At 57.6% G+C, this 67,745-nt stretch overlaps 5 protein-coding genes across 10 annotated transcripts in view; 2 read left to right on the top strand and 3 right to left on the bottom strand.

Annotated features, from left to right (window-relative positions):
• Positions 1-568, top strand: part of TOP2A (DNA topoisomerase II alpha) — a 23,267-nt gene extending 22,699 nt beyond the window's left edge. The window contains exon 35 of the mRNA XM_034755904.1: positions 1-568. This exon is cut by the window's left edge and continues 1,029 nt beyond it. The gene's annotated coding sequence lies outside the window, so the exon portion shown is untranslated.
• Positions 569-4,494: 3,926 nt separating this feature from the next.
• On the top strand, positions 4,495-11,164 carry GJD3 (gap junction protein delta 3). 5 transcript variants are annotated; one of them, XM_034755987.1, is made up of 2 exons: positions 4,495-4,612; positions 9,717-11,164. In XM_034755987.1, the coding sequence occupies exon 2, from the start codon at positions 9,748-9,750 to the stop codon at positions 10,615-10,617; it is 870 nt and encodes a 289-aa protein (XP_034611878.1). In that variant the 5' UTR covers positions 4,495-4,612; positions 9,717-9,747; the 3' UTR covers positions 10,618-11,164. The 5 variants fall into 5 exon arrangements, with proteins under 5 accessions (XP_034611878.1, XP_034611874.1, XP_034611877.1 ...); XM_034755983.1 differs by having other exon boundaries at positions 4,495-4,863; XM_034755986.1 differs by lacking the exon at positions 4,495-4,612 and adding an exon at positions 6,757-7,811.
• Positions 11,165-15,570: 4,406 nt separating this feature from the next.
• On the bottom strand, positions 15,571-20,838 carry RARA (retinoic acid receptor alpha). Its single transcript, XM_034755982.1, has 6 exons — positions 20,669-20,838; positions 18,492-18,652; positions 17,644-17,820; positions 17,111-17,315; positions 16,603-16,761; positions 15,571-16,334 (listed from the first exon to the last, which is right to left on the bottom strand). The coding sequence occupies exons 1-6, from the start codon at positions 20,778-20,780 to the stop codon at positions 16,123-16,125; spliced, it is 1,026 nt and encodes a 341-aa protein (XP_034611873.1). The 5' UTR covers positions 20,781-20,838; the 3' UTR covers positions 15,571-16,122.
• An 8,336-nt stretch (positions 20,839-29,174) lies between these two features.
• On the bottom strand, positions 29,175-41,416 carry CDC6 (cell division cycle 6). The gene is made up of 12 exons (XM_034756244.1): positions 41,359-41,416; positions 40,295-40,492; positions 37,826-38,083; positions 37,541-37,740; positions 35,923-36,098; positions 35,400-35,506; positions 34,892-35,031; positions 34,130-34,230; positions 32,552-32,616; positions 31,405-31,619; positions 30,898-31,038; positions 29,175-30,385 (listed from the first exon to the last, which is right to left on the bottom strand). Exons 2-12 carry the CDS (start codon positions 40,473-40,475, stop codon positions 30,296-30,298), a joined length of 1,674 nt encoding a protein of 557 aa, XP_034612135.1. The 5' UTR covers positions 40,476-40,492; positions 41,359-41,416; the 3' UTR covers positions 29,175-30,295.
• Positions 41,417-47,493: 6,077 nt separating this feature from the next.
• Positions 47,494-67,034, bottom strand: WIPF2 (WAS/WASL interacting protein family member 2). 2 transcript variants are annotated; one of them, XM_034755806.1, is made up of 8 exons: positions 57,182-67,034; positions 54,671-54,797; positions 53,557-53,689; positions 52,995-53,120; positions 51,628-52,290; positions 50,217-50,426; positions 48,658-48,759; positions 47,494-47,888 (listed from the first exon to the last, which is right to left on the bottom strand). In XM_034755806.1, exons 2-8 carry the CDS (start codon positions 54,731-54,733, stop codon positions 47,848-47,850), a joined length of 1,338 nt encoding a protein of 445 aa, XP_034611697.1. In that variant the 5' UTR covers positions 54,734-54,797; positions 57,182-67,034; the 3' UTR covers positions 47,494-47,847. The 2 variants fall into 2 exon arrangements, with proteins under 2 accessions (XP_034611697.1, XP_034611696.1); XM_034755805.1 differs by having other exon boundaries at positions 54,671-67,034.
• Between the last annotated feature and the right edge of the window lie 711 nt (positions 67,035-67,745).

Below are 67,745 nucleotides of genomic sequence, written 5' to 3'. Positions count from 1 at the left end.
GCACAGCGCAGGGCTGTGGAGACGCTTTCAATACTGGCTGCGGCCAAAGAAAATCCTTAACATTGAGAAGGAACATGGTTGTTCCAGTGCCCCCATGGCAGACTGGCCATTAGCTTCCTGTGCTGCTGGTGTCCCAGGTAGGAATATTAGCCAACTGCCACGTCAACATCTGAAACAAGTTCAGCCCTGGTGCCAAGGGGCTTCCCACTAACTTCTCCAGTGCCCAGCTGAGGAATGTGAGTGTCAGGCCTGTTCATGCCACGCATTAGCTTGTCAGGGGTCAAAGTGCCTGGAATCGGGGTGTCCAGGATACCAGCTTGAAGCCAGTTGCCACAGACATCTAATGGCCAGAAGGAGCTGGGAAGTGTCTTGTTCCTCTTCCCCGAAAAGGCATTCACTGGAGGATTTGTCCACTGGTTCTTGTTCAATGTGTTTTTCCCAGAGCCAGTTCCATGGTGCTGAGTGGGATTGCTCAAGCGTTTGTCTCTGTAAATATTTTCTGTGTTTGTAACGTCCTGACGTTCTAACTGCCATTTTTGTATTTCTGTAATAAAGGATTTTTACCCCAGTTTCTCTCAGGAACGCTGGTATTTATTGTTTCAGGAAGGTATTGTCCTCACTGGTAGCTCTGCCCCTGCTCTTCGCCAAGATCCATGTTATACTAACTGCTTGGACACGCTGAATCACCCCAGGCCAAGAGGCCTCAACCCCATCGGCTGCCTCTAGGCAACAAATCTAAACTGGGTCAGTGCCACTTGCCAATATTTGGTGCCTTGTTCTCTTCATAAGAGCAACATGCAAATGATGTCCTCATTGCGTCTTTCCTGCAGTGAATTATCCAGCCTGACGCTGGCGTTGTGGAAATGACTGAGGTCACATACAGTCCTGACAGTGACTTCATTGGGCTCTGAAGGGAGTTGAATCCATGTTTAGACAAGTCCTTGGGGCAGAGACCCAGCGTTTGATTGGCCTGGAATGTGTCAAGCACCTCTCTGGTGCTGTAAAATTAACAAAGGGGCAGATGGGGGGAAAGTTGGGGTGTAATCCCTTGTGGAATGCAGGGGGGGAGCCCATTTGGAGAGGGGGCGAGTACCTTCCTTTATAACACTGGGTCTGCAAAGCCCAAGTTCGTCACAGTGACAGCCCTGGAAATGCTTTTCCCCAGTGACCAATGGGAGAGCAATTCTCCCCTTGAGCAGAGAGCAGCCCCTGGCATGGAGTGAATGTTTTTCAGAGATTTTCAGCATTTTGCACAACTGGCAAAGACCCCTTGACACCCCCCCCCCCCCCCCGTTCCCCCAAACCCTCCCCATTGGGAGTTAGCCCGGTGCAGTGGGAGGCAGCAGCATTTGTGTGCTGGCCCCGTGCTCAGTGCAGCTTGACAGTGTCGGGGGGCTCAGCAGCTGTTTTATGGGAGGCGCCGGAGCCAGGGCTGCTGCCACTTGGAACATGTGCTATGAGCCACCCTGGGCAGGACCTGGCATACATGGCTGTCCACTTGGCCGCCTCGCTCTTGGAAAAACGTAACCGTTCGGGGGGAACTTGGTGACCAGGCAGATTCTGTAAAAGTGGAGACTACCCACAACGCTGCTGTGATTTCTCAAAAAGAAATGGGTGGTTTTCTCAGGGCCCAAAGCTTGAGGGCCAGCCCGAAGCAGAGGGTTTCACTTGACCTTGCCTGGTCTAGACTAGCGGTTCTGACACAACAGTTCAACCACTTCCCCAAATCCGAGCCGCTCCAGCGTGGCTTTAAACGCAGCTGAAAGAACAGCGGTGGCTGGCCAGATAATGCCAGCAAGGTTATCCCGCAGCGTGGGCCCAGCCCAGCCAAATCTGACATGCCCCGAAAGTGACAGCCTCAAGTCTGGAGTGCCACTAAAGACCTGCCTGCAGCTGGCATCCCCCAAGCACTGATCGCAGCAGCTTCATGTTTGACTGCCCCAGTGGTCCTCGGGGGGGTTAATCAGCCACTTTCCTATATGCCTCCAGCCCCCCCCAAATGGGCCACTTAACTTGCTGCCTCTGGTTCCTGGCTTATAGCATAGGTGGATGCAGGGGCCTGTCAGCAGTCTGGGGACGGGCCAGAGCTCAGCTGCTCAGCGAGCTCTCCGGGGCAAAGGGGAAGGGATTTGCTGACGGCGTGTACCTCCGAGTGGCTCAAACATGGCTCCATTGAGTGTGGGACTGTTTGGGTTCCATTCGTCTGCCTGACTAGCCGTGTGACCTTACAAAAATCCCCGTGCCTCAGTTTCTCCCTGTTTACAGTGGAATGATGCATGCTGCCCAGGAGTGTGGTGTGAGGCTCCATGATTTGTGCTTTGAGCTGAAAATTGCTGCTCACGCACAGCGGGCGCTGGGGCTGGAAGACCAGCCCTGGTGCACTGCTTTCTCCTAGCCCCCTGCAATGCCTGCCCTCTGGGATGGCCGCTTGGCTGCTGTGAAAGGCAGGGGAGAGGCACTGGTGCAGCACCAGAGGTAAAGAGGAGCCGGATGCCAGCAGGGGTCCTGTGACCGTCCTGTCGGAAGTCAGTGGGCGATAGGCAGCTTGTGGTGAGCAGTGATCTGAGTCCGCCCAGGGCGGGGAGCAGCAGAGCGAGGGGGGGAGAGCTAGAAAGCTGAACACGTGCCAGGAGAGATAAGAGTTGTTATCACAGGCCGCTTGCGAGGGGAAATGCCAGCCGGCCAGCCCCCCGTAGAAATACCGCACCTAGTGCCTGCTCCAGCAGTTCAGCCAGCTCGGGGGGTGCAGGGAATGAGCCTGGGGAACCCAGGACAAGTCTGGGTGGCAGGTTGGGGGGGGAGGAGAGCAGGTGAGGGATGAAAGGTCCAGCTCGTGTCCTTGGTGGTGGGTGAGACCGGCCATAAAGCGCTAAGGGCTGAGCTGTGCTGCCAGGCGTGGCGGTGCCCCAGGTGTGCTTTACAAGGGATTGCCTTGGATTTTACTGCCATTCCTTGCAAGGGCCAAGTGCATCAGATGCCACAGATCAGCTGAGTGACCTTGGACTCTGCCTTTGCTCCTCCCAGCTGTGTCTGTCGGGTCTCTTTAGCTTGGGAGCTCTCCGAGGCAGGGGCTGGCTCCACCCTGTGTGTGAAAGGCCCACCGCAAAGGGGCCCAGCTCTTACATAACTAATCATTGTCTAACTACCCAGGCTGCCAGCGCCCCAGGTCTGAGCCCCCTGCTGGCCTTTTTCCTTCTCATGGCCCAGCACGCGTAAGAAAGCTTTTGCTGTCCTGGGTGCGCCTCGTTGAAGCCTCTGTTCCCCGCTGGGCTTCCCTGGGTGTTGCTGGTTGGTTCAGGGATTGCACTCGGAGCCATTCTGCTGATGCCCAAGGAGCAGCAGGGGCCAGCGTGTGCTGTGCTGGTTCTGCAGGGCTAATAAGAGCCCACAGCTCCTGGCCCCAGCCGTTAGTGTCCAAGTGCACGGGGCGCTGGGCTTGTGGGTAAGGAAGGGACGGTTCATGCAGTCGCTGTGCGTGGAGGCTGGGCCAGACCTGCAGTAGGTAGCCTGGCCACCAGTTCTGCTTTTCCAGGCCATGAGGAGACAGCCACAGGGTCCTACTGGGACAAGCTGGTGCTGAAATCCTCCTGATCACAGCGAATCGCCCCCGCTGGATGCAGCCCAGGCTGAGGTCGCTCTGTCTCCAAGTCACACACTGAAACCTCGGCGCGATGCCTCAGGGTGACAGATGCAAATCCTTCCCCGCGCTCACTCGGGCTGAGGTGGCCCGGGGGCACGTATTTCCTGCCAGCGGGGACTGGCATTCGGGTGGCTTTATCTGGAAAGCAAGATGCACTGGGACCAGCAGTGTCCAGCAGAGAGGTGACACTGACGCGCGGCTGAACCGGGGCAGCCGAACCCCAACGGGAGCTTTGTTACAAATGGACGTGGATTTTTCCTTGGAAGAGCTGCCCAAGCCCCATAGATTTCCTGCCCCCCCAGGGTGCTGCCATCTGCTACAGGTGGTGGATTTGGGCGCCGGTGTGACTGCTGGGTGCGATCCGGCCGATGGGGTGACAAATGTCATGGATTTGTTGTGCTCCAAGCCCAGAATCCATCATGGGAGGCAACGAACGATCTACACCAGCCGGCATGCTGATTGGCTCGACCTCCCATTGCGTTTGGCTGAACCGTCATGGCTACATTACATACTTCAGTGTGTGGGTCACATCCGCTTCCTGCGTGTGTGTGTCACCCAGTTCGCCCTGGGCTTTTAACCCAGGCCAGGCCGGAGCTGGAGCACAAGTAGGGCCCAGGAGCCGGCACGGGCTCGCTGGGAGCCGTATCAGTGGAAGTGAAGTGTTTATTGGAAGACAGTCAAGTGTGGAAAGCTGTGTCTGATTTTCCACTGCCGGGCTCTGGAGAGCGTCTCCGGCACGTCCCGTCTGAGGGACCATTTAAGGAGCTCAGTGTTAGAAAAGCGCCAGGCTCCGTATGTCACATGCCGAGCTCAGGATTCGGAGCCTTGCTTTAGCGTTGCAGGCACTATAGTGAGGTCCTGCCCACCTTATACACGCTGTGTGGATCCCGCTATCCTACAATTTCCTCCCTTAGCTCCTGAGCTGTGCCTTTTCCAGGGAATCTGGCCACAGTGCTGGAGGGTGTTCGAACGGTATTTAGCAATTGACAAACACTTACTGCTTAATCTCCACAATCACGTTGATGGATTCGGGCTATTCCTCGTGGGGAAACTGAGTCACGGAGGGGCGAAGTGACTGGCGAGGACAGAGTCGCTTTGGAAATACGTCTGGTCAGAGGTGCCCAGACAGGTATGGCCGAGCAGGCTCGCTCTGCCGGAGATAACACTGGTTGCCAGTGGGGAAATTGAGGCACAGAGGGACGTGGCTCACCCAAGGTTGCAAAGTGAGTCAGGGGCAGGGCTGGGAAGAGGACCCAGGAGTCCTGATTCATGGACTCATAGGGCTGGAAGGGACCTCGAGAGGTCATCTAGTCCAGTCCCCTGCACTCACGGCAGGACTAAGTATTACCGACCATCCCTGACAGGCGTTTCGCCAACCTGCTCTTAAAAATCTCCACTGATGGAAATTCCACAACCTCCCCAGGCAATTTATTCCAGGGCTTAATCACCCTGGGAGTGAGTTAGGAAGTTTTTCCCATCAGAATAGGATCTTGGGAAGAGTGGCTGCAGCAGGGAACGCAGTGTGCGAGGCTGCTACTCTGGGGGCATGGCCCGCGGGGGAGTGACTAAACGAGGAGCGTGCGGAACGCGCTTTCCCAAGCGGAGTCTCTGGCTCAGGGCGAAGCGGGGACAGGCCGGGGGGCTGGGAAAGGCCATGCAAAAGAGAAAGGGAAAGCATCTGTTTATGCAACAGAATAACCAGGCATTAGGAGCATTTCCTGTTTAGTAAGTATAACGCAGGGCAAACAATGGGGCCGCAGGAAAAAACCTTCCGGGAAATCAGCCCGTCTCCTAGCACTGCGCTGGGATGCTCACGTAGCCCCCACGCACTGGGCCACAGACCTGGTAAGGCCCCCATGTGCCACTGTCCAGCCAGGTGCCCCGCAGCCAACCCAAGCGGGTCGAGCGCTTGAGGCGCACGCGGGAGAGAGGTGCCCCGGCCTTGTGACCAGCCACAGCCCAGCGCCTTCTGCCCCCATCCCACCTGCCAAGCACTCAGCAGCGCGGTGTGTCCCTGCGGCTGCTGGCGCCCGGTCCAGGTGTGCGCTGCAAAGGCCTTTGGGCTGCCCTGTGTCTCCCTGGCTTGCTGTTTTGCCAGCCCTTCCCCACCCCCACGCTAGCCAAATGGACTAGGCAGTGACTAGCCATCTGTCAGTCGTCTGCTAGCCCCCTTCCCGCCCAGGATTAACGCTGGCTCCACTAGCTGCAGGACCAGCCCCAAACCCAACGCTTGCAAAGCCGCGCCGTGGAGTTAGGCCTCCCTGAGCTGACACTGCGCCCTTGCCCCGGCTGCGAGCTCAGGCACCAGGTGGGACAGGGCCGTGTCGCAGGGTTGCTGGCGGGAGGCCGGACTCCTGAAGCCCCCCTCCCCTCAGTCCCCGCTCACCTGGAGCGAGCAGGCTCACCTCGAGGTCCTTTGTCACCCACTGGAGCCCAAAGCCCAGTCCCCAGCCCTGCTTTGTCAGCGGCCTTTTCTGGGAGTCTGAACTAGTGCGAGACATGGGGGGGGGCTGTGGCGGCTCTGCCCTATGTGCCCTGGGCAGGGGAGGGGCCTCACACACACATGGGGCGCACATGCCCCTGGCACGGGAACCACACAGCCCACAACGTGTCCAGGACCCACAGTTACAGAACTCTTCAATCAATGTGTGTTTGCCCCCCGATCTCTGAGCTCAGCGGTAGCCCCATTTTACACGGGGGGAGACTGAAGCACAGAGAGGGTGACACGGACGGCCCAGATTCACTCAGCCAGCGAATGGGAGCGCCTGGAATAGAACCCAGGAGTCCTGGCCCCAGTTCCCACCCCTGCTTCGACCCATTAGGCCCCACGCCCGGAGGTGGGCCTAGAACCAGGGCGTTCTGGCTCCACGCCGCCCCCCCTGACTACTCCAGCGGGGGCTTGGCTGCAGGAGGGGGGAACCCAGCCGGGAGGAGGGGATGCTCCCAGCCAGCGGGATGAGGGCGTGGCACCTGTCAGCTGGCGGGGAGGCGGTGTGGGGCTGGGCACCAGGGTGAGCCCCCATGTGTCAGACACAAAGCAGGACCTTGTGCTAGGCAGCTCCAAGCTCTGCATCCCTGGCACCAAGGGAGAACGCAGGGGGACGTGGCTGAGGTGGGGGGGGGGAGGGGAACACACCCTGATTCTCTTTGTTTCTGAGCCCTGCTGCCCCTGACACAGGGCCTTGCCACCAGTCTGGCCTTTGGGTGGTTTCCCAGCCCAGACCTGCAGGCACCTGTCCTTGCATATGCTGGCCAGCACCATGCCACAGCCTGAAAGAGCTGGCTAAGGTGCGCAGGCACTGGCCTGGGACACCACAGCCTGGGCCAGGGGGATGGTAGCCCGGCCCAGCAGGAACATTCTAGGCTGCACCCTGGGGTTACCCCTCAGCCACAGTCGCATGGTGAGCGGATACTAACTCCAGCTGCCAGGCCAATGCCTGGGGGGTTGGGGAAGGGCAGGGGCTGGGTTTGGCAATTGGCCCTGAATACCGGACACCCTTGGCTTCGCCCTGGCCTGGCCTGGCTGGTGCCATTCCGGGAGGGGCTGGCAATCCTGCCTGGACAATGGATGTTTGGCTGGGGGAATCGGGGTGCTCTGGGCTGCCCAGCCCACGCCCCTGCAGATGCCAGCCTGCCCTCTACCCCTGGGATCATTGGGGCCCCAGCCACCTTGGGAGCTCCATGGGGCAGCTGGTGACTGGCTGGAGAGGCCCAGACGCTCCCAAGGGCAATGCCCAAGCAGGGGCACGGAGCAGCCTGTGGGTTGGGGGCTCAGACCTGTACAGTGGCTCACCCAGGCCCTCGGTGCCAGTGCCCCCATGCCCTTGTCTGCAGACGCCAGGCTGGCCGTGCTGGGCATGACACTTGGCTGTCCTGCCCCAGGGACCCCGTGAGCCCTGCCAGGCTCTTCCAGGCAGGCTCGCACCGGGGAGGAAAGCGAAAGCTGAAACGCCGGCACGCAGCTGCAGCGCTGGGCGCGAACCCAGCACAGGTCAAGGTCCTGGGGCTCGGGTGCAGTCTTCCCACGGGACAGGGGCCAGTCAAGGGCTTTCCTGTCTCAGCCGGGACACATCCTGGTGCCCCGCCCAGAGTCTCCAGGAGCTGGGCCTGCGAGGAGGTTAGTGAGGGGATGCGTGGGGCCAGCCTGGCTCCCGGCAGCCGCACCCAGCAGGTAAGGGGGCGCTGGGCCCCGGGGGATTCTGGGTGACGGGAATGGGGCAGGTGAGGGAATCTGGGAAATTGTGGGTGGGGACTGAATTGGGGGCTGGGTGAGGGACCTACCCAGGGGAGCCTGGCGAATGGGGTGATGGGGGCTCCTGGGTGCAGGGAATGGGGCACGGGGGGCTGTCTCTGCTGTGGGTACAGTCTGAGCCCCCCCCCATTCCCTTTGCTGTGCAGCCCCAACCCCCCAAATTCATTCCTTAGCTCAGCCCTTGGCCCCTCCAGCCCCATCCCCTGCTGCCTGCTTGAAGGGCGGGGGAGGGGGAAAGAACTGGTCCATCCCTCTGCCCCCGCCATAGGCCTGGGGCATGGGACCTGGAAGGGGGGGGGGGGGGGCGCCCCCTCCCCCCCCCCCAGCTCTTGGGCAGCAATGCTGCAGGGAGATGCTGCCAGGTGCCCGCTGGTCAGCTGTGGGGCTGCCCCGGGGGCGGGATTGTGAGGAGGGGGCCGTGGGGCGGGGCTGGGGGGAGGGGGCCGCCCCGGGGGGCGGGATTGCGGGACGGGGGGCGGGATTGCAAGGGGGGGGCTGCCCCGGGGGGCTGCGCTGTCTCTTTAAGAGGCGCCAGGCGGAGCTGCAGGGAAAGTCCCGGGCCGGACAATGCGCGAGCCCCGGGCAGCCTGCGTCGAGCCGGGTTCGGGTCCGGGACGCGGCCCCCGCACGAGCCCCCGCCTGCAGGTACCGGCCGGGCTGGGGGGGGGGCAAAGGGTGACTGCGCCCCCCATGGGCCATAGCCCCGACTCCGTCCCCACAGCGAGTCCCTCGGCCGGGCCGGGACAGGGTGAGTCCGGGGGGGCTGCACCCCCCAGGCAGGGAGCCCCGCGGCTGGCACCACGCGTGACACATCCTCGCACGCCCCCCCGCCCCGCTCCCCTCGTGGGCTGGGGCCGCCCCTCCCCTCCCCCAAAGCCCACCTGGGGCAGGCTGGGCCCCCCAGGGTTGGAGGGACCGGCTGGGCACGGGGGGTCCAGCCCCCGGGCACTGGTGACACCTGGGGTGAGTGGGCCACGAGCACATCCTGGCCTGCGGGGGGTCCCTGGCTGGGCCCCCAGCCCCGACTCACTGGACACCAGCAGGGCCCCCCCCCATCAGAGGTGCTCAGCCCGGCCCCATGGGGACAGGGCCTTTGCCCCTTGGTGCCGCAACAGCTGACAGGAACAGACACCACAGGGGTCTAGACCCCCTCCAGCCCCTTGGCTTTAAAAGGGGGAGCCCAGGCCAGCCTCTGCCCCGAGCCCCCCCGGGACTGGCCCTGCGTGACCAAGAAGACTGGTGCCCCATGGCCAGCGCCGTGCCGGGGTGCCCAGGCTGGTGGCCAGCAGCGGCTGCCTCCAAGGGGGGAGGCCAAGCTGGCTGCAGGTGGGTGCTGCATGCGGGGTGGCATCGCATGTGGGGAGCAGGGGCCTGACCCACATGTGGGCTGGGACCTGGGTCTTTCAGCCCCTGTCCCCCTGCTGCTCGAGAGGAGCCCGTGCCCAGCCCGCCCCGGGAGTCAGCAGCTCACAAACCGTGAGCCCGTCCCAGCCTCCCTGTCCCACCTGTGCCCTGCACAGAGCCGGGCTCCTGCGTGGCCAGTGCACTGGCATCTTGGGCCGGGTGCCACCGCGGGTCGGCTCGTGGGTGCAGCTCAGTCCTGGCAGCGAGGAGCCGGGGCGGGGGGCGGTCACTGCAGCCCCACGGATGAGAACCGCCTTGACCCTGGGCGCACAACTCCCCTCCCCCCCCGTGGCTGACTTACGGCTCCTGGCTAAGGGGGGCTGTGTTTAGCAGGGGGTCCGTGTCCACGCTGTCATTGGGGGCCCCTGGGTGCCCAGAGCGGGGAGCAGGCGGCAGCTCTAACTGGTGCGGTTCCCCTAGAGCGGCCCCGGCCCCGGCCCCGGCCCCAGCCATGGGCGAGTGGAGTTTCCTGAGCTCGCTGCTGGACGCCGTGCAGGAGCACTCGCCCATGGTGGGCCGGTTCTGGCTGGTGGTGATGCTGATCTTCCGCATCCTCATCCTGGCCACGGTGGGCAGCGACATCTTCGAGGACGAGCAGGAGGAGTTTGTCTGCAACACGCTGCAGCCGGGCTGCAAACAGGTCTGCTACGACAAGGCCTTCCCCATCTCCCACTACCGCTTCTGGGTCTTCCACATCGTGGTGCTCTCGGCGCCCGCCCTGCTCTTCGTCATGTATGCCATGCACCAGAGCGGCAAGCTGCGGCAGGGCGAGGAGGGCGGCTCCGCGGGCCCGCCCCGGCTGCAGCCCAGCCAGCGCACCCACCACGTCCGCACCTTCTACCTGGTCAACGTGGCCATGCGCATCCTGGCTGAGAGCAGCTTCCTGGTGGGGCAGTGGCAGCTGTACGGGTTCCACGTGGAGCCGCACTTCACCTGCCAGCGCTCGCCCTGCCCCCACTACGTGGACTGCTTCGTGTCCCGGCCCACCGAGAAAACCATCTTCATCCTCTTCTACTTCGTGGTGGGCGTGGTCTCCACCCTGCTCAGCCTGGTGGAGCTGGCCCACCTGCTGGCCAAGGACAGGTGCCAGAGGACAGCGGCCAACAAGCCCCCGGCCGCCTCCTACGAGCAGCAGGAAAACTGGTCCAACCAGGCGCACGAGCAGTGCCAGCACTTCCTGCCCCCGGGCAACGGGGGCGCCAAGGTGGCAGCCTGCAGCGTCCCCAACCACTACGAGCCCTCAGCGCTGTTCCGGCCCCAAGCCCCCTCCATGGGCAGCAAGGCCTCCCAGGCCGCGGCCAGGGCCGATTTGGTGGTCTAGGGCTCACGCTACGGCCCAACTCCCATCTGTGCCAGTCACCAGGCCCTCCGCTTAGCAGGGCCACCGCAGCAAAACCAGTGACCTGAGCGGGACGTTCTCAGCCTTGAGTGGCCAGGGCCCGCGGTCCGTACCAGCCCCATACAGCCTGGCAGAGACCTGCCCTCCTGCCTTGGGCGCACAGTCCCTGAGACTAGGGCACAAAGCCCCTCATGCCACAAGCGGGCAGAGAGCTGAACTGGGTCTTGCCCTGGCAGGAAAGGAGCTGGCCCGGCTACAAGGAGTGACAGCGCGGCCCATGGGTTCGAGCATTGGGCTGGCACATGGGAGAGCTGGGGTCTCGTTCCAGCTGGTGTAGGCGACCAGACGAGGGGCAATGAACTGACCCAGCCCCTCTGCCTGCTGCTCATCCGGGGGACGAAACTGTTCCCGAAGACAGGAAGCTGGGCGGGGCGGGCAGGGATAGGGGGCTCTAGGGCCAGGCGAAACGGCATCGCCAATTTTTATACCTTTGTGTGAATAAACAGAAGAAAACTTTTTAATTAAGAAAGCCGAGCCCAACCGGTGATTTGTGCGAGGTTGGTGCTGTGATGTGAGCCGAACGGTGGCGCGGGCCCGTGGGGGGGGACAGGTCGCGTTCTCTCTTCGTTTTCACACTTGGATTTGGAGCAGGAGCTAAATTCAACCTGTCCCATCAGTGACACATTCCCTCTGCCCGAGCGCTTGGAGGCCCCACCATGGCAGAGCCTGGTGCCCATAACCAGAGCCCTGGCCCTGGCCCAGGCCCGGCCGTGGGGAGATGCTGGCAGTGCCCCGTGTTGGAATCCCAGGCCGGCCCAGCCCGCTGTGTGGTAAGGATTGTTCTGGCCACGCCAGGCGTGTGGGTCCAGACACCCGTGGGCTTAGCGGCAGTTGGGGGCCCGGGATGGCCGTGCATGGGGTGGAGCCTGGTGTCAGAGGCCAGCCCTGCCCTGCGCAGGCTGGACATGGTGTGGGGGTGTGTGTGGGGGGGAGCCCAGGGACAGACTAGCAGGGAGCTGCGGGTCAGGGTTCCCATCAATCGCTCGGTGCGTGGCCAGGAGCCTGTGGCAGCCGTGGGCGCTGCAGTGAGGGTCTCACATTTCGGGAGGGCACGAGTGGCTGTTGGGTTGCTATGTAGGGGGGGAGGGAGGCTGGCTGGGTGCCAGGTTCCCCTTGTCTCCTGTTTCCTGTTGCAGGAGGGTGGCACCACGCCCAGAGGTTAATGGAAAAAAAGGTAGAAAAGAAAAACACCAACCCCCCCCTCCCATGCCAGATCCTGCGTCAGGGCCCCCCCATTAACCCTCTCATGGCAGCACCACTGCCTAAGCCAGGACGCCTGGGTTCTGTTCCCTGCTCTGCCCTTGACGCACCGTGGGGGAGGCTCTTGCTGTGCCTCAGTTTCCCCAGCTATAGTGCTACAGGTGCCTGGGCGAGGCTGTATTAATTAGGGCCGTCATGCGATTAAATAAATTAATCACAATTAATTGCACGATTAATTAACTGCACTGTTAAACAAGAATAGAATACCATTTATTTAAATAGTTTTGGATGTTTTCTACATTTTCAAATATTAATTTCAATTACAACACTAAATACAAAGTGTACAGGGCTCACTTTCTATTTATTTTATTACAAATATTTGCACTGTAAAAAAACAAAAATAGTGTATTTCAGTTCACCTAATACAGTACTGTAGTGCAATCTCTTGATCCTGAAAGTTGAACTTACAAATGTCAAATTATGTACAAAAAACAAACAAACCTGCGTTCAAAAACAGAACAATGTAAAACTTTAGAGCCTACAAGTCCACTCAGTCCTACTTCTTGTTCAGCCAATCGCTCAGACAAACAAGTTTGGTTACAGTTGCAGGAGATAATGCTGCCCGCTTCTTGTTTGCAATGTCACCTGAAAATGAGAACAGGGGTTCTCATGGCACTGTTGTAGCCGGCGTCACAAGATATTCACATGCCAAATGTACTAAAGATTCATATGTCCCATCATGCTTCAACCACCATTCCAGGGGACATGCGTCCATGCTGATGACAGGTTCTGCTCGATAAGACTCCAAAGCAGTGCGGACCGACGCATGTTAATTTTCATTATCTGAGTCAGATGCCACCAGCAGAAGGTTGATTTTCTTTTTTGGTGGTTCAGGTTCCGTAGTTCCCGCATTGGAGTGTTGCTCTTTTAAGACTCCTGGCAGCATGCTCCACACCTCATCCCTCTCAGATTTTGGAAGGCACTTCAGATTCTTAAACCTGGAGTCAAGTGCTGTAGCTATTTTTAGAAATCTCACATTGGTACCTTCTTTGCGTTTTGTCAAATCTGCAGTGACAGCGTTCGTAAATCAGACAACTTGTGCTGGGTCATCATCCGAGACTGCTATATGATGAAATATAGGGCAGAATGCAGGTAAAACAGAACAGGGGCTATACAATTCTCCCCCAAGGAGTTCAGTCACAAATTTAATTAACGCATTATTTTTGTAACGAGTGTCATCAGCATGGAAGCATGTCGTCTGGAATGGTGGCCGAAGCATGAAGGGGCATACGGATGTTTAGCATATCTGGCATGTAAATACCTTGCAATGCCAGTTACAAAAGTGCCATGCAAATGCCTGTTCTCACTTTCTGGTGACATGGTAAATAAAAAGAGGGCAGCATTATTTCCTGTAAATGTAACCAAACGTGTCTGTCTTAGCGATTGGCTGAACAAGAAGTAGGACTGAGTGGACCTGTAGGCTCTGAAGTTTTCCATTGTTCTGTGTTTGAGTGCAGTTATGTAACAAAAGAAGTTCCACATTCGTAAGTTGCACTTTCAGGACAAAGAGATTGCACTACAGTACTTGGAGAGGTGAATTGAAAAAGACTATTTCTTTTATCATTTTTACACTGCAACTACTTGTAATGAAAACGAACAGAAAGGGAGCACTGAATATTTCGTATTCGGTGTTGTAACAGACATCGATACATTTGAAAATGTAGAAAAGCATCCCAAACTATTGAATCCATTTCCATTGGTATCCGAGTAACAGTGCGATTAATCACGATTAATTTTTTGACTCACGCGCGAGTTAACTGATCAACAGCCCTGGTATTAATACGTCTGCTGGCGGGGGGGGGGGGGGGGGGGGCCGCGAGGGTGCCCCCCGCCCGGGGCGGGGGGGGGGGGGGGGGGGGGGGAAGCAGAGAAGTTTGCTGCCCCCTGGTGCCCAGAGCCCAGAGCAGCAGGCCCATGGGGCCCAGGATACTTTAATAAGCCACAAGCCTGAAAATGAGCAGCCCCCCTCCCCTCCCCCATCCCTGGGCAGGATCTGCCCTCGGCTCAGCCAGCCGGGTCCCGGCCCAGCCCCCAGCGCTGCCCTTGACACGCCAGGGCGGGCACCAGGAGCTGGCTCAGGCAAGCCCTGGCCCTCCCCTCTGGGCCTCTGCCAGCACCTGGGGGGGTTGGAGCCTAGGGCTGAGCTCGCCCCGAGCAGAGCCTGCCCGTCCCGGCTCTTCCCAGTGCCCTCTGCCAGCCCAGGGTCTGGCCAATGGCCCCCACGCCCGGCTGACACTCATGGCTCAGAGCCACCCGTCCAGCGGCCCCGGGACGCTGCCCCCCCGCCCACAGTGTGTGTCTCAGGTGAGGAGGGCAGCTGCTTTCCTGGACCCCCCCTGGTTCTCAGCTGGTCGTGCTCGGCTTCACACACCCCCCCCCAGCAGCCTAGGGTGGGCCTGGCCCGGCTGCGTGGGGGCCCAGCTGGAATTGGGCGGGGTCGGTGGAATACGCCAACCGGGCCAACCTGTCTGTGTGATAGCAGGGCAGGGACCGGGGGGGGGGGGGGGGGGGCAGGCCCGCCCCCCCGCACACCCCCGCCCCCCGGCCCGCCCCGTCGGAGGGCAGCCCCCACAAGGGGGGGGGGGGGTGGGGGGGGAGGGGCCCCAAGGGCGCCGAGCCCCCCCCCCCCCCCCCCCCCCCGCTAACAGGCTATAAGCCCCATGCCTGCACCAGAGCAGCTGGCCTGGGGGATGAGGTGGGGCCCGGGGCACCAGCAGACTAACGCCACCCCCTGGTCTGGCCTCCTGCCTGTCCCCAGAGAGTGCAAGCTCCAGCCCCATCTTCACCCCGGGCCCAGACCTGATCATGTGGGGCAGGCCCGGGTCGGGGGCAGCCAGGGCCCTGGGGGGCTAACAGGGCAGCTGTGCCAATGCCAGGCTCAGCTCTGCCCCCCCCAAACCCCTTTGTGTGACAGGAACAGACCAAGCAGGTGAATGAGCAGCAGCCCCCCAGGCACTAAGCCACCTGCCCCCCCATGGTGCCACGCGCCAGCCTATGTGCCCCCAGCAGATTTTATCTGTGGCGGTCGCTGGCCCCCCCACAGAAACACGCTTCAAATCAAACAGCTCTCCCCCCTCTCCCCCTCCCGAAGGCAGAGAACAACAGGCTGCATCCAGCGCCCCCCAACTGGATTTTGGAGGGGAGGAATACCCCGGGGGGAGCAGCCCAGGGGCATGGGGGGGGGGGGGGGGGAATACCCCTGGGGGGGCCTCCTTTGGTTTGTGTTTTTCTTCCTCTCAACTTCTCCCCAGAGAGTCCAAAGCCACGAAAACCTCAACAACAACAAAAAAATTTAATAATAATAAATTGTGTGGACCCCTGTCCCCCCCCCCCCACCCCCCCCCCCCCCCCCCCCCCCTCCCCCACCCCCCGCCCCCCCCTCCCAACCGCAGCACGTCTCTAAAAACCCCTCCCGACTTTTACAAAGTTTTTAAAAGGTATTTATAGATATTTATAGCTATTTATAGATATATAATCTGGCTTTGTCTGGCTTTGCAATGAATCGGCCTCTGGTTCCTGGCGGGTGTTTCTGGTTTTACCTGACAAGCGAATTGGATTGTTGTTGGTTTTGCTGGTGACGACAGGCGTGTGTGTGTGGGGGGAACATGGTGTGTGGGGGGGTGCGCGTGACGGCCACAATCCGCTGATCGATTTTGCTCATGAAAATTTTAAAAAACAACTAACGTTTCCCAAACTGACCCTCTCCCCCCAACCCCCCCGGAAACACTTGAAATGCAACTCAACCAAAAGACACTTCATCTTCACATGGGTGCAGCGCCCCCCAGCCGTGAGCCGGACCCCTGCGACAGCGCGCTGGGGGGGGTGAGAGTGGGGGGAGCGGGGCGCTAGTTTGCTCCAACCTGGGTACAAACATCAGTCGCTGGGGGTCTGTAAACCGGCCCCAGCTGATCCCAGCGAGGGCTCAGTGCCCCCCTGGCAGTGCCCACGGGATCCACTTCTGATTCTACGGAAGAGTCCGTCACAAGTCAACAGGGAAGCCATGGCCACAGTGTGTGCTGGTACGGACAGGAACGGGCTGGGGCCCGGAGGGGGGGGTGGCCCGCGGCAGCGTCACCTCCTCCCCCTCCTCCTTGGCTTGCCATGCGGCCCTCGGGCCTGGCAGCAAAGAGCAAGAACGGCGTCCTGATGCCGGCGCCGGCCGCGGCGTCACGGCGAGTGGGTGGCCGGGCTGCTTCTGTTGGAGCTGGGCGACAGGCTGGGGCTGCAGCTGCCGGGGGGCGGCGCCAGGCTGCTCACGCGGGAGGCGCCCGGCTGCCCGCCCAGCGTGTCCAGGCCCTCCGAGTTCTCCAGCATCTCCTGGATGAGGGGCGGCATGGAGCCGGGGATCTCCATCTTCAGCGTGATCACCCGCTCGGCGCCTGCGGGCAGACGGGGGGAGATGGCTCAGCGAGCCAGACCCGGACACTGCTTGGAGTCACCCTCTCTGCACTCAGCCTGCCCCCCTCCCTCGGTCACACACACGTGGGGGGAGAAACCTGGCCCCACGGCCAAACTCCAGCCCAAATCAAAGCGCCCCACTGCCTGGGGGGAGGGAGAAGCCCCCGCCAGCCCCTCACCAGCCTAGGCTCTCTCCCCTTTGCCCCGCTCCAGCCCCTCCCCTCCAGCCCCACCCAGCCGGGCTCTCACCCTTGGCGCTGATGCTGCGCAGGTCCGTGATCTTCATCAGCATCTTGGGGAACATGTGGGGCTTGTTGGGCCTCCTCTTCCTCACATAGATCTTCAGCGCCTCCAGCAGCGGCTCCTGCAGCTTGTCCACCTTGTCGGCCTGCTCCAGGTCCTGGCGATCTGGGGGGGGGCAAGGGGCCGGGAGCCCAGCCATGAAGCCAGAATTTAGTGCCCAGCTCCCCACCAGGGGGTGCTGTCGAGCAGGGCTCGAGACTCCCCACCCTAGCAGGGGGGGCTTGTTGGGGGGGGGGGGGGGGGGGGAACCCGGGACCCATCTCCCCACTCCCCTCTGGTTTGTTATTGTAGGGTCACGTCGGGACACCGGAGAGTTCCGGCCTCAACCCCGATGTAGAGAGACAGCAAACGGAACTACCGGGGGGGTAGGAGAGCCCTGTCCTGGGCACCTCCACCATCCCCCCACCCGGGCTCCTGCCCAGCCCCACCCCACCCCAGCGCCCCCTGCTCTCACCCCCGCAGATGAGGCAGATGGCGCTGAGCAGCCCAGTCTCCGCATCGTCCATCTCCAGCGGGAGCAGCTGGTTGGCGAAGGCGAAGACCAGGTCGGTGAGCGGCCCGAACCCGGCGTTGTGCATCTGGGTTCGGTTCAGGGTCAGCCCGTCCGAGAAGGTCATGGTGTCCTGCTCCGGCGTGTAGCGTGTGCAGATCCGCAGGATCTGGGGGGGAGAGCTAGGGTGAGTCCTGCCCCCCGTCCTCTGGCACTGCCCCCCAGCACCAACACCACTGCCTCTGGCCCTGCCCCCTCTGCCCCCTCGCACCAACCCCACTGTCCCTTGCTCCTCTGCCCCCAGCACTGCCTCCCAGCCTTGCTCCCCCACTACACCCCAGCCCTGCTCCCCACTGCCCCCTGGCACCAACCCCACCCCATGCTCCCTGGTCTGCCCCATCTGTGCCCCCGGTACAACCCCCAGTGCCAAGAACCAGCCCTCCAGGGGACACTGCCCCCAGCTGGCCAGGCAGGGAACAGCACGGTGGGGGGCTCACCAGGATGTCCAGGCAGGCGGCCTTGAGCAGGGTGATCTGGTCAGCGATGGTGAGCGTGGTGAAGCCGGGCAGCTGCTTGGCGAACTCCACCGTCTTGATGATGCACTTGGTGGAGAGTTCACTGAACTTGTCCCACAGGTCGATGTCCAGCGAGACCCGCTGCTCCGAGCTGTTGTTCTGCAGGGACACGCCGGACATGGTGAGTGGGAAGGGGAGGGCCAGGGGCCGGTTCCACCAGCTCCTCACCCCCACAGGGGGCCCCCGGCATGAACAGCACCCCGCCCTCGCAGCACCTCCCAATCAGTACTTAACTAAAGATGCAAGGGGCCCACTGTACAGCTGGGGAAACTGAGGCACGGGGTAGAGAAGCAAGTTGTCCAAGGGCATGCAGCGAATCAGGGACAGAACCCAGGAATCCTAGCTCCCAGCCCCCCCGCTCTCACCACTAGACCCCATTCCCCTCCCAGAGCTGGGGAGAAAACCCAGAAGTCCTGGCTCCCAGCCCCCCCGCTCTAACCACTAGACCCCGCTCCCCTCCCAGAGCTGGGGAGAGAACCCAGGAGTCCTGGCTCCCAGCCCCCTACACTTTTTGCACCCCCGGCCAAGGCAGCAGGGGGCTGGGATCACAGAGGAACGCATAGGGCACTAGCAGGGACATCAGGGGCCGTAGGGCCATGCTCACAGCTGGGGGAGTGAAGGTTCCTAGATGCAGCCTGGCCCCCCGGAGCTCCAGCCCCACTTCCGCTCACCCTAATCCTGATCCCAGCCCCCGAGCTGCCGCTGCTCCTCACTCCCGACGCCTCGTGGCAGCGTTTCCCGGAGGTCGGGGCGCTGGGCCAGGCACTCACCGTAGTGTATTTGCCGAGCTGGCAGAGGGCGGGGAAGGTCTCCTGGTGGGCTTTGCGCACTTTCTCAATGAGATCCTCCACCTCGGGCGTGAGGATGTAGCTCTCCGAACACTCCTGCTTCGGCGCCTCCTTCTTCTTCTTGTTCCTGTCGTTCCGGACGGCTGGGGGGGGGGGGGGGAGAGGGCAGGCGAGTGAGCGGGCCGGCCCCGATGCCCCTTGGCGCCCCCTTTCTAACTGCCATGAGGGGTGGGGTCGCTCCCTGGGCCCCCCCCAGCTCTGAGAGCTCAGTGATCACAGACTGCGGCGGGCACCGGGCGCAGCCCCTCAGAGCGTCGGTATCAGCAGCCCCCCTAGCATGGGGGGCGGGGCCGGGAGAGAAGCCGGCTCGCCAGGCTCCGGAGTGGGGGGGGACCGACACAGACAAAGCTATCGGCTTCACCTCAGCCCAGCCCCACACGCCCGTCCGGGCCCCAGCTCAGCACCTGTCTCCCACTTCCCCAGCACGGGGGAACGCGGATCCCAGATACGCCCTGGAGGCAGAGAGCCCCCGCTGGGCCGAGCCGGGGGGCTGTATGGGTGGGGAGGGCACTGCTCTGTGTCTGGTGAGCACCAACAGCAGACGCTGCTGTAACTCTGCAGACCTGGCCAGGATCGGGCCCCACTGCGCTGCCCCACAGCAAGACACAGGCTGTGCCCCAGGAGCCCCCAGGCTGCACAGATCCAGGCCCAGTGACCAGCCCCACATAGCAAGTGGCAGAGGCAGGAATTGAACCAGATTCCCCCAGTTGGATGCCCTAACCACTAAGCCAGCTTGCCCGTGCCCTGTACAGAACACACCCGATCTCCTCCCCTGGGGGCGGGGCGAGCACGGCCGGTTGGGCCAGGAGCTAGCTAGGGTGTGGGGTGAGCTGGAGGGTGGGGTTAATGTGGGAGCTGGGGGCGGGGCGACCGGGGGGGCTGAGTTGGGGAGCTGGGCGAACGGGGAAGCTGGGAGGGGCAAGCGGAGGAGTAAGGGGGGAGCTGTGGTGAGCTAGAGGGTGGGGTTAGCGGGGGAGCTGGGGTGAGCTGAGGGGTGGGGCAAGCAGGGGGCGGGGCAAGCGAGGCAGCTGGGGGCGGGGCAAGCCGGGGAGCTGGGGGGGGGCGGGGGGGGGCACGGCCTCAGGAGGTTGGCACGGCCCAGCTGACAAATGCCAGCGAAGCCGGAAGCCGCACACATGGCTCTTTAAAACAGCGCCGGGGCCATCAGCAGGCGATGCCGGCGACAGGCCATCGCTCAGGCCATGCACTGAGGGAGGGGGAGCCGGGCGCCGAGGGAGGGGGGTCCGGGCGCCGAGGGAGGGGGGGCTGCAGGAATCACTCATGTCAGCTCTGCAGATCCAGTGCTGTGGTGAGGAGTGGAAGGGGGGAATAATTCGGGAAGGGAACATGGCAGCTGTGACCCGGCGTTCACCATCCGCCCAGCGCCGGCCCCAAAGCCAGACACGCCGAGGCCTCGGCTAATTCCCCGCCCCGGCTCCATGACCCCCGCCGCAGCCGGCGGCTTGCACCCCGGGGTGGGGCAGGCTAGGAAGGACCCCCACCTCCAAACTGGCCCCTCCCCACACCCCAGGCCTGCTCAGGCAGGCTTCCCCCCCGGCCGGCTCAGGGGCACGGCCCTGCCACGGCGGCAGATGGGGCAGGAGCCTGGGGGGCAGGAGGCCTGGATTCTCTTGGCGGGCCCCACGGGGCGGGGGCGGGGCCAGACAGCTGCGCCCCCTTTGGTCTCCGCAGAGTGGGCGGGTTTACAGGCGGGCGCCATGACAACTGGCATGCAGACGCCAGGAGGCCCCTGTCAGCGTCATTTATCTCTGACATCATCAATCACGGGTTGCCGGGGCAACGGCCTGGATCCAGAACGAAGGGGGGAGGCCCAGCTCTTCGGCTTGACTGGAAAACCCCCCCTGCACCTCGGCTCTGGGGGCGTTACCAGTGCCCTCTCCCCCCCACTCCCCCGATCGGCTCGGTGACTCCCACGCCAACCTGCTCCCCGCTCCCCGCCCCGGGAGCCCCCCACGTGCTCCAAGGCGGGAGGGGATTGTCTGCACACACCCTCCCCCCCCCCGGTGCCACCGTGCCCCCTCGTCCTCGGCCCCCCCCCCCGGGGCCATACCCCCCCGGCTCCCCCCCCCGGCACTCACACTCCTTGGACATGCCCACGTCGAAGCACTTCTGCAGACGACAGTACTGACACCGGTTCCGCGTCACCTTGTTGATGATGCAGCTCTTGTCGCGGTGGCAGGTGTAGACCATGTTCTTCTGGATGCTGCGGCGGAAGAAGCCCTGGAAGAGCCGGTCGCAGCCCCAGTGAGCGGGGGGGGAGGGGGGGCAGTCGGGGCACCAGCCCCCCCNCCCCCAGCAGCTCCCCCCCCAAACATGGGGCCTCCCAGCACTGAGCAGCAGCGACACCTAGCGGCCAGTGGGATTAATGACAAGGTTATTCGTCAATGCGCGGTACCCCTCACTCCCGACCCGCAGCCCCGTTAGCCCAGCCCTGGGGTCCATCCCTTCCCGCACCAGCTCTGCCGGTGCCCCTCACGCCTGACCCACAGCCCCTGGCAGGGCCCCTGGTGACGCGCATGGAGAGACGGGGCCAGCGGGCACAGGGCGGCTCGGGTCAGCAGTGACCCGGGAGCTGAACCAGTGGCACCGAGAGCCCCGAGGGGACGGGGCTGGGGGGGGTGTGCGTAGGGCACCAGCTACAGAAGCTGTGGGGCTGATGCCAGACAGCAGATAACAGGGAAGAGCAGGGAAAGGTGGTGGTGGCAGCGGTGGCAGGATTGTTTGGGGACCTCAGGGCAGGTGGAGGCTGGGAGCCCGGACTCCTGGGTTCTATTCCCAGCCCCAGACTCAGTTAATGCAGCTACTGCTCAGGGACGAGACCCCAGGGAAGTGGCACTGGGTGCTGGGCAGAGCAGCTATTGCCCCCGGACACACACAGTTCCCCTGGATTGCCCCCTCCCCAGGCCTGTCCTCCTATTGGGCCGTAGTGCTGCCAGCCAAGGGCAGGGCCCCCGAGGGAATGGGGCTGGCCGGAGCCTGTGGAACTACCTGCTGCTGGACAGCAGGAATGGCAGAGGCCTTGCTGTGCTCAGCACGGGCAGGGACGCGCCCCATCCGGCCCCTTTAAGATTCCCCCCTCCCCCCCCCGTCCCCGACTCTCAGCCTAAAAGCCAATGTGGTATTTCTCAGCTGTCAGATCCGATTAGCTCCCTTGGGCGCCCGATGGGCCGTGGAGCCAGAGAACAAGAAATGAGAAGGGGGGCAGGGGATGCGCTCGGGGGGGGGAGGGGGATGGGACCGGGAGACTCACTCTGGCGTTGGGGGGCACTCCCCCCCCCACGAGACAGGAGACAGCTCTGTAGGGGGAGAAGCTGGTCCCAGCGTTGAGAGGGGTGATAGGCAGGGAGGTAACCCCGCCTGTCTGCGCTGTGGGGACATTGCCAGTGGGGGGAACCACAGCAAAGGCCCACCCCATGACAGTGGGGGGAAATTGAGGCACACAGAGGGGATTCACCCAGGATCACACAGTGGGTCTGAAGCAGAGCTGGGAAAAGAACCCAGGAGTCCTGACTCCCAGCTCCCACCCCCACTCCGCCACACAATCTAATCAAGTCCCCTGGACCCACCCTGATTTCAGCACCGGGGGCTGCTGGAGATCAGAGGATGCGGCCATTACAGAGGGCTAGGAGGGGGAAGGAGAAGCAGGGACAGCAAAAGGGGGCTGGGGGACAGGACTGACGGGCACCGTGACCGGCTGAGCTGGGGGGGGGGCATTTTCAGGAGGCCTCCCCAGGCTGCTAGAAGGTTTGTGCTTCCGAGGCCAGGCTGGGGGCGGCCCACGGCCCCATCCTCTCCACTTTCCATCCCCCCATCGGCCCAGGGGAGGGTGGAGCCCACCCTCTAGACCCACCCTGGCAGACGGGCCCCTTTCCCTGCCCGACAGATGGCGCTTACTCTAGTGCAATCCTGCCAAGGATCTCAAAGCCTTCTTTCTCCCAACTGTCCCCCATTACACAGCTGGGAAACTGAGGCACGGAGCGTGAACCCCCAGCTCACACAGTGAGTCACTGGCCGAGTCCTAGACCCCTCTGCCCCCCCCCCCAAAACTGGCAGGAGTCCTGATTCCAGGCTCCAGTCAAATGAAAGCGACAGCAGAGGATGCCCCCCCCCATTACTCAGGCAGGAGGGGGGGCTGTTGAGCTCTGGACACCACCCAGGTTCTATCACTCCGGACTGGGAGGTGAATCCACTGCTCCCACCGGCTCGTGCAGGGTGCTAATCCCTAGGACGGCTGGATGGGGTCCCCATGCTGAGTGCTAACCCCTAGGCTCCCGGGCCGGCCAGCCCTGCAGCAGGAGGGAGAGAGATGGGGCCAGAGCCCGGGGGAGGGGGGGGGCGAGAAGGGCTGGCTGGTGCCACTGAACAAGCCGCACGCTCTCACTGATGGAAATCCAGGACTCACCCATCTGCATGACCTACATTTGCTCGGCAGCCCGCGGAGCCGCGAGATAATTACATGGGGGGGGAGAATCCGCAACGTACACCAGGGAGGGGGGGCCCCACGGCCGGGGCAAAACACCCCCCCCCCCACCAAATGGGGACACCCAGGCGCTCCCCAACAGCACCTAGTGCAGCACCCCTCCCTCAGCCTGGGGACAGATGGGGATCACAGGGCAGAGATGGCAGCAGGGACCCAGGGCCCACCACACCTCTGGGCACAACACCCCCCCTGCCTCCGGCAGCTGCCCAGCCAGCCCTGGCACGGTGGCTGCTCTGAGACCCAACCCCTGGTCACACGCACAGCAGCTGGCAGGGCCTGGCAGGGTGCCCACACACAGACCCGCTCCGAGCAGGTGCTGGCGGATCTCCAGCGCTGGCGGAGGAGGCAGACATTGGTCAGGGCAAGACAATGGCGGCTCGTTTACAGGACGCAACTGGAGTCAGGACTCCTGGATTCCCAGCCCTGCCACTGACTGGCTGCGCGACCTGAGGCAAGTCCATGCCGCTTTGTGCCTCGGTTTCCCCATCCACAGCACGGGACAGACTCACCTGCCCCCTCCCAAGGGTCTGGGGCACATGCACACCTCCTGGGGATCTCCAAGAGGGTGCTCCCTGACCCGGAGTGTAATGACCCACGTTGGACTGTGCCCCAGAGCCCAGCAGTAACAGCCTGACTCCTGGGGATCTCCAAGAGGGTGCTCCCTGACCCGGCACCCGCTGCACACCGGGGCCCTGACGTGGGAGAGCCATGGAACCTGGGGGCACTGCCTGGCATGGGTCCGGCCTTGCAGTTGGTTGTGCCACCCGGCTCGGCTCCTCCCCACAGAAAGGCTGGAGTGTAGCAGGGATGCCTGCCCCATTTCCCTGCCCCCAGCCCTGGGTGCAACAGCCACGCAACCAGAAACAGCCAGTTAGCCTCCAGCCAGAGGCCAGGGGCCTGACTCCCAGCCGCTGGGAACCCAAGAGTCCGTGCCATGGGACCCCAAAAACCAGACCAGTCTGTGTCGAACCAGAGCCCTTCAATTCATCCCATCGTCAGAGCCCAGCCTCTGCCACCGGAAACCACCGACTTCCCAGCCCAGAGCCCGATTCTACCAGGCCGGTCAGTGTGCAATGAACAGAGCCACTCCCTGCTGCACGCCAGGCCAGCGCGTGCATCGCCCAGGCAGGAGCGGGGCCGTCCTGGCACTCAGTCCGAGGGCAGCAAACACTGTCACACAGACATTGGCAGTTTTGTTCCAGGCTTTAATCCATGTTGTGGTTCAAACCCCTGCCCCCCCCCCCTCCAAAAAACCCAACAACCTGCTTTGGCTTTTTGAATGAATTGGAAACATTGAAGTTTTTGCCCCTGCCCCCAGCTCAGAATTACCCAGCTCCCATTTCAAGCCTTCCAGATTTGGCTGGAAATCTCTCTCACCGCCAACCTTGAAATGCAACCACCTCTGGGGTGGAGCTCGCAGGCGGGTTTTAGCAGCTGCACAAGGGGGGACTGGGGGGGGGGGGGGAGCCGAAGCCCGGCAGCGGCGAAACTTTGATCCAAGTCTCCGGGCTCGGCTGCGAGCAGAAATCTCGGTTGTACAGACAGGGCCATGTATGTTGCATTGGGAGGGGGGGGGCGGCAGATCCAGCTGTCAGACCGCAGCTGGAACTAACATCACGTGGCTTCAGGGCTCTGCCCCCCCCCCCCGGGCCCTGCAGCCCCCATGCCAGCCTCGCAGCAGGCCCCGGGACTATGGAGAGCTGGTCAGCCCGGGACAGGGCTGGACACGGGCCGGCCTGGCCCCGGCCCCGGACTTGGGGAAAGTTCACATCCGCTCCTCCCCCGGCTCGGCCCGTGCAGACGGCGGGGCCAACCCGCCCCGAGCCCGGCCCCGCGGCTCGCCCCAGGCTCTCCCACTTCTCCTTCCCCGCAGCAGCAGTTTGCAAGTCCCCCCAGCCCGGGGGCTGCCGGAGAGTTTGCAAAGGGGGGGGGCAGTTTGCAGAGACAAGCTCGGACCCCGGACAAAGTGCAAGGAGCCGCACCCCTCCCCCCAGACACAACTTTCTGGGCTCGGGCCCCCGAGGGGGGGGGGCTGCAAAGGGGGGGGGGGGGGGGAGCAGCTGGTAGACATGGCCCGCGCTTGCATTGGGGGGGAGGGGAGGCTCGCTTACCTGGCCGGGCTCGCCGGGGGAAGCCCTCTCGGAAACCAGCGGCCAGGATTCCCCCGCTTCTGGGGAGTGGGTGTTTGCACCGGCTGCTGCTGCAACAGGAACGCGGCTGCCCCGGGTCCTAGCGCCCGCCCGGCTCCGCCACACCTGGGGCCTGGGCTGCTCATGGCCAAGCGGGCTCGGGCCAGACGGACTGTGGGGGGCAGCCTGAGACCCCCCATCCCCAGCAAGCGGGGGGCTAAGCTCACCTGGGGGGGGCTCAGATACAGCCCTTCCTCCCCCCACTCCTTTCAAGGGAGGTTTTCAGGCTCTGGAGGGTGTTAAAAAGCCAGACCAACCCCCTTCCTTCCCCTCGTGTTTCCAGCCCATTTCCGCCTCCTGTCTGCCCGCACAGCCCCCCAGGGGAACTGGGCTGTCTCCCCTGGGCCCAGGCAGAGTCCTGCGCTGGCGGCCCCAGGCTGGAGTCACCAAGGCCGCCGGGGCGAGGATGTTTTTATTGGCTTCCAGACGGATTAAATAAATATGTGAAAGGAAACAATCTGCAGGAAGTTCCCCTAAAACACTTCTGCTCCGGGCCGGGCCACCCCCCGCGGGACCCTCTGCTGCAAGGCACTGGAGTGCAAATGGTGGGGCTTTGAGGGAGGGGCTTCGCCCAGCCCCACAACTTGCCCCTCACCTGCTCTTCCGTTGTCCTCACCCGCACCACAGGTCACCACCGCTGTGGTCCTCCAGCACCCAGGCTGCTGCCAGCAGTCAAACCCACCAGCTCCGTTTCTGAAGTGACAGTCAAACCAAAAGGTTCAGAAGTATCCCCTTGTAATGGCAGGGCTCCCTCTGGGGCACCCATCCCAGGCTGGGGGCACAGCCCTGCTGTAAACAAAGGCACCTTTGGGGGAGCAGGGAGCTGGGGGTGTGTGGAGGGTAAGAGCAGAGATGAGAACAATCCACACTCTCGCTCCTTTCTTTGCCCAAAGTGCTCTGCAGATCGTGGTGCCCAGGCCCCAGCGGTCCAGAGGTCCAGCCACACAGTTCCTAGCTACACACAGGAATGACTGTGCCCACTGCTGATCTGCAGTCTCCTCTGGGGTGGAACAGAACCAGTGTTCGACCACCACACAGGTCTGACTCCAGGGAAGGGGTGGGGGATTCAGGGAGGTGGAGTGTGATGACCCCCGTTGGACTGTGCCCCAGAGCCCGGCAGTAACAGCCTGACTCCTGGGGATCTCCACTGACCACACGCAGCAGGACAGGTTGAACCTGTCAGTGAGAATTGTTAGCAGGATTCCAGCCCTCGCCAAAGGGCAGCAGGGAGCAAAGGCGCCACGGGCTGCCTGCGAGGGGCTTGGGTTCGAGTCTAACAGGCAGATGGCACGAAGGCAGTACAGCCGCTCTGCTGCCTGGCCAGAAGGGGGCACCCCTCTGCCCTCACCGGCACTGGAGTCGTGCTGGAGCGCCTGTCCCCCCCCCCCAGCCCAGGCACAAATACAGACTTCACCTCCCAGCCCCATTGCCAAGCAGAGCCGGGCAGCTGTACTGGTGCCTAATAGGCAGGGATGGGGGGTGGAAGAGGGCCTGGAGGAGACAGCCGGGCCCCCTCATTAGAAATCGCTGATGAGGCGCTTGCAGGCTGTGTGGGAAATGGCTGAGAGATCAAAGCAGCCTAGCGTGATTCAGAACCCAATTAGTGCCTTTCAGAGAAAAAGGGAGCTCTTTTGCCAGGGCGCAGTCAGCTGTGGTGTGGAGCTAGGCCGAGGGCCCTGCACAGACCCCACGGCCTGCGGGAGTCCGGCCTTCACCCCGCAGCCAGCGGCTGTTGAGAAAAGGGGCCAGAAGCTCTGCGCTCCAGGCCAAGGCGGGGAGGGAGGGAGGTGTTGGGACCATGCCCAGCCACGGCCCCAAACTATCTGCTCTTCTTACACAGCCCAGAGCTTTCCTCCTATGCCAGAGCCTCCCAGCACGGCCCTGCCCGGAGCCTCCCCCCAGCTGCCCCTCCTCCAGTGGCAAGCAGCAGTACAGGGTCTATGCCACACAGCTGGACAATTCAGATTCCAACTGGCAGAGGGCAGCTGCCCGCTATCCCCACCAGGACAATCGGTTCAAACGGACGAGCCCGTTTTGCGCACAGGCCCAGCCAAGTGACAGAGAGCGGGCCCGTTTGGGGGCATGACGAAGAGGCAAGTTTGAAAGGGGTCTGTGCCCTCGATCATTTCAGCCCCCTCCTCTGCACCTTGCCAGCCCCCATTGCTCCCCAGACAAACATGGACTCTTTCCCCCACCCCGCAGTCCCCTTTCCCCTGAGAGTAGCTTTGAGCCCAGCAAGGTGACATGCATCCAGGCCGCTGGAAATCAGTGCCACTTCAGCCCATTGCTCGCCAGCTCTGCTCCGGCTCTGCGCCAGTTACCTGGGGCCAGCCCCTAACCTTCACTGGGGGAGAGAGCGCGAAGAGGCAGCTGCATTTTCTCCAGCGTAGGTGTGATACCTCACTCACAGAGGCACCTGGCTCTGCTCCTGACATCAGTTGCCAGGTGCAGGCCTGCTCTAGAAGTGCTCAGCTCAAGCCGTTTCCCTTTAATAGCAGAGAAGTCCTCGCTCACGGGGATTAAAGTCTGCACTTAGAAAGGGCCAGATCTCGGTGGGCTTTAATTTCTACGCAGAGGATTTGATTCAGGGGCCATCCCCTCCCTGAGCACAGCACAGACCTGATGCTGCATGGACACCACCCCCGCTTTGCAGCCTGGAGAGTGAGTGATCAGCGGCAGCAAGGAGCTGTTGCCTTTCCTGACAGCAGTCCCCATGCTCAAGGCCCTGCAGGTGCCATTACCACTCAGGGAGAGCAAGCTGGAGTCTATCTACCCTGGGTAGCAACCACCCCCGGCAGGAGAGGAGCCAGAGGGATTCTCAGATCCCACTGGGAGGCTGCAGCAGGGGTGGTTAAAAATAACTCAGCTTTCAGCTTATGCACAACGAGCTGGTGCTGGGAGCCGCAAAGGGCAAGGAGGAAACAGCAGCTCCCAAGACCGTATCTGTTGTGGTGGCTCTGGCTGACCCCTATCTTGCTGCCAGCATCTTTGCAAATTTGCTAATAGTTTGGCCCAGCTGGCAGTGGACCCAGCATGGACGGTAGCTGGAGGAACAACCGTCTCTCTCAAGGTCTCTGCAGCCAATAAAATGCAATTTAAATCAAGGCTCCCATCTGTTCTCAATCCTGCTCCGAGCCTGCTTCTTATTAGACCACAGCTCATCTTCACCAGCAGCCATGGGTGTGGCGAAGGCTAATGGACTAGACTAGGTGAACAGCACCACAGAAACTCCTTGTAGCACAGGGCCTAGATGGGTTCCAGTAGCCAGGAACCTGGGTTGCTTGGGGACTGCACATCCCACTCCATTTAAACAGTGGGCATTAGACAGTACCCACTGATTGCACTGGCCATGCATGGTGGCAGCTTACCCCCGCCTGCAGTGTGTGTGGAGAATCGGTGCACCCTGTGGGATAGCAGAGGGGTTCCACACAAGTTAGCATCAGTCTCACAGCCCCACTGAACCCCTTGCAAGGACGGCACCAGGAGAAGGGGGAGGCACAGCCGGCCTATGAAGCAAGCTGCGATTTTGTCGAAGCCTGTATTATTTTTAACATAAGCTGCAGAAAATGTAATCGTGTCTTCTCAGCACTGGAGGATAGTTTCAAAGTGCCTGTCGAGCTGGTCAGAGACTGCCGCACATCAGTGAGAGAGTGGGGCTTTGTGTTTCCCCACCCGTAAATACAGCTGGGCCTATCTCGCAGTGGAGTTCTGTCCTGGCACCCGCCTTTCAGAACACACCTGCTACAGGAGTGAGTCCATCCAACCTGGGAGATGTGGGGGGACAGAGGTTAGGGAGGGACATAACACATGCCCAACGTTCATGGCATTGGCACACATTTTAGTCTGGTCTATGCTCTCACAAGAGGCTCATTACAAACAGATGACACTGATCAGACAGTAAGTCATTTTCAACGCAGAGAGGTTACTTTTTAATTTAAAAATAGATAGGAGAAGGGGTTGCCCAGAATCCCCACACTGTTTGGCCTCACACACGCAATACAGCTTCCTCAAACTTTACAAACTTATTTCAGGCGAAAGAAGCACGGTTCATTGTGCTACAAGAATGCCCCCTGCTGGAGAAAGCTTGCTCCAAGGGCGAATACATCACGATGTCTGAAGTGGGTCACTCCTTAGGGATGCAGGGGAGGGGGAAGAGTAGAATCAAATTAAAACCAATGCCGAGATTAGGAACCTCTGATGCGCAGAGCAGGGTGCAGGCTGGGTGGTGTCATAGGCCAGATGTTCTGTTACTTTCTAGCGCACAGGAAAGGGGAGAAGAAACTGGGTCTTTTGGAAGAGGCCTAACGTGACTCTTCATAATGTCACAAACAAGTAGGAATAAATGTATCCACAGCTTGAACAGTAAGATACACACAGCCCTCAGGGCTTCAGACTAAGCCCTGATCGAGCCCCAGAGACATTAAGCCTCACTAAGAGCGACATCTGCTACGCGGAAATAACTAGACTTCAAAGGAGCCTGGGTTGGGAGCGCAGCGCCTGCCATCTCATTTCCTCCTGCAGCCTCTCGCGCTGCTAATGGTTTCGTTTCTCCAAACAGACTCTTGCTGCCTGAGCACCATCCCTTTGATCTCCAGCTGTTCAAAAAAGGCAACATGATGGCGTACGTGCAGGTTGTGGGGAAAGGATGTCAGGACGGCCAGCAAACATCCTGGATCCAAGAGGGAAATGGAGCCCTGCAAGAGGCTCGGCATAGGGCCTGCAGCCATTCACAAACTGTTCCAAATCCACCACAAGGAGGGTCACTTTGGCTTTGTCTCAGACTCAGGGCATTAGCCACCTCAGCCGGCGGCATATTTAAAAACAAGGATACAGTTAAAAACAAACGAGGCAGCTTTATACCGAGATGTCGTGAGCTGAAGGCAGATCAAATTCATCCTTTTAAACGCTCCACTGCCATGGCTCAGCGTGACCTTCAGCGAAGGTTGTTACCGCGGACAACGGAGCCCAGGCAGTTATTTGTCTAAGACACGGAGAGAGCCATATCCCTTTGAAAAGAGGCATCAAGGTAGAGGAGTCTAGAGCTGCCCCCCCGCCAAGATGTTTCCAATCAAGACGCCGTCCTTGAGGGCATGTTCCACATCCTTCTCCTCTATCTTCAGGGAAACCTGAAGGAGAGACAAGGCTCCTTACTACACAGACCTGCCCAGCATCCGTGGGAGCCAATGAGCACGGCCCAGGCTACTCAAACCCTCACCCGAGGTTACAGGGTCCATACAAGCAGCAGCACCAACAGGAACTGCCTGGTCTCCTGCCGCTCACGCACCGGCCCACCTAGTCCACCACCAGAGCAAAGCACTGGGGCCTTCCGGCCGTAGCCTGCCTCCGAGAGCGGCCGGCGTCAGATCCTCCAGGAGTTAAAATGTCCCCACAACAGAGTCACTGGTCTGAGAGCCCTTCTAGTCCTGGCGCCCGACCGTCAGGTCAGGGCAGCTCTCCCCTGCTATCCATCCCTCCTCAGGGTTCTCCTCGACCCTGCTGGCTCCCCAGCTAACCTGCATTTCCCAGTGCTCTCCTCCCTTTGCCCGCCAGGCCTGTGTGTCGCAGCCACCCCCATTTCTGCAGCAGCTCCCTTTGGAGCCTGTCCCTGGGGAGAAAGCAGCATGGTTTGTGGGGGTACCTTTGTGAGCCTGGCTTCCTTGGCTTTCTTCAGTGCCAGGATGCCCCTGGATTCCAAGAGGGTGGCGAGGGAGAGGCAGTCAGACTGGGCTACGGGTGCCATCTGCTGCCGCCGGCAGACTCTGCTGTAGGCTTCATGTAGCTGGGAGAGGAGCGAGGGAGCAAGCGGTCATCACCCACAGCCACTGAACGCAGGTGAGGGAGACGCACAGGTGCCAGCAAGCCTCCATCCCCATCCGCCTCCCCCTCCCTGGGCTGACCATCTCCAGGTGTGGGGCTAAACCCAATTCCCCCTCCAGAGTGCGTCAACGTCGCTCTGAGCGCCTGCCTGCAAACAAGACGGGCCCACGTCACCTGCCCGGTGGGGCTCACGACTGGACCCGCCAGGTGGAGAAGACTGTCCTTCCCAGGGAGTCGCAACCCCCAACCTACTGCTGTTGGACTAGGGTGGAGCCTGAGGCAAAGAGCTCAGGTTCGTCTCGCCGTACAACCCAACGGCCTGACTCACCTTCCCCAGCGTCACCTCCTTGGCTTTCAGCTGCCTGGCTAGGAGCAGCAGGGAGCAGACCAGAATCTTCTGCTGCAGGGGGAAGGAGTCACTGGCTCCATCACTTCCCAGGGCCATCCTGTCACCATACACATCCGAGATCACCCGGGATATGTGCGGGAGCCCAACTCTCCTAGGAACTGGGGAGACCGAGGCGGAGGTAGCGGGCGATTTACCTGTAGGCCAGACAATGCTGAGTCAGAGGAGATGGGGTTTGATTAATATAGAAGCAACACAACACTAGGACAGGAAATAGGCCAGTGTATTGGCTACTGGCTAAAGGCAACCCAGTCAAGTCCGAGTTGTCAGAAGCCATGGGTTTGAGTGGGATGTAACTATCCCTTCCTTCCCCATCGCACTGGGAACCCAAATCCTGCAGCCCTGGGCCAGTGCGTGGGAACCAGGAAGTGAAACTGATCCATCTAGTTTCACTGTTAGGACACAGCAGGGCAAAATGCCAGTGGCATAAAATGGTGCAAAGAAAAGTGGATTTTTAGAGCAAACTTCATCTTACTATAGTCTGAAGCACCAGGAGTAGAGGGAGAGAGAACCATATTCTATATATATATGGTCACAAAATTGATGAGGACCCAAAGAGCGGGGGATGTTTTAGCCACCCCTAAGAACAGCACATCCTGCATACGGCAGCCAAAAATCCAAGGGGAAGGGCTGAAGTCCTTTGGAACACGGTCTGAGACAGTGCTAATATCTTCCCCCCCCCCCCCCCCCAGCACACTGTCCCTATGTACAGCTTGCACTTGGAAAGGTTCCACTGCGACTATCCCAATCTGAACTCCCGCCCACTCTGTCCCCCCATTTGCGAGCTGCTATTTCACACCTACACTTAAGTGCTTTCATTCTAGTTAAAGCCAGCCCCAGAGACGAGAGCAGGTGTGACCTTCACATCTAGGGCTTTTGCTTCCAGAGAGCTGGAAGGAAAGCTCCTTGCGTGCCAGGCGTTTGTGCAATCTCTTGGGGACCTCCATTCCAGTAATGCGCAAAACACGCCATTGGCAAGGAAGGCTACAATTAAGGTCGAGGAGACTGACAGAAAAATAAAAGCCAAGAGTGCAGAGCTTCCTGACTCAGGCTGGCGGCAGCTACTTACAGCCAGGCAGTGGTTTGAAGACAGTCTGGCTTCTCACATCCAACTCCACCATCTCAATGGCTCGCCTAGGACACAGATTTATGCAAGTTACTTTAGACTGAGCCTTTCGGGCTTGTCAAAACCTAAAACGCCCCAGACCTGAAGGCAGCACCCTTGCCTCTCTGCACTGAAACAGAGCAGCTTGGAACATGAAGGGTTCGCATGCACTCAGGTCAAGTCCTTATCCCCTAGGCACATCCCACACCTGAGCCCCCCTGACTGCCCCACTAAAGAATGGTCCCCTAACAACGACAGGGCACCCATTGGTCTCCAAGCAGGGCTGCTAGCTATAGCCTGGGTCATGCCTCTGTGGGTCATGCTTCTCCTTCAGCTGTGATCACTTTTTAGACATCAACTCCTCACCCCCCCACCTCTTCCAGGAGGCTGGACCCAAACTCCCAAGCATTCCCAGGGCGGGCAGTATCACAGCCAGCAAGTAATAAGCCCTGCACCCAGGGAGAGGAGCTAAACCAGCACGAACACAGAAGTTGTGGGATGCAAACAGCAGCGCACACCCATTAACAGGAGCTCATTTTCATCTCTAAACATGGCCCTAATGAGACAAAATCCCCTAGTTGCTGCAGGGTCACTGATGGATGGAGGCTGGGAGATGAGGTGCCCAGGAAATCATTTGATTTTAAGAAGTGGGCCACAACAGGAAGCAAGAGAACCACTGCGTGCCTGGCAAGATGATGCAGCGTTTGGGTGGCCAGCAGAGCAGGGCAAGGTTCAGATCTGGGCGGGGGGGGCAACCTGACTTTTCCAGCAGTCATGAGTTGTTTCTAGTGTAAAGTATCAGAGGGGTAGCCGTGTTAGTCTGAATCTGTAAAAAGCAACAGAAGGTCCTGTGGCACCTTTAAGACTAACAGGTCTTAAAGGTGCCACAGGATCCTCTGTTTGTTTCTAGTGTAAGTTTTTCCTAGTCCCTCCCAGCCCCAACTGGTAGCCAATGTCCCTCCAATACAGCTGTTTTCCTATTGGGACAACCCTGCTTCTGCCATACTCCCCGCTCAGGATGGCAACTGTCCTGGAGCTGGTACGGACGCCCCAGCTAATGGGTTAGTCCAGAATGTGCCCTTTGGCACAGGCTTAACTGGCACCCCTTTCTGGAGGAGATGTGCCCCAGCAAAGGAAGAGTCCCCAGTGCGGTAGAAAAGTCCTGTCTATAATGAAACTGGAGGAGGAAAACAGCCCCAGAAAGGAAGAACAGGAAGGGGAAAAAAAATTCTGAAGGAAAAACTGGTTCAGCTTCATAAAGAAACCTGCTTGAGAGCTGCTAATGGGGCCTTCTGCAATACAAATGTAATTAACCAATCTCTAGTCACAGCGGGAAGGGCTGGCAGCAGCGCCTTGTCTCACCCTCCATAGGTAATGGGCTGCGAACGTCTCAGACATTAACATGGTCAGGAGGCAGCGCTCCTGCAGCGATGCAAGCCCTCCTTTCAACGCCAGGGAAGCAGCAGCATAATGGAGCCTTAAGTCACGCTCGCTCAAACGACATTGGGTAAGGAGCCTGCCTTCGGAGGCGGCAGCGTTTACCTGCATACGTCCAGTGCCTTGCGAGCATCTCCCGAAACGGCAGAGACTTTCCGGGCACAGAACTGGATGGCAGTGCTGTCCAAGACCTGAGCGCCAGACACCTGCCGAGAGAATGGAGCACAGGGCAGTTATGGAGAGGTCTCCACTGCAGAAGCCGCAGGTGGTCCAATACGGTTCAGACAGAAAATAGCCCATTTGGCTAGATGCATGTGGATTGTGTCACGCACCCCACTGCACCTGGGAAGTTCTCCCACTTGTGTTGGGAAGACAGAGTGCATAACTCACTGCATCATGGCTAAGATCTCACCTCCAGCCCCCAGAGTCTGGAGGATCCAGGGATGCCACTGAGAATGGGATTCCCAACAGCCCGGACTCTGTTCCCTCCAAGGAAGGGGGGTCATCACAACAGGGCAGGAGCCATGCCTGCATTAGGCTTGAGCCTATGCCATTGATTGACCTGCTTGTGGAAAGTCACCAGCTGTCCCTTCTGCCACCAGCTCAGTGGGAAGTGGCAGGGTTGGAGACAGAGCGAGCAATCTCTCACAGAAGCCAGCATTGCAGAAGAGTGCTATGCTGCAGTTAATAAGCAAGATCAGCCAGCTACAACTACAAAGTTTCTTCAAGACAGCACCAGAAAGATGCTCTCGTTGTTCCAGATCTCTGTGTGGACTCGTTCACAGAGGCCAATGTCAACGCAGGAGTCTAAGCTTCTCCCCCAGAGAAGGGGATGAGCCCATGTGGACTTGGCCCCTGGGTTCTTACCTGTCTCAGCCGTTCCTGCAGGATGGAGGCAATCTGCTCCTTTGTGTAAGGTGAGAAGTTTAGCAGCTGGGGTTTGCACTTGGGCCGGGCCTGTAGCCTGGCCAGGATCCGGTCCGTGAGGTCCAGGGCGTTGGCCACTCCTGCGAAGCACATTGAGGCTATTGAGAATGGCAGCCTGGGCTAACAGGGAGTGAGATCTTCCAGGGTCAGAGAATCATGTGCAAGGCTCTGCATTGATCATGCATCCTGGGGCTGGGCAAGGACAGTTTTTAATGCACCCATCAGGGGATAGGTTTGCTACAGTAACTAGACTGATTTCTGTTGCCAGAAGCCAGCTTCATAATCTTCCCCGGCTTTCTCCAAGAGGAAAATGCCAGGGCACCTCCTGCAGGAGGATGGGTATGTGCCATCCCCTCAGGGCACTCCCACACAGAGCTTCTGCAGCCACAGGGCATTTCAACGGCAGCACCAGGCCAAAGCACTGTCACGGCACAACTGACACACTTACCGATGAGGACAAGCCTGGAGCCAATGAGCCAAGGCCACTCAAACACTGTGTAGAGCACGTCCTGTCCTTTGCTGTCCAGCTGGTCCATCTCATCCAGCACCAGCACGCTATGCAAAGGCAGGAAAGAAAGCCCAGCTCAGCACCGAGGCATTGCCCTGGGGGCAAGGAGATTAACCGGCCCCTGCTGAAGAATGGCCAGGCAATCCCCCCTGTCGCTCGGGACATGGCAGAGGCAGGGTGCAACCCTTCCCTGACACAGCCTGTGCTTCGTAACAAAATAAGGGCCTGGTTTTTCCACGATGCCAAGCGCCCACATCCCACCCTGACTTCCCCTGCCGCTGGCGGTGCGCCGCACCTCTGGAAAATCAAGCCCTCGGCACCTGGGTGTGGAGAGGCACCGACCAGCTGCAATGACTAGGGGAATTGTGGCTGGGAACACAGCTATCACACAGGCCCAGCCGCTGGCCTGGTCACACGGAGCGGCTCACAGCACTTTGGGAGCGTTTCAGAGCACAGTACTCACGTCATGGGCATCCCCTCTGCTGTCAGCTGCTTCTCCAGCTTCCTCACCAAGTCTCTCCCAGCTACCTTGGACGCCCCCTGCTGGCCCATCTGCTCAGCTATGGCTAGGAACACGGCCTGGGAGCTGCTGAGGGACATGCAGTTCAGGACAATGGTTTTGCTGCCCGGGAGCTCACTCTGCCACGGGGAGAAAAGGGAGAATTAGAGAGCCAGCAAGTCACAGCTCAGATCCCTTCCCACGCACCGTCCTGCACCCGGGAAAGGCTCAGGCGAGCCAAGCAGATCAGCGCACCACAGCAAAGGACAACGCAGCTCAGCTGACCCAGGTTTTGGTAGTCGGTCGAGAGCAGAGACCGCCTAGCAGCCATCTCCCTTTCCCAGGGCACCAATCCCCCAGCATAATCACAGCAAATTCATGCCTCCCACCCTCACTTTCAAGGTGTCTCCCTCGCTCTCTCCCTTATGTCCCTCGGCCTCTGGCCTGGTCTACACCTAGAACTCACTCTGCACATACTAGAACTTCAGTTGGGAGAAGTTATGTTGCTCAGGGATGTGAATAAGCCACCCCCCCCCCCCCCCGAGCAATGTAAGTCACACTGACCTAAGCGCCAGCGTGGACAGCGCTATATCGATGAAGAGACTCTCCTGCCAACAGAGCTACCACCGTTCACAAGGGCTGGAGTAATGAAGTTGTCAGGAGAGCTCTCCCCCGTTGGCGTAGAGCACCTGCATTAGCTGTAATGCTCTGTAGGATAGCCATCGCCTTAGATCAAGCTAGCTACATCACTCTTGGATGAATTTTTCATCCCCAAGAGACATAATTAAGCCAAGCAAAGCTCCCGTGTACACAGTGCTAGGGCAGGGGAAGAATTCTTCCCCCAGCCTAGCTACTGCATCTCGGAGACATGGACTAACTAAAGCGATGGAAGAAGCCCTTCCATCGCTGTAGGAAGAGTCTACGTTACCGTGGTGCAGCTGGAGCGTATCTAGTGCAGACTTACTCCGAGTTCCGCTCTCCAACTCGGATTCTCATGGCAGCCTCTCCTCTTAAGGAAACACCCTCAACCATCTCCTCCTCAAACCCCACTCTGCCCCAAGCACATGCTCTATCTCGTTATTCCCCCTCCACATGCACTGCATTTAACTGCCTGAACCAGACTACGCACCGCAGGACAGGGACCAGGGTAAGCGTTCGTAGATTGCTCTGCACATACGTGGAGCTACAAGATGCCCAAACTCCAGTAATCAGAGGTGCTAATGCTGACTGGGGATGGCAGATTAAACCAAACATGAAGCATTAAGGCCAAAGCGTTTGAGCTGTGGTGAACCAGAAGAGCAGCCTTAAGGAGGGACCTGAGAAGCAAAGTCACCCCACTGTTTGCTCCCTTCCCTGTATGCTCCAAACCACCTGTGTGATTTGCCTCAAACTTCCCAGGAAAATCCATCCCACATAAAATCACCCAAGAAAGATCTCAGGGGAACCAGATTTTGTTTGCCAAAGGTAGGGGGTACACGGGGCTTATAGCAGGTAGGCATGTTCCTGCTGTAGCTACAGCAGAGACGCTGACATCCATAACAGCATTTGAGACAGGTGTCTGAACCTCCAACCACAGCCATACCTGGAAGTCTTGCAGGATTCTGCTCAGACAGGCAGTTTTTCCAGTGCCAGGAGCACCGGAGATGTAAAGACTGCCAGGTTTCTCCCCACAGACATGTTCTTTCAGGAACTGCCTGATGGCATCAGTCTCCTTCTCCCTGGCAAGAAGCCGGTCAGGGACAGCTGTGTGCAGAACGCTCTTCGCCTGCTGATAACAAGTGCCTATGCCAGATAGAGAGACACATCAGAGAAAGACGCGGAAGTGCCCTGGGGCCTGTTCTCCACCAGACATTGCATCAACACCTACCTTCCTGCTTGAACAGCTGGATGCACACAGGTTGCTTGTTGAGACAAGAGCGCTCAGAGCTTCTTGGGGTCTCCTGCCGCTTGTGGAGCGGGGACGGCACCAAGTTGTTCCTCTTGCCAGGAGAGTCGGTCGTTGGCTGCTCGGTGAAGAACAAGCGTCGCCCCTTGTGAGAAGCAGATGGGAGCTCATTCTCCCCCTTGCTCTGCTTCGTCGGGGAGCAGGGCAGTGACTGGGGGATGTTGCACAGGTTGTCATCGCCTGCAGGAGGGAGAAGCGCCAAGTTCAATAAGTAGCAGCGGCCAATGGAGAGGTAAATGGCTGGAGGAAGGTGACCAACTTACATTGCAGGGTCAGGGCATGCTGTGAAAGCCAGGCTAGGACCTCAACCCCACGAGAAATTTAGAACGGCACCCGGGGGGTGACTACAATTAATGGGCCAAGGGGAAATTAGTCCCAATATTAGCAAAAGCTCCCTGAGACAGACCGATCCAGCTGTGGGCCAGCCCCCCAGGGAACAGTTTCATCTGTTGCTTGGGATCCTTCATAAGACAATAGAACAATCCTACATTGACCTCAGGGAGGGGGAACTTCGCTTAGTCTACAGAGCCCAGGAGAAGCCTGCTGGCTCTAACACAGGGTTAACGCTTCCATTGCAATCCCTGAGCAGTGGTTTCCATTGAAGACCACGTATCATTTCTGACCTCAGCAGACTCCCACTGATGTCAGTGGGAGGCTGGCACAGATCAAAAGTGGAACAGCATTTATGTGGTGACTAAGCTTTCAGCCACCTTGGCTTGTTTGTTCAGTGTCTCGTCATGTTCATCATCACTTAGTGGGAAAAATTTGTTCCCCTTTAGGAACAGCACCATTCCCGCCCTGTTTCCTTCCTTCCCCATCTTCCTCTCCCCCTTCTCTGAGCTCTTTGCCCTGCAGCAACTCCTAGGTCCCACTAGAGTTGCCAACTTTCTACTTGCACAAAACCAAAAACTCCTGCCCCACCCCCACTCCCTCCATCCTCCAGTCCCTCTGTCTGCTCATTTTCAACAGGCTGGCTCAGGGGGTTGGGGTTCAGGAGGGGATGAGGGCTTTGACTGGGGGTGCAAGCTCTGGTGTGGGGCTGGGGATGAAGGATTTGGGGTGCAGGAGTGGGCTCCAAGCTGGGGCTGAGGGGTTTAGAGTGTGGAAGGGGCTCCGGGCTAAGGCAGGGGGTTGGGGTGTGGGAAGGGGTAACATGCTCTGGCTGGGGTGCAGGTTCCAGTGTGAGACCAGAAATGAGGGGTGCAGGAGGGGGCTCTGGGCTGGGGAAGGGGATTGGGATGCAGGGGGTGGGGTGAAGGAGGGTGCTCTGGGCTGGGATCAAGGGGTTCAGAGGGCAGGAAGGGGATCAGGGCTCGGACAGGGGCACAGGAGGGGGTCAGGGTGCAGGCTCCAGGAAGTGCTTACCTCAAGCAGCTCCCAAAAGCAGCAGCATGTCCCCCACTCCGGTTCCTAGGCGGAGGGGCAGCCAATGGGCGCTGCAGAGCTGTTGCTTGGGATGGGGCCAGCATGCAGAGCCCCCGGCTGTCCCTACACGTAGGAGCAGGAGGACATGCCACTGCTTCCAGGAGCTGCAGGGAGCCTGCCTTGTCCCACTGAGCCGTTGATCAGACTTTTAACGGCCCCACGCCTGGCAATCCTAGGTCCCACCTCCACACCCCTGGGGTCCACTCCCACTTCCCTATTCCACCCACTAAAATAATCGTAGGGTCCTAGAGTGAATATTTCAGTGATGAGTGGAGTGGGGAATGGACACCTCTCCGAATCCTTGGTCCAGGCTGTCTAGAGACCCGAGTCAGTACTGCCTTAGTTACACTCAGTTCACAATTGACAGGCTCTTAGGGATTTGGGGGTGGGGGGCGGGGCGTGTTTGGAAATAAAAGTGTTACCAATATAATTATGTCAGTTTGGAGTGTGACATTTTACTGACATAGTTATACAGGTCTAAGCTTCTGTGTGGATGCAGTTGCACTAGTGTAGAGGTGCCTTATATCTGCATCCACATTAGGAGGCTTGCACCACTCTAACTTAACTATGCCAGTATAAGGGGCAAAAATTTCTAGCGCTGACAAGCCCTTAGATGCTGGATATGAGATGCAACATATCTATCCCAAGAAAACTGGACTTGGCCCATGGCCTGGGCGTTTGCCACCACACCCAGAAGGCTGCGAGGGCGACTAACGAGGTAGTTCTTTGCTACCCAAGAAACAAGGCCCAATTCTCAGGCGTTTAGCAATCATGGTGCCTCCTTTTTTTCAGGTGGAAAGGAAAAGAAAGGCCTGCTGTCTGTGGGGTGTAGGGAACAGTCTGGTAGCGCCCATGGGAACGGTGAGCTCCAAGTGTGGGGCTGGGAGCCAGGAACCCTGAACTCTCATTCGGGTTCTGGCCCTGCAAGAGGTGGGGGGCAGGGTAAGTCCCCTGGCAGTACCTCACCTAGGCGTTTGCGGGGGCTCAGCGGCAGGACCTTCTCCCGGGGTGAGAGCGTCAGGAGGGTCACCCTGGTGGGGTTCGAGGGGGCATCTTTGCAACCCGCAGCGGGCGCGCCGGGCGTCCTGGACTGTTTCCTCCGGGGGAAGTCGATAGCGGCCTGGGTCTGCGACCTGGTGCTGGGCATGGCTGCCACACGGATACCTGGGGGGGCAGGGAAACCGCTGGCCTCAGAATCATCCCCTCCCCATAAGGGGCAACGGCCCCCTCACAACGCTGGGCGGGGAAGGGGGGAGGCTCAGCAGCTAGATAGGAAACGCACACCCCCGGCCGACCCCCTGCACAGGAGCGGGCTGGAGCCATGGGACTCAGCCAAGAACCCACTCCCCGTGAATACTTCCCGCGCCCCCCCCACCCAGGCACCGCGCCCCTCCCCCCACCCCATCCTCACCCCTCCCCCACCTAGCACCACACCCCCACCCCTCCTGCAGCCCCCACAACCAGGCACTGCGCCCCTCACCCCCGCCCCATGCGGCACCGCACCCCTCCCCCACTTCCCCCCCCACCAGGCACCGCACCCCTCCCCCCCACCCCATCCTCACCCCTCCCCCACCTAGCACCACACCCCCACCCCTCCTGCAGCCCCCACAACCAGGCACTGCGCCCCTCACCCCCGCCCCATGCGGCACCGCACCCCTCCCCCACTTCCCCCCCCACCAGGCACCGCACCCCTCCCCCCCACCCCATCCTCACCCCTCCCCCACCTAGCACCACACCCCCACCCCTCCTGCAGCCCCCACAACCAGGCACTGCGCCCCTCACCCCCGCCCCATGCGGCACCGCACCCCTCCCCCACTTCCCCCCCCACCAGGCACCGCACCCCTCCCCCCCACCCCATCCTCACCCCTCCCCCACCTAGCACCACACCCCCACCCCTCCTGCAGCCCCCACAACCAGGCACTGCGCCCCTCACCCCCGCCCCATGCGGCACGGCACCGCACCCCCCCACCAGGCACCGCACCCGGCACCGCGCCCCAGCCTCGCCCCTCCCCCACCCGGCCCCCTCTCACCCCGACTCCCGCTCCGCACCGAGCTCCCAGCGCGCTCTCGCTCTCACTCACTTCCCGCCACCGGCCCGAACTGGCCCCGCCCACGCGCCCCATAGGCTCCTCCGCCCGCCGCCTCCGCCAATCGCGCGGCTCCGCGCCAAGCCAGGCCACGGCCCCGAGCTGCCCGGCGGCCAATCAGCGCCCAGAGCGCCGCCGCCGCGACCCCCCCCACCCCACCCCTTCCCTGGAAACCGAGGCCCCCGCGGCGGACTACGGCTCCCAGCAGCCCATGCGGCAGGGCTGGTGCCGCATCGCGCGGTCACGGGGCGTGGTGCACGCCGGGAGATGGAGTCCCCGTGGAAAGACGCGTGCTGGGACTGACAGTCCGTGCAGGGGGGGAGCTCCGGGGGGGGGGGGGGAAGACTGTCCCTGCTTGCCCCCCTCCCCGGCTGGCACCGGCCTCGCAGCCACAGGGGGGGCAGCGCGCCCCGGGGTGCAGGGGGAGCTTGCTGGGGCTGGGGGCCAGAGAGGGACAATACGGGCCTGGGGGCAGCAGGAGCCGGCCCGGCCTGGCGGTTCTTGCTCTGGGCCGGGCCGGGCCCCTGGGACCCCCGTGTTTGGGGAGCAGGCGGGAGCCGAGCCACACGCAGACCTGGCAAAGCGCCGGGGGGGTTAGAACATCAGAACGGCCAGACTGGGTCAGACCAAACGTCCATCCGGCCCAGCGTCCGGTCTGCTGACACTGGCCAATGCCAGGTGCCCCGGGGGGGATGAACAGAACAGGGACTCATCCAGTGATCCATCCTCTGTCGCCCATTGCCAGCTTCTGGCAAACAGAGGCTAAGGACACCGTCCCTGCCCAGCCTGGCTAAAAGTTCATGGACGATAGGTCCGTCAATGGCTAATCTAGTTCTTTTTTGAACCCTGTTAGGGTCTTGGCCTTCCCAACATCCTCAGGCAAGGAGTTCCACAGGTTGACTGTGCATTATGTGAAGAAATACTTTTGTTTTAAACCTAAAATGGGGACACCCAGGTGCTCCCCAACAGTGCTGCACCCCTCCCCCAGGCCTGGGGACATAGCTTCCCCCCCCCCCCCCCCCCACCCGCAAGGAACACAGCAGGTTAGCCCTGGCCTGCTGGAAGGGTTGTGGAAGATCTGACCATCCAACCACCAGTGGAAATGGTACTGCTCTCTTCTTCAGGGACCAGACCCGGGCCATACCATTAGCAATACACACACATCCACCTCCTTCCCCTAAACACAAAGGCACATGGGCCTAGCCCCAACAGAGCGAGAGAACATTTGCAATCACTGATGAGAAAAAGGACGGTGCCTGCAATTAACTATATCACAAATTAATTAGTAACAGGGCAGGAAGGCAGAAAGCTGCTTAACGAAACTCCAGGGGTGGTGCATGATAGTTATGGTGATCAAGTAGCCACAGCCTACCTCAGCAGGCATAACATGAGCAGAGAAGCCAAGGACGGAAGCCTCTTCTCTGGGGCTAAGGTAGCTAGTCTGGGAAGTTTATACCACTGCTGCCTGGACTCTCGCTGGAGGGAGGAGGACCGTTGCCACTAAACAAAAAGCCACTCAGGTATTTTTTGTAAGCCTGCTAAAACCCCCCCTTTTAAACAATGTAAGTCTCTCTCCAAGGCTGATGGGCAGGGTGGGAACAGCCCTGGGTGTATTGTTAAAGAAGCCTGCTAAATGCAAACTGGGACAAGGTGCCTGTAGATAAGGGTTAATATTAACCAAGTTCTCTCTTTCCCTCACCTCCACTCTTCTCCCCACAACCACACAGGCCAGAAGATAAAGAGAATTGATAAAAGCACAAATTACATCTTCCTCTTATGAACTGTAGCAGTGAGGCTCCAACTGAGGCCAGGGTACTAGGTACTTTCCAAACACAATGCATGAAACCGTTCCTGCCCAGCCAGGTATATAATCTAAACTGGGGGGAGAGGCACAGAGGGGCTTACCCAGGTCACAGAACTGAGACTAGACCCTAGGTCTCTAGGATCAAAGGGCAATCCCATACCATTTATACAGCACAGCTTCTCAACCACGTGAGAAAAAGGTCAGCCAGCTCTAAGCACCTACGACTGAAGAATCCAACCTGCTGCAGCCGGCCCCAAGCAGTGGAGTTATGGGGGTCAGCAATGAGCAGATTTTTTAAATCTTAAGGCAGTACTGCAAACTGGGCAGGCAGTGACGGGTGCCAGCGGGCTCTGTGCTCATCTGCACCAATCATTTGCATTCCACAGAACGTTTACCTTCATTATGGTGAAGCAGCCGGGCGCAGACTCTTTCCCCTTCATGGAAGCCCTAGTTCTAGGAGAATTTAGAATGACAAACTCCGGGAGCTACGAGATAGCTGGGTTCAGGGCACGCCCTGGGTCAGAATTCCTCTATGCAGAGGAAGTGGGATTCTTATTTATTCAGCCACTAGGCCAGGAGTCCTTGGATAGCACCCAGCTCTGAGAAGTTTCCAAAGCGGAATTTTCAGAAAGGGGAGAACGTGACTAGTTTCAATACCATTGTTGCTTCCACTCAGCCCTGCCGCCTCTGGGCTCTGCAGAGAAGCTCCCATCCAGATGTAGGGAGCTCGGCCTGGCCTGACCGTGCTCGCGTGAAGGTCTGGCCAGGCCAAGCAGCCCGGCTGAATCCCTGTTATGTCACAAAAACAGACAGGGGCAGCATTTGCTAATGAGACCTTCCAGCCCAGCCAGTAGCAAGTTGCAGGTTAGCTGCCTGTTCCATTGGCATCCTCTGCCTTGCAGATCGCTTGATTGCAAACTTCGGGGCTGCTGAAGCCTTGGGTTTTCCCCTCGTTCCTTCCTATCTGAGAATCTCAACGCACCTCACAGGCCCAGAACACGGAGATAGGGAAAAATCCCCCAGTAGAGAAATGGGGAAACTGAGGCACAGAGCTCTAAAGCCACCCTTTTTCAAATGTCTAGAGCCACCCCCCATTTTCAGAAGGGCTGAGCTGCTGCGTCTCCCACTGAAATCCATGGATTTGGGGGCACTCCGCACCTCTGAGAAAAATCCCATCCAAGGCCTCTCAGGCCAGGCACTCCAAATCCTAGGTGGTGGCTACCTTTCTGACACTCGCTGAGGAGCTGCACAGAACCGGACATGATACTTGGCACTTAGCTAGTGAGCTACAAGGAAACAGCTCAGAGCGCCTCAGGAAAGGCAGGTCTGGCTCACCCCATTTTACAGAGGTGGACTGTGAAAACCCAGGCAGGTGAAATGATCTCTCCATCCAGCTGTTCTTTCCGCTGGGAGATGAGAGCGCAGGGATTCCCCAACCTGGCCAGCAGGTCCTCAGGCAGCGCCACACGGTAAGAATCCGAAGCACAACAGAGCATTGGGATTATTATTTTAATAGTGAGGTTTAAAGAATTGCATGTAGGAGAGACAGGAAGAAGCATACAAAATTAGACCAGAATCTGAGCTACAGTGCACATCCCTCCAAGGGAGAAGTCAAACCTTTAGAGATGGCTACAGTCTTGCAGCAAAATGTAACAAAAAAAGAAACATACAATAAATTATAAAAATCCAGCTAATGTGCGGACTCCACGCACAGGTCAGGTCTGGTACATGTATACAACGGGCCATTGAATGCTCGAGCTCTTCCAGGCTGAGGAGCAGCTGCAGGGGGAGAGACTCAAGAAACTGGAACCCTTCAGTGGCGCTGCAGTCAAGAGGAAGTGGGGATTTAAACTAGGAGCAAACAGGTGGAAGGAAAAACAAATCGCAGTGGTGGGAATATGCAGGCGGAATTGCTTCAGTCCGCAAAGCACAAGGAGAGGAGTCCGAAATGCTTTGGACACAGGTAAGGCACCGGAAGCATGAACGGAGAAAGTGTTTCCATTGACTGGTCTCTTGCTGAAGACCCACCGAGCCTCTCCATTCTGCAGCCCTTCGGAACTGCTCCAGGTGCAATGCAAGACTACGAAAAACAGGACTGTTAGGAACTCTGTTTCCAGCTATCCCTATGATCCCAAAGAGGGCCCAACACAGCCTTGCTAGCTGGAGCATCCAAACTGCTCGCTCGCCTTTTGGGGGGTGGACACACCTCCTCGTTGGTGCAGTGTCTAGTGCTACAAAAAGCCCAGGCTCAAGGGCCCCATTTCAAGCAGTCAGGAAAAAAGAAAGAAAAAAAAAATCAAGCAAACCCCACGCTATGTTAAAAGCTTCGGTCTAGTTCTTTCTTCTCACTAGTCCTATGGTGTGAAGGTGGTCAGGCTAGTTGAGGAAGCATCACATTGGCATACAGTGGTATCTTCTTGTTCTTCCTTCTGCCCCTCTTCCCCACCCAAACAATTCTACGCCTCCTTTAAGGGCTCCCAGTGATCTACCATTAGCAGCATCCTTTGATGAGTCACGCACCAGTCTGGCAGAACCATCTTGGATACTCCCCGAATTGCTGGTTCAGCCTGCGGTTCCCCACTGACCGATAAACGGCCAAGGCGTACAGACAGCACAGCAGTGAGATGAAGGAAACGCTAACAGGTCTCCGATGAGCAATGGAAGTCCCACAAAACACATACAAGACAACATTCGAAACACCCAACAGCAAAGTGCTTTGGCCCAAAAGTTGTGATTTGAACAGATGTGCATCTTTATTATTTTTATTTAAATGCAATTTCAAGCTTATTGGTTTTTATTTTTTCCTTTTAAAAGAACCCCCTCTGCTTCCAAAACAAGACTTACAGGAAGCGAACATTACAGGGAAAGACTTTTTTTCCTTTTTTAAAATTTATTTAAACAAAAATGCACAGTGCATTAACTTCTCTTCCAACCAGCTAAGCTGGGCAGATATTTTTCCTCCAGAAAAACAAACAAAAAAACCCCAAATTTCCTGTAACTGGGCAGTGGTCCTCAACATGAGTGCTGCCTAGTTCGAACGTAAAAAGGATACATTTCCATCATCATAGAAAAAGAGCAGTTTAAAGGTGAGGATTTTAGTATACTTGCAACAAGCCCACCTTAATCCTATATTACAAGCTTTTTACAACATACAAAATAGATCAGTAACTATGATTAATGTAACCCCTCCCTGTTAGAGAGTAAATATACAGAATCATCATCAATCTGGTACCAACAGGAGGACAGAAGTAGTGTATAAGGCAAAACAACAGCTAGGTACTGGATTATTATTAGAAACCCTTCCATGGAATATGAACAGTCATTAGCTAGTTTGGCCAAACGAGGCAATTCCCCCCATGAAAAAGAGAGAGAGTGTTTTCATGCTACCATGCAACCCGCAGTCAGAACACAAGGACCCTGATCTCCCCCCCACAGATTAAAACCTATTTAGCAGGGTTTCCATATTTTTTGTTTATTAACATTACAACCATTATGGTCTTCCTGTTAAAATTATAAATTTGGTCATTTAGCATTAAAATCAGAGCACCCAGCAGGGCATGAAGGGCCGGGCCACCCGTCGGGAAGGGAGGCAGCGTTTTGCAGGAACCCATCAGTGTGATTAAGCTGACCGCTCCCAAAGCGGCAAGCTCCCCCACCACGGGCCGCCAGCTACCATCCGTCTCCGAACCAGGGGGGCGAGCTGGAGACGCCTGCAGCTGCTGTTACCAGGTTAAAAAAACAGGAATGATTAGTCTTGTCAAATTCTCCGCCGGGGGGAAATCTAGCAGTGCCCTATTTGTTATAACGATGCACTCTGAGGAAGGGCCATGGACAGCATCCCCAGACAGAACATGGCCCACAAACAACCTGCATGTTACAGCCATGGGTCAGTCCCCACTGGAATGGCTGCTAGAGTGTGCCCTGGGCTAGCATTTGCTCCACCCAGTGGGGCCATGTTCCTTTGGGACAGTCTGACCCCCTTTCCTGATCCATGGGGGGAAATGGCAGTTGTGGTGTCTGGGGAAATAACCACGTTGGTTTAAACTCTTCCTGCACCTTGTTGCTTTAGCTGAACGGATCAGTACATAGTGTTCACAGCCAATAGTGTTCTAGACATTTCACTTTTTAAAAACTCACCCCTTTCCCTGCCCTCCCTTCTCCAAGTCTGACCCCCTACCCCACATGCCCCTCACCTCTGCCCTAGCACGGAGCACCGGGGTACTGGCCGCACCACGCTGGTTTCTGGCCCCAAAGCCATCACACGCTGGCTTGCTTGGCTTGCTTGGCTTGGAGTTCGTCCTACGTTATATTAACTTTGTGGACCAGGAGAGTCTTTTTGCACAGATCTGCACGGTGGCGCAGGAAGCCTCTGTCTGGCGCGGCCCACGGATCTGCAGCTATGAAGTGGAGGAAGGGACTCACCCAGGTAAGTCCAGGTATGAAATGCATAGATGGAGGTGAGAGGGGATTCATCCGGGTTTGTTTGTTCCTTGCACCATTGGAAAAACAAAACGAGACACTGGGAGCTTCTCATGCAGGTTCCTGGGGCGGGGGGGGGAAGTCCGTTCAAGGAAAGGAGAGAAGGTCCATCTCCTTGCCAAGGAACAACCAGGCAATGCAGCTGGCCTTCACCTGGGGATGGGAGGCAGGGGCGGGGCCCCCCGCGTCGCTGCAAGGCAAGGAAGCCGGGTTAGTTACGCTGCAGCAGGATGCCCAAAGGTTTTCTGGCCAAGTCACTCAGTTCAAAGGTCTCCTCACCAGCTGCCATTTCAAGCACTGTTCCCCGGACGCCTGCCGCGTCTGTGCGCTCATGGGCCACTTCCCCCAGGTGCCTGGGATCCATGACCCAGCCATCCCTGGCGTACGGGCTCATTATCATCCCAGCTCCAGCACTGCCCCGGGGGCTCCAGCTTCCACTGGGGCCTGTGCAGGCCCCACCACCCAGGGGATGCAAAGAGCTGCCCTCCCCCGAACGAGCCATGGAGGAGCCCAGCGTTTTGCTGGAGCGGGTAGGATCAGGACTGCATCTCCAGCCAGTGCCTGTCAGCAGCAGGCTCCCGGGGAGCTCAGGTGGGGAGGCCGGAGCCCTGGAAGCTCCGCATTGACGGAGGCAGGTCTCTGGGGAGCGCTATTAGAAGGGACAATATTGCCACAGGCCAAGAGCTTAAGCAAGGCACCTTTGGGGTTAGACCCCAGGCGTGAACAGGCCGGGGCAGAGACCCGTCACACGGGCTTGGAGAAGCCTAGAAAGGTAAAAGCCCCGAGCTCGCTGCGCAGACAGCCGGTGGAAAGCAATGATCAGCACTCGCTTTAGCCCTCCCACTCTGAAGCGATACATGCCGCCCAGGTGGCTTAGTGGAGCAGGCGCTGGGGCATCCTCCAGCGACCAAGCGCAGATATTTTAGCGGCAAGACGCGTTGGCTAGGTCGTTCACCTACCTCGGTTCGTTTTGCTGGGGTAAGTTCTCTGGAAGTGTTTATACTCCTCGGGAGCGGGAAAGTCTTCCACTGGATGAAAGGAATATTTGGACTCAAAGTCATCTGGGAAGAAGGGAAAAGGGTGAACTAACTAAGGCAGCTTAAGAGAGGAAATGGAAATGCTCAACTTGCACCCCGAGTTCTCAGCGCTCCCGATCAGAGCCAGTGACGCAGAAGCGCTCTGCTGCTGGGGGGAGCACGGAGAGTCTCTCCCCACCCGCTGGAGCTGCTGGGCATGTTGGAGATCCGGCCGTGCGTGTGTGTGCAGCTGGGGGTGGAGATACCCCATCCTGGTTGTGCTCCAGGCTTCACAGGGGGAGCGAGTCGAACAGAACAGGCTAAGCAAGTCAATATAAATGAACCAGAGGAGAATTTTTCCCTCTCCCTTAAGTTCCCATTTCTCCCCGTGCCATACTGCAAGCCGCTGGCTGACAAAGAATGGCGGCTCCATACACAGGGCTGAATTTCCACCTGGAACATGATCAGCGGATGTTAATCACGCAGTTAGACACACGATCCCATTGACGGGGGCCCTCCATTCACTGCACTAGCTGCAAAGCCACGCTGCAAACATTAGGGAGCGCTGCACGAGTGGAAATCAGGCCTCAGTACCTGCCAACGGGAACACGCTCCCTCCTCACCCTCTCTTCCCAGGGGGCCTGGGCCAGATTCAGCCAGGAGCCAGATGGTTCCCGAGGCTCAAGTTCCAGTCGAGGAGGGTTAGATTTTCTGAGTTGGGCCCATGACATCAAGCCAGGGGGTGAATCCAGAACCTGATCCCTCCAGCCTTGATGCAATCCGGTACCAGAGCGACACACAGGGAGTTTGCCCAGCCCCAGCATGGCTCATGCCTGGCACGGCCCAAGGCCGGCAGGGTTTCATTCAATAGTTAAGCCCAGTGATTCCTGAAGGTTTCCCACCCCTCTAGCCAGGGAACACAGGGCTTCCCGCCACCCCCTAACGCCTTTACAAGACTCTGACATTCATCCATGTTATCCTTCCTTGTCTCTGAAGGAGCTAGAATTACATCACCACATGGTATCATAAGCCAGGCTGCTAGGGGCTAGAGAGACATGAGGCTATGAATGCCCGGAGGGTGGGGCGGGGGAGACAGAATTCCCCTCTGAACTAAGGGAGGTGGATAGGAATAGCAGGGCTCCACCCCAGAGGAGGGGGAGGGCGAGGTCAGCCCTGCAATAACACCCTTTGGAGGAAAGCACCTGGCTGTTAAGGGCAGGTAGCATGCGCTCTGCTCCCAAGAGCCAGCCGCAGCAGAGGCACTGTACCAGAGACAGACCCAGGAGCTCGAGCTGCCGGAGAGTCATTTGCCCACCCACGAAGATTCCTGAACTGCTGCAGCGTCAGCAGGGAGTGGCTCACACCTTCTTTACGTAGGACCTACAAGAACAGCAGTTTTCCATGCACCTCCCCAACCCACCAACGCAGTGTCCGTAGAGGGCCATTCGGAATCTGGACTCATTGCCCAAGCAGGCTCTAGCCGGGGTCTAACATCTACTCACCCAAGAAAGATCTCACAGTGGCAATGGAATCTCGGTGCCCATTTCGCACTGGCGGAGGTGGAGGGGGCGGCCCAGCCGGTGTCCTGGTAGGTGGGGGCGGAGGTTTCCCTCGACTCAGAGACTCTGATGACCCATGCATTCTGTAGGGGGGCGGGGGCGGGGGAGCGTCACGGCCACCATTCCTCATCAGCGGGGGTGGGGGTGGGGGGGCTGCAATAGAAACCCTGATCAGCACAGATAAGGACATAGGAACGGTCAGACTGATGGCCCGGCTAGCCCAGCAGTCTGTCTCTGATAGCGGACGACACCAGGTGCTCAGAGGGAACGAACAGACCAGCACAGCCATCGAGTGATCCAGCCCGTCGCCCACTCCCAGCTTCCAGCTAACACAGGCCAGGGACACGTGTTCCTGACCGGGCCGGGGAGACATCCTTGTCCTTCCGCCCAGCGTGGGTAGCACTGTGCCTCCCACAGCGCTCTCTAGTGAGTCATCCTCCAGCAACGGGCCATGAAGGGGTATCCCACCACTTGGAGGGTACTGCCCAGCTCTCCAATGGGAAGCCAGAGGGGGGCACAGAACGCCAGGCCTAACCCTCCTCCAGCCGGCTGGGGAGCCCATGTTCACGACTGTTTGTTACCATTTCAAAATCCCAGCCCGCAGATCACCTGTCAGGCTCTGGACATTTTTAAAGCCAGTATTTTCAGGGGTCCACCCCACCCCCACCCACCAGCGAAGACTCCAGTCCAGGCCGAGATGCCAGGCTCAAGCGCACCAGGATCAGGGCTCGGTAAGTATCTACTAGAGCCAGTCCGCTGGTTAGCGCCCCAACGAGACATTTTCAGCTCATGTTCCTAATTCCACAGGATAATGCGCCAGCTCCGGAGCGGACACTCAACCGAGGGATTCTAGGGCCAGACGGGGTCAGAGCTGGCAACTAACTGCGGTAGAACTGCAGCCTTGTGGCGCAGCCCAGGACTGTGCAGTCGAAGAGGATGATAAAATACTAGTGCCGTGCTTTCCTGACTCCAGGGGCGGACGCTCGCACGGCCAAGTGCGAGGGGGAAGTCGAGGGCATCCGAGAGACAACGCAAAGAGCCTGAAGAGATGTTGCCTTAAGTCGTGCTCGGAAAGGCCGACGTCAGACCCTGAAGCTCTGACTGTCTCCCAGGCAGCTCCAGCAAACGAGGGCTCTAAAGCAAGGGACGAGTTCCAGGAGCAGGCCGAACCCCCTCAGGATCAGACGCACATCGGTGAGCCTGACAAACCAACGCCCCTTACCCGCAGCAGCCTTACCCCCCCCCCGTCTCTCCTCACACCCTGGGAGCCACGTGGCTACACCACTGCAAACCATCAGGAGCCGTGGCTGCCTGAGGGCCATGCTAGCTCCGGGCGCGCTGGAGGGGCTCTTACCTGCTCCCCTGCTCGGAGGGTCTCGGGCTGGCGGAGGGGGTCGATGACTCTGGAGCGACGGGGAGGCGGAAGAGGGTGGAGGAGGGGCCATGCCCCTCACGGGGCCCGGGGTCTTCCTATGCAAAGAGTTGTGTCTCTGGGGCAGCTCTGGGGCCAGCTCGTTGGTGGGGCTGGAAGGGCCGTTGTGAACGCTGGGAGGCTGCCGATAGGGGGGCGGAGGGGGAGCTAGAGACTGGTTCTGAGAACTTGGCCCCGTTCGGACATTCACTGGGGAAGGGGGAGGCTTGATGGGGGGCGGTGCTGGGGGGCCATCCCGGCTCGCGGGGAGCCGCTGTCCTGGAGTCGGCGGTAACGGCTTCTCCCGGTTGTAGGAAGGCGCTTTGCTGCCATGCATCGGAGGGGGTGCCGGGGGCGCGTTGGCTCGGCGGCCTGGAGGCGGGGGCGGAGGGGCAGACGAGCTGTGTTTCATGCCGGTACTGCTGGTGCTGTTGGGCCGGGAAAGGTCAGGCAAGGAGGGTCTCTGCATCCGGGGAAGCTCGGGGGGGGAAGCCCGGTTGTTGTCGGAGTCATCGTGAGGTCGGCTGTTGGTCATGGGCACCGGGGGCCTGGGGGCTGCTGATCTGGAGCCAGGGACCTGCAGCGACTGCTTGCTGGAGGAGCTGTCTGCGACGGAGAGAAAGCTGGGTTACTTGCCAAGGGAGGGCAAGGGTCCCAGCCAGGCCTGGAGTTCAGGGAGATCGCTGGGCTCAGCTTGGGGTGAAGGGACACACTGCAGCCAGTGTGCTCGGCTCACCAGAGCACCAGGACAGGGGAATGGCAAGCGCAGGGATCTCCGGAGGGAGCCGATGGCTCCCATCCCAAGCAGCTTCTGAAGGTTTCTGAAGGCCAGGGTTCCGCACAGAAGAAAGGCCAAGTAACATTCTTCTGTTAACACTTCGTGCCCCTAGGGTCATTCCTGAAGCACGAGAAGCCTCATCCCACCCCGGGAAATAAACTATCCTTAAAGGGACAGATGGGGAAACTGAGGCACAGAAGGAAGCACTGGCTTGCCCAAAGTCCCAGACAGGATGGCTGTAAAAACTGGGACTATCGCCTGGCCCTTCTGAGACCAGATCAGGTGCCAGAGCCTAGCGAGGGCAGGGTGGGGAAATCGTATCCTGCATCTTCAAATCAAGCCTCCATCTTGTCCCATTTCAATTAAACTGCGTAAGCGAGGGCAGCTGCTGTGATGGGCAGCCAGGCGACAGAGGGACTGGCACATTGCAACGTGCTGCGATGCGCCCCGCACCCCAGCAGCATTTCAGACCTGCGACCCGGCTAAACGCTGGTGACCGGTAAGCAACGGCAGCGAGTTACTTCCTGGGTACCTGAGTTGTCCTTCGCTCCTACGGGTCTGAGCTTAGGGACGCCCCCTTGGAAGAGGCCGCCTTTGGGCTGGAGTGCGGCGGAGCTGGAGCCGGAGCCGGAGCCACCACCACCTCCTCCCTTGGGTTCTGAAACGAGAGGGGTCCAAACTCAGCCCCTAACGCAGCCTCCCTCCCGAGGGTCCCCTTGCCTTCTTGCGGCTTCGGGGTCCAGGTCAGGTGCCTCAGAGATTACGCAGCACCAGGCGTGTATGCGGGGCACTGGCAGCTCTGCTCTCTCCGTGGAGCTCCGGGACCACTAACTGAACGGTGCCCTGGCTCAGGAACGAGCGCGTGTTCACAGAACGAGGACTGTAGGCCTAGGAGTATGGGGCATCAAAATCTTCGAAGGGAAGGTGTGGGGAGAAACCAACTCGGCCAGTGCGGAGCAGCCATGGGGCTGCCGCAGTGTCCCACGAAGGCAGCAATGCAGGGAGGGGCTGGAATCGCAGCTCGAGGGGGCCAGGGGGCTCTGGGGCTAAGCGGCACCGCACGGTGGTTTGGCCCCAAACGCCAGGACACTCACTCTCCAGGACTGGAGCGCTCCGGTCATTGACGTGCGTCACCTTTCTCAGCCTGGGCCCTTTGCAGATATCTTGGAGCAAGGCTCCTCTACCTCGCTGCTCACCTCGGGTCAGCTTCGGGAGCTCAGGGTTTGCCTGGAGACAAGAGGGACGTTACGGAGAGAAACAAGTCACTGCCCTGCTGGTGCAGACGGGCTCGCTGGGAGTCCGATTACAAACCAACCCTCCCTTCCCCCCATTCCAACCCTGACTGCAGCCCCGGCACCACTGCACTGTCCTTTCCGCCAGGAGGCAGCTCTGCTTCACTCCCTCCCTTCCAGCCGGAGCATCGCGCCCGACCAAACCCAGGCACATGCCGAGTTCTAAAGCAGCTACCAGGCAGGTTCCTCCTTCACCCGCCAAGAGGAGCGTCGCTACAGTTCTCTCCCCCTTGCCCGGACGGAAGTGTCCCCATCTCCGCCGGGACAAAGGGCATAACAACCACCCCTGAGATTCTTCGCTCTCCCTCTAGGGCTGCTCGAGAGAGAAGGGGGCAGCAGCACACACATCACAGGATCTCAGCCCTCCCCAGCGCACCCCCCGCTGCCCCGCTCCAGTTGGCTTTGGTGGAGGCAGCGCCACTCCCAACTGACAGGTGATGGCAATCGTTAGCCCACCAGCAACTTCACTTCCCCTGTTCCCTTGTCCCATCCCCTGCTTCTGACCGGCTCCACCTCCCCGCTGCCCCCAAACGCTCCTGGCTCTCCCTGCTGAGTGGCGCCTGCCTCACGCCAGGAGTTCTGTCATGCCGCGCAGCTGAGCCCTGAGGGGACATCGCAGCGGGGAGTAACCACACAGTGCCGGATCACCTAATTAAACACGTCTCCAGCACTCAGCATCCCCACCACACAGCCAGGGAAACTGAGGACAGGAGTCAGGTGACTTATCCACAGTTACACACAGTCTCTGGAGTCCAGTCCAAGCTGCCACCAACACCTCCAGCAATGCACCAGGGTAGACTGGCGTATCCAGAGAAAACGCAGCTGTGAAGAAAGCGCCCCAGGTAGATGAACCACACTAGGAGAAGGGAAGTGGAAAGGCAGAGCAGCCAGAGAGAGGGGGCGAGCGGGGCCTCACCTGATGCAAGGTTGGCAGTGGAGGGGGGCCAGGAGGCGGTGGAGGGGGAGGAGGTATCGGCATCCTTTCCCACTCCTGGCTGGCTCTGTCTGCTTAGTGTCCGCGGAGCGTTTGGTCCCTCATACACCTGTAATTCAGACAGAACCAGTCAGGGACCTGCAGGCCGTTTCAGCAACACAACCCGGCGAGTGCCAGGGCAAGGAGTGGGCCGCACCGTCCGGAACAACCCACGTCAGCAGCCCCGCCCTCCTGAGAGTCCACAACGACACGGAATCCTGGGATTTCAACTGCAGACGGACCCTGAGCACTTCTCCGCGGACTTGGCTTCAGGAGAGCAACACCGGTGAGTTCGAGCGCCGCCTCCCGGCCAGCTTAAGGGGCGAGATCGGTGGCAAAATTCCTTAAGAGGCAACTAGTTCAATCACATCTGGAAGAGCTGCCAGCGGCAGCTACTATCCCCCAGACCCTGTGTCTGGACCCGCTTTTAGGTTCCTAGCGGGGAAGGCTCCGCCCTTGCCCAGGAAGCCTGTGACTGGCGAGAGCTGCAAAGCATCCTGAATTCAATTCCTTTTTAACCCCATCATCTCACTTGAGAAAAGAACAAACCAGCTACCTTGATCCTACCCCCCCATCAATCTACACCACTTCCTCCACGGCAGGAGGCTGCTTACGCGGGGTTTAACGGGCCCATGGCATCCACAGCTCATCAGCATAAATCAAGAGCTAACGCTGCAGAATTCCCAGCCGGGAGCCACAAGCCATAAATGTATCTCTGTCTTTTCTCGTGTAAATCATCATCCAGAACCATTTGAGATGGAAGAGACCTGGAGTCAGCACCCCTGGGTCACAGCAGTGTAGAATCTCTTCTTCCTGAACCGTCCCTGAGAAGGAAGCATTAACGGCCAGATTTTCAAAAAGGCTCAGATCCCACACGAGCGCCAACGCAAAGGGCCAGCTGAGCGCCTGAAAATCTGGCCCAGCGTCTAACAGTGACTCCAAAGCACCCGATGGGAGCGTATTTCACTGTCTGAACTGTTCATACAGAAATCTCCTAATAGCGTCTCTGAGTTCTAGCTTACCTAGCACAGCGACAACCAGCTGCTGTTGGGCCTTTGTATAACCTGGGTATTAACGGCCTGCCCAAGCCAGCCACTGTCACAAATGAAACATTTCCGTGGAGGAAGCAGATAAAGGCACAAGATGGTGAATCACCAGGTGACTGCAAGACACCGATACCTGTCAGAGCCATTAGTCTGACAACATGAAATTACAAAATTCAAACTCTCAAAACAGCAGCGAGTAATGGGATTGGAATGTGACGAATGCCAGGACTCACTTGTCAAAGCAGGAGTTACGTGTGCTCCAGGCAAAAATCGAGAGAGGATGAAAACTTTACACAGCAGAACCAAAGAAAGAAAGACACCAGAGTACTCCTAGGCAGAAACCATCCCACATTAAAAGCACATGTTGTGTTAACACCTGATAATTCAATCTTTTGCTTTGATGTTTTAAAGCATGTTGATTTCAGACCCCTTGCCCAGATCCCAGCATAAGCAAAACAGGGAGTTTAACAGGCAGTGACATGACACAGCAAGATGGTGCCAGTCCACAACTTTATAATGCAGAAAATAAACCCTGGCCAACCTTTGAGAGGTGGGAAGTGAGCAACAGATGCTGCAATGAGGGCTCGTAATAAGACTTCATTATTCCTACAAGATAAACTATAGAACAATTTACTAGTGAGGCAATCCGTATTGTCTACATAAATCATGTACATTTTGTGATGTTATCAAAGCAGGTTTTTTAAGCTGTGTTCATTTCCTTTCACGCTAATTCACAGAATCCCGTCATTCCCACAGTACCCCTTCCTCCCAAAACCATCAGAGCAAATTAGGGGGGTTCTGGGTCACCATTTACATGGACTGCCTAGTTTAAAGGGACACCAGCAGGCTGAAAGAGAGTCAATTTCAAACACCAGAGTTCAAAATAATGTAAAGGACTTTCCCTGCCCTAAAGCCCACATGCCAATATTTGTGGTTTTACAACCACTCCACTAAACATTTCCCTCTCTTGGTGCTGTGTGAAAGATCCACACAGACAGCGGGAAAGAGTGAAACTGCCCCTACACAAACTGCTGTTAAATACATAAATAACCAAAGAAAAGAGAGAGGAAAAATATTTGTCGCTCTAAGTCTTTCGTTTACAGTGATATTAAGTGGCATTTGAAACATTACTATGAAAAACATTCAGCTAGAAGCGTCTCTTTAAATAACCAGGCTCCTTGTCTGAACACGGCACACCAAGTTAGAGCCGCAATCCAGCTACCCGAGCGCCCTTCCAGACACCAGCTCTGTTCGGGATGAGGTCCTGCTTTTCAACAAAATCTAGACCTCATCTAGAGCTATGACTCATCCCACCACTTTCCAGACACTAATCCCAGCTCCACGTAAACTCATAAGCTTGTCTCTTTCACCAACAGAAGTTGGTCCAATAAGACACTACCTCACCCACCTTATCCTCACAACAAAGGAGGAGGCAAGCGAATCGGAGTAAGACATCACATCCACTCAGATAGGAACTCACACAAGAACAGACCTGAAAGAGAACAAATTTCTTGGTAAGAGAAATAACGTCACAGACTTGGCTGGGGTTTGTCTGCGCTGCCTTCACTGCCGTCGGTGTGTCTGACTAGGAGCGCGCTCCGAGCAACATCACGTGTGCTCCCATCCTTCCTGTGATGAACTCATGCTTTCGTGTTGACGTTCGCACGGCCTGTTGCCACAGAAGTGACTGTGATGTCACAAGGCCAATACTGTGATTTCATAGCTCGGAGGAGAAGATGAAAATAGTTTGGGGGTAATTAGCTAGCAGTCACAGCTGGGAAACGCGCGCCAGGTAAAGGGATTTATGATTCAGTCTGAGGTATTTGAAAGCCGTGCCTAGCACCCAACTTCCTCTTTAAAAAGATCAAAGCCCTGAAGAACTGCTCCCCATCCTCTTGACGTGTGGCCTGTAGGAACAGTCAGATGATTAGCGAGGAGTTCTCAGCTGAGCGGAAATCCAAGTTCAGCAGCTTGCTACAAGTATGGAATCCCCATCGCAGTCCATGCAAAGGAAGGGGTTGCTATCTAGTCCTCTACTTACACAACAGCACTTCCCATAGATCTTGGACGTTGCACACACCCATCCTGCCCAGCCGTGCGAGGACGAGCCGTGCTCAGATGCTACGGAAGTGGACACGACTGCAATGGGCCCCCTAGACAAAGAGCTGCTACCACCATTCCACAGAAACGGAGTACAGGACTTGTTCAAGGTCACAAAGCAAGTCACTGGCAAATCCAGGATAGAATCAGGGCACTCCTGCTTCAAACCCCTGGGACCTCACTGTGCCTCTGGGATCATTACTCAACCCTCATCAGTCTGACGCGCAATCGTTCAGTGGAACAGAGGGGAAAATCCCCAGAATTAACCTGAGTGACTGTGGGGTTGATTGGGGAAGGATTCACACACAGTTCTGATGGATGCTCTTTAATCCCTGAATGCTTTACATCGCATGTGCCAGAGCAGAAGTCCCAGTCTACTGAAACAGGCGTTCAAATAAAGGGTCTGTCCTAGAAGAAAAAAAGCAGAAAACGTCTAAGCTAAAGCAGCTCGGAGAGAAAAGGGAGCTAGTTTTCTAACGAACAGGTCACTTCATTTTAAAGTGTGGCCCAATGCACATTATGGATTAACTACTTGGCAAGGTGGGTGAAGTAATATCTCTTATTGGCCCAGCTTCTGTTGGTGGAAGAGAGATGCTTTCGAGCGACAAAGCGCACTTCCTCGGGTCTGGGAAAGGTCTCTCTAATATCCTGCAACCAACACGGCTACAACAACACTGCAAACACCTCAGCAAAGGTCAGTTTTAAAATTAAGAGCCCCTGAATTCAACTGAGCTCAAAAAACAGCCCCATTGGAGCATGTTACCGTATACCAAGAGAAACAAGGAGAAAACTCTGAGAAGGAATGCTGGCGTAAGATCTTGGAATCTTTATTAAAAAAAACAAAAAACAAAACATCTTTTGTTACGTTCAAGAAGACAGTCAAGACAGCTGATGAAAAAGAGTTTCTCACAGCAATGTTTACAGCCCCTTAATATTAAGTCTGCGCCTCATGGAAAATGCGCCCTTCTGACACAATGCAGTTTGGACAGCTGATTCCCGGCATTTCTTTTGCTTTGTCCTTTATTGACCAGGATTCTTACCGGGAAACCGATCTCAACATTTAAGGGTTTCATACGCTCAGACGGTTTAGCCTCTGCTTTGTGGTGGAAGCGATCTGAAAGACCCAAAGCAGGGCAGCATGCAAAAGGCACCGAACACAGACAGGCTCTTTGGATAAACCAGAGGGGGGAAAAAAAGACATTTGCCATTTAATTTGTCTTTTATACACAAAAATAAAGGAAGCATCTTCTTCCCAGTTTCTTCAGTTGCCACCAACAAAACCTAGAGCTCAGAAGGAGGGAAGTGTTTTCTGGATGGCAAGGCAAGCAGGTCTCCTTTGTAGTCAGAACTCAGCTTGTGTCCCACCCACTAGGTCATCTGCCCAATAAACCCAACTCAGAAGTGGTCTATTTGCAAGCACTTCTATAGGGCATAAGAACAAGTCTTTTCCCCCCACCCTTTTAAAGAATAACTAAACCAAACTTCATGCTCAAAAGCCCATTGGATTTTAGTGACCAACTGTGCTTAGTCTTGGAAAATCTACACAGATCAAACCCATGCTGGAAGTAGTCTACATTTTCTAGACATTTGTGAACTCCAGAGGTGCTGTAAAGGGAAATAACTTGTTTTCTACAGAATTCAGTATTGATCCTTTATGATCCACTCACGACTTTTCACTGGAGATGCAGCAGTGCCTTTCACAGGTCACAAGCACGTTTCCTCACCTTTCAAAGGGATTTGGGTACCGTGCCAGATGTATATTTTATAGTGACAATGCTTCTACAGCCAGTTTGCATTTGCAAACCAAGAGGAAGCAAACATTTCATCCTCCGGGAGGGCAGTGGCTTTGAACTACAGATCAGAGTGGAATTTCCAACCCTTCTGATGGTGGACTGATTGCCCGATGTTGCTATAGTAGCTTTTGGACTATGCGCAAGATTAGAGCACTTCCATACTTTCCTTCTTCTGCCTCTCGAAAGTATTCCAGATCCTGGACTCACTATTCCCGACCCAACCCTGAAGTGCAGCATTCCCGAGTCTCTGTTTCCAACAAGCACTGAGGCTGCCACATAACTAATTTACTCTGCAAAACATCTCAGAATTTACGGTCAGTCGGGCTTTTAAAAATGTATCATAAATGTTTTAAGAGACCAAGCTGCCATCTCAATTCGAGGTGGGCCATGTGTCTGAGAAGCCTGGAGTGCAGACAGACATACCTGCTTCAGTTTGCAGGACTCAGACACTCCTCATGAATTAACAACCACCCACGGGCACTGACGGTGCATTTTTAACAAACCTGGAACAAATACATCTGATGCCACAGGGCCAAATTCCAGGGTCCTCACTGGAGCATGGCCCCGCTTTGCACCACAGCAGGAGCTTCCCTCCTTTGGAGGGCTGCCACATTGGGCCATCCGTTAACAGCTTCCCAGAAATCTTCATTTTCTTCATTTGGCAAAGGCAACATGTCAGCAGGATCAAGGAATCCTGTCATCACATCAAACTGAAGCAAAGGAAACAGCGATCTGGCAGGCAGGAAACACCCCTCCTATAAAAGCTTAGGGGCTTCCCTCCCCCCATTCCACAGAACCACCCCTGAGGTGCAGAGAGGGATGGGGATGCATGTGACGGAAACTAACGAGAGAACTTTTCTTATCTACATTTTATTTTTTAAAATCCTCTACTGATCGTTTGGCCGACAACAGGAAACGGAGGCAGAATCGAGGGCTTTCTGAGGCTTTCGAATGTGACCCCATAAAGGCATTTGGGGAGGGGAAAGGAGGATGCATTCGACTGCACGACCCACACCTCCGCCCAAACAATATGCTGCAAGAGGAAAAAGGACCCCAGCGCCTTATGTTTGATTGAAGTTAGTAGCTTATAGTTCAAATAAAACTGACATTTCTTTAGCAATTGCTGATGATCTAACATCCCCCTCCACTAAGAGCTCAAACAGCTGCTTGTAAGTTTCGAATAAATTGAACTCTCACCATTGAAAAGAAAAAAGGGCTATTGTTTAGTTCATCTCATATAGGACAGGAGAACTGGGGAACTGTCTCAGAGCAGAATTTAGGTGCAATAACAGAATCTACTAGGCAAGGAGACTGTAATGAAATTAGATTCAGCACTGATCAATGCAGGAACAGAGGAGACGCTACTGGCTAGGCGGACAGCAATTTCCAAAGGTGCTAAGGGTCTGTAAGAGCATCTTCACCTCTAGGGCACCCCCTCCTGCCTGGACGCGGTGCTGCAGGGAACTTCGCCCCTCACGCGCTAGCTGGTGGCCACTTCCTCGGCCCCACGAGGGCCAGTCCCAGCCAGTGTCTTCTCCCGACTCCCTCTCTGCGTATGTCCACACGTAACAACACACCAGGGCTGGTCCATCTCAGCTGACTCGGGCTGCAGGGCTTTGATGTTCCAGTGTAGACACTCGGGCTCAGGCTTGTCCAGACTGCTCTCCCTTATTCCCATGAGTTCTATGTCCTCTGCAGTTTGAGTCATTCCCACCCATCCTCACTTGTTAACGGACCAGCTGGCTGTGGAGCACTCCTCAAAGATACCCTCACAGCCCTTCTGGTTCCAGGAACTCCCTGGCCTGTAACTTGTTCCTTTTGCTAGCCTGTAGGTTTTTTCCCTGTAGGCCACAAGGAACCGGTCATGCTGGTTTGCCTGCCTCTCTGCCCCCTCCACTTTCTAGGAGGGATTCTTTCACAGGCTGGGATCTCTGAGCATTGCCTTGGGAGGCAGCACTGGCCACCACAGTCCCTTGCATTCTTCTCTTTCAGCGTGGGGAGAGTTAGGCCTCTCGTCCTTCCCTGCAATCTAGCGAAAGCAGGCTCCCGGGCCCAGGGACACAGCCAAGCATTCGCAGGGTTTCCCTAGGCATAGGCCAAGCAGAGATGAACTGATTTATAATCCAGACTATGCAGGGCAAGGAACAGGCCTGCAGTGCAAGTCATTTTGCGTAGCTCCGACAGATGGCCAGTCCCTGCTGTAACAATGTGGGAACCGTTTAATGGAATTCCACCAGGAGAGTCTGGTCACCCCGAGCTAAGCCAAAGCCAGAACGACCTCCACAGAGAGAAGGTTTTAAAAAAACCTACAGCAAAGTGGCTAAAAACGCTGCTGCTTCTAACCAGTTCTGCAGTTCACGAGCAAGTGTACAAGAGCAATGCCCATCTATCCAGTGCTTGTGAGTGATAGTGGGCCGTTATACAAATGCTCAATGTTTGTACAGTTCTGAAGACACGAAAACATTATACATGGGCCCAATTTTAGGCTGGAAGAGCCATATAGGTGCTTTATGGCATAAATATGCAATTCTACTACCAATGGCATGACTGCAACATCGCTCTCTGCAATCCAGCCTGCAAAGCATTCTGCCACCCCCAGCACTACCTATGCACTCTGGGAAAGAGGTAAAATGGAAGCATCTGCCTGCCAGGCGTGGTGGCTAGTCCACGTGGATCCCCAAATCATTTTATTAATAGCACGTCTTAGTCATAGGCCACTGCGCATAACCAGGGACCACTAGATTAAGACAATTTTGCAGTCCTTACTCAGGCAAGGCTCCCGCTGAAGGCAACAGGAGCTGAAGGAGCAGGACTTAGGGCCTTCACCACAACAGCTCCAGTTGCAGGGGCGTGTGTGTTTTGCAAGGGCTGAGTAAGTGGAAGGAAGGTCTTGTGTCAACACAGGGGGTGAACCTGACACTCCAACCTGCCAGGACTAGAGCTCAGTACCCAGCCCGGTGGACTGATTTAAATCACTGCCCGATTGAACTCGACTTTTCCACTGGGACTTCAGTTATTTTCTAAACAAAAGCACATTCTAATTGGTTGATCTAACCAGTTACACACGTTGATCTACAACTAAATCAACTAGAGCCTTTACACAAGATCTGGACATCGCTCTGCTGCCTAGGAGCCACTGTAGCTAACCACGTTTATTTAAGCAATTATCTAGCTTCACTGAGAATCTGTAAAATGTTACCAAGTGGTGAATGATACACAGCTCCTGACTAGCTCCTGACTAACTCTGGTCATGATTCGTATCAAGCTGCGCTAGGGTGGTAACTGGAATTACAGACACAACAGCAGAGTTATTGGTTAGAGAAATGTTTCAAGAGATAATAAATTGATAGTATATACACAGTATAATAAATAGTCTGTATTAAATTCCGATTTTAAACAGGTTTATTTTTTAAAAAGATAATTTCAACAAAAAATTGGATTTTCATCCACCCTGCTCCCCAGGCAGCTCTGCACTGGCTGCTAGTGCCAAACCAGGCTTTGCTCTGACAGCCAGATCGGAGCGGAGAAAGAAGAGCCTTTGCTTTGAGATTTGGACTAGTAATTACGTGACAGATACCGGGAGAACTGAGATGGGACTGAAATCAGTGGTGTGGTAACAACCTGGCCTACTGGTACATGGGTAGCCAGCACACTCAGAACAGGGCCCAGTGGCCATCCAGGACGCCCACCCCTGCGAAAGCACTGGGATCAAGTACTGCCCCGACAGGCCCGAGCTGCCAGACTGGCAGGCCTATCACTGGTGCTGCTGCAATACGATGCAGAGCAGAACTCATCAGGCTGACATTGGCGCCATAGCTGTAGCAGGAAGATTTACCGTTTATTTTTAAGTCTCATCTGTATGGATTGCCTCACCCGGAGTCTCACTACCCCAGGTCCTGCTGGGGAGCAGGCTAGCCCACAAGGTAGGCACAAGGATGCGGGATCAACGTGTCCGTCAGCCCAACGGGATTTCAGCAGCGCCAAAGGGAGACCGATCTCAGTTTCTTGTGTCAGACCATGGCTAAGCTGTTCATACGCGGGGGTTGGGGGGAGAGTTCAGGTGTCTATTTAGGCCCCGACCAGGCCTGACTTTCAGAGGTGCCCACACCCCTGGAAGTCAATGGGAGCTGCAGACCCTAGGTGTTATTTCAGCTGTTACTAAGCCAAACTACAGCAGCGAGGGCACATGTGGCGTCTCGGCGGACTTGGCAGGGATCTCTGGGGTGGAAGCACAGACGAGCACTGGGTGTAACCAAACACTCCAGGAGCGCTCTCCAAGCAGGTCCCATTCAGCAAGGACGTCACAACACCTAAGCAGGCCAGGACTGGATCAAGACACAGGGACACAGTCAGACCCAGCGCGACTCCATGGACTACGCCCACCTACACTGGGGCCGACAACTTTCAGAGTTCTCCCCTTTCTCCGGAGTTCCAAAGTCACCTCGTTTACTCCCGTTTAAATGGAAAGGGGCCATGGCAAACGCTGACCCTCCCAACAACTTCCATTTGCAAGAGCTGCTTTCCTAACAACCCCTTGGCAGAAGGGGTGGTCTACACTACAGTTAGGTTGGCTTACTACATCGCTCAGGGCCGTGAAAAATGTCACACCCAGTGTGGTGTCATTAAGCCGACCTACACCCGTGTGTAGACCCCACTAGGTCGATGGACCAATTCTTCCCTCAACCTAGCTACAACACCTGGATTTCTTACAGTGACGGAAAAGCCCCTCCCGATACTGTGGTGTCTACGCTACAGCGCCACAGTGGTGCAGCTGCCGCACTAAAGCTGTGCCGTTGTAGTGCTTCTAGTGGGACCCAAAAGTCACCCAGGTCTCTTCTGGCCACGCACCGCCAGTAAGAAAGATTCTGCACTTGGAACATTGAGCTGAGTCCTGGTCTGCCTCATGCATCGAGACAAGTCATAGCCTCCCAGAGCTGTAAGCATTTCCAAGGACAGGCTCTGGAGAAACAGGAGTGGGGCTAATCGAAGGTGAGAGGATAAGACTGCTGGTCAGGGACAATGGCAGCCTCTCGCTCATCCTGACCATACATCCAGAGTGTCTCCAAATCACATTCCCGGTTCCACCAGTCTGTGTGACCCTGGGCAAGTCACAGCCGCTAAGAGCCTCAGTTTCCCCTTCTGCAAAATGGGGCCAATGAAACTGACTCACCTTTGTAAAACGCTCCGGTACTAAGTGTGGTGACCGCGCCCCAGAAGCACTGCGAGCCGCACAGCACTGAGAGGGAATTGATTCAGTAAGTGCTACTGGGAAGCTAGGAGAGGAAAGACGACAGTTTGCTTTTGTGGGATGTCTAACTAGGGACCATTTTCCCCCAGGCAAGGTCTGTTTCTCAGTGAAAAGCCTACTTTTATTTTAAAGAATGACTGTCTTGCCCTCTGAGAGAGCGAGAAGTAAGTAGGTCAGACAGACTTGAGGACCAAAAGCCCTGACAGAATCGCTTGTAAGCAAAGAGAGCCCGGAAGCGAGAGCCCGGCTCTGGAGCAGGCGCCCTCAGCTCTCCATTGGCATGCAGGGGACTGTCACGCCTCACTTCAAAGATAACACATAAAGACCCAATCCAGTTAGAACAGAAAATCCAATCCCAAGCTGAACTCCCGAGCAGCGACTCTCTTTGCTGGCTCCAATACCCTGCGGCCAGAGCGGCAGAGAGCGCGCGCTGCTGAGCGGCTTCACACATTCACACACACTGCCATTACTTGAGGGCCTACAACAAAGTAGGGCCTTGATTTAGCACCAAGTTATGAACACAAGTCAAACGGATCCAGTGAAAGGGGAAGATAGTAAATCAATCCAGCCTGTCTGGCTCTAAAGAGCAATGGTCCAGCTGCAAAGAAATCATGTCTGGAGAGAGGGGGCGATTTGTGTGCAGATCCGATGCACGCCGTGCCCTCTGCCCGGCTGTGTGGTGCGGCTCACATGCCGAGCGTATGTGAACACTTTGTATTTGTTCAGGAAGAGACCAGTCTGGGCAGTTCCTGGCCCAATGCAGAGCTCACTGTCACACAGAGGGGCCTGGGCTTCTTCAGAGCCCCAATGCAATACAGCTGAGCACATCTGCAGCATCACAGCTACTCCATACACAGCAGTAACTGCAGCAAGAGCCCAATTGACAACGTTTCCAATAAACTCTCCATGAGCGAGCCGAGAAGCCTAGCAGGTGTGCCGAACTCCCCAGGGGTGTGACAACCACAATAAGCCATGGCATTAACACACTACACTAACGCAGGCGACAGCCCAGCGCCGCAGGAGACGTTCTCTGCAGGTGGGTCTGCCTCAGAGAACACATTCAAATCAGTTCTCCTGCATGACACCGGGGAAATTCACACCTTGCGCTGAAACTGCATTGGCTCCTTCAGCAGCCGCCAAGGCGCTACTGTGAAGGGGAGTCAACTTCGCCGAGCGCCTCTGGCCTTCTCTAGCAGGGCTGCCACGGACCCCACCAAAGAGACTGGGAGCAGCCCACAGCAGGCAGAGCAGAATCCAAGGCATTCTCAGACAAAGCCACTGAGGTTCATGGTATCTTTCCAAACGTTCCCACCCGCATGCAGCACAAGAAATATGCTCTCTGCAGTGGTTCCTTTAAATGACTCCCCCTTGTGATGCTTCCGTCCTCGGCACAGCCCAATTCTAGGACACCTGCACAACCCCAAGGAAGAAGCTGTAATATCCCCGTCCTAGCTCTCTTTAGCTTCACTCTTTGCCTCCCTCCACGTACAACGCCTGCATTTCAGCAAAGAATGACTTCCACGCAGATACCAGCTGGCTGCAAGGAGCTGTTGGCAACTCCTGCAAAGTGCTCTCAAGGTGCCAGGGGCTGTGCATTCATTTATCCGCTGATCACGACGTGCAAGTCACATCTGCTTCCATAACATCCCATCGGGCGGCATTAAAATAACTGCTTGCCAAGGCTCCTGAACAGCCCTTGTCTCTCTTTAAATGAATTTGGTCCTCAAAGCTACTGAATCGGAGATGGATTATTCATAGCGTATTAATAGCAAATGGATTTGTGTGAGATATTCACTCCAGATGCATCAACTTGGAAGCTAACTCAAGCTGCGGTTTGGAAAATACTCACTACAGGCCCCAGAGCACCAGGAATACCACCTAGCTCCTATCCAGCACTTGCCATTGGCAGATCACAAGCGCTTTACAAAGCGGATCAGTATCCTCACCCCATCTGCTAGATGAGGAAACAGGCACAAAGAAGGGGCAGCGACTTGCCCAGTCACCCGGAAGAAGAATTAGCTGTAGAACCCAGGTCTCCTGAATCCCAGTCTAGTGCTTTAGCCTCCCGGCCACGCTGCCTGGAGTACGCTGCTTGCTGATGACTCAGCATCCCTCCCTAATCCAGTCCCGCGCTACCCACCCCCAGCTCTGGTGCTGCCCCTCACACCTGCCCTGCCCTTCCAGACCCTGCTCCCACATGCGATTTGGCCAGAGCACCTCCAACCTGACATGCAGTTATCCTGGCTCTTCCAGTACAGTCTTGAGCTGGGGTTGAATAGCCAAGCAAGCCCATCGATCAGGTGACAGTAGATGAGCAAGCCAACAGAATGCAGCGACAAGAGACAATTCAATGCCAAGACACCTGGCACGCACTCAGGCTGTGCAGAGATATTCTTCCCACACCCAGCCCCCAACCCGCAGCCCACTGACAGTCCCTCCTCCAGTTCTGGAGCCCTGAAGATCATCTGGGGGCACCTGGATACCATACAGACAAATGCCTATAACAGACTAAGAGTCACAGTCTCTGCGCAGGCGAAGCCCGAGCCTGGAAAAGCAGGAGAATAATAAAGGACAGGAATAAGCCGTCTTAATTCTGCAGAGCAAGGGTGTTGGAAAGGACAGTGCTTCTACCATGGCACACTGGCCTGGCACCAGCTTCTTTCAAGCCATGAAAGATAAAACAACAAATAATCAGCTGCCTTCTCATCTGTTTGGCTAAAACAAGGACTTTGCACTGGGAACCCCAAAGATTTCCAATGGAAGCACAGAGCCCCTGAGCTCGCAGAGCAGGAACGGGGGAGGTACATTAAGGATTAATACTGAGCATTTCC

This window comes from Trachemys scripta, chromosome 23 (assembly GCF_013100865.1).
Source record: "Trachemys scripta elegans isolate TJP31775 chromosome 23, CAS_Tse_1.0, whole genome shotgun sequence".
Lineage (NCBI taxonomy): Eukaryota > Metazoa > Chordata > Testudines > Emydidae > Trachemys > Trachemys scripta.
The sequence above is the reverse complement of the archived record's forward strand: the minus strand, read 5'-3'. Positions and strand labels throughout refer to the sequence as shown.

Excerpts from the sequence above, each read along its gene's own strand:
- GJD3 (XM_034755987.1), top strand. The coding sequence starts at position 9,748 with ATGGGCGAGTGGAGTTTCCTGAGCTCGCTGCTGGACGCCGTGCAGGAG.
- RARA (XM_034755982.1), bottom strand. The coding sequence starts at position 20,780 with ATGGTCTACACCTGCCACCGCGACAAGAGCTGCATCATCAACAAGGTG. Across the intron at positions 18,653-20,668 it reads CGTGGGCATGTCCAAGGAGT|CCGTCCGGAACGACAGGAAC; the intron begins GTGAGTGCCGGG and ends CCCCCCCCCCAG. Across the intron at positions 16,335-16,602 it reads GCGCAGCATCAGCGCCAAGG|GCGCCGAGCGGGTGATCACG; the intron begins GTGAGAGCCCGG and ends GTCTGCCCGCAG.
- CDC6 (XM_034756244.1), bottom strand. The coding sequence starts at position 40,475 with ATGCCCAGCACCAGGTCGCAGACCCAGGCCGCTATCGACTTCCCCCGG. Across the intron at positions 38,084-40,294 it reads GAGCCCCCGCAAACGCCTAG|GCGATGACAACCTGTGCAAC; the intron begins GTGAGGTACTGC and ends TCCCTCCTGCAG. Across the intron at positions 36,099-37,540 it reads GAATCCTGCAAGACTTCCAG|AGTGAGCTCCCGGGCAGCAA; the intron begins GTATGGCTGTGG and ends TCCCCGTGGCAG.
- WIPF2 (XM_034755805.1), bottom strand. The coding sequence starts at position 54,733 with ATGCCGATACCTCCTCCCCCTCCACCGCCTCCTGGCCCCCCTCCACTG. Across the intron at positions 53,690-54,670 it reads CACTGCCAACCTTGCATCAG|GCAAACCCTGAGCTCCCGAA; the intron begins GTGAGGCCCCGC and ends TCTTGTCTCCAG. Across the intron at positions 52,291-52,994 it reads AGGAGCGAAGGACAACTCAG|ACAGCTCCTCCAGCAAGCAG; the intron begins GTACCCAGGAAG and ends TCTCCGTCGCAG.